Source organism: Gigantopelta aegis, chromosome 9 (assembly GCF_016097555.1).
Source record: "Gigantopelta aegis isolate Gae_Host chromosome 9, Gae_host_genome, whole genome shotgun sequence".
NCBI classification, from domain to species: Eukaryota; Metazoa; Mollusca; class Gastropoda; order Neomphalida; family Peltospiridae; genus Gigantopelta; species Gigantopelta aegis.
This window is the reverse complement of record NC_054707.1, coordinates 2,853,534-2,922,831: the sequence shown is the minus strand read 5'-3', so window position 1 is coordinate 2,922,831 and position 69,298 is coordinate 2,853,534. Positions and strand designations below refer to the sequence as shown.

The window sequence follows — 69,298 nt, the reverse complement described above, 5'->3', positions numbered from 1 at the left end:
TAGTCCTAATGTACAGATGGATTGTGGCAGCAACACTGTTACTTTATAGTCGATGGACCAATCTGCCTTGTGTTTGACAGTCCACGTTCTTACCTATGGTTAATTGGGTCCCCTTAGCCAAGCAGTATTGATTCCGTAGGTACCTGGTTCAATGATGAGGCCTGCCAATCAGGTTCTTTAAACATTTGTCAGTAATTGCTAGGTGTGCAGTATTCTGTTGCTTACACTGACTAACAAAATGTCGGATGTAATACTCTGTTTTCACTATATACATGCCTTTTCATCTTTTTGGTGAATATATTGACGGTTGTCACTGCTGGAGCAGGATTGGCTCACCTCTTCGCAAACACCTGATATCATTACTGTTTTACAGTGATTCATGGGTGCATGTCGTCACAGCTGTATATATTCCATTGAGCTCTATCTCGTGCAGATTTGAGTTTTGGGAATGGCAGGTCTCCTACAAGAAGTGCAGGAGAGATAAAACATCATTTTACGGATATCCTGTGGGAGTGGCGGTCTTCCTAGGGACGAGCACCTGATAGTGGATCATGGACGTAATCATGAATTTGCCTTTAACACCCTTTCGACTCTGCTTTGTGCAGAGATACGATTTGGATCACGGAATACGGATGCGTCATTCAGATTCAAAAGAAAGTTATCTCACCATCAATATACATTTATCGTCCTCATTATTACACACATACTAATGTGGAGAAAACAGACAGTTCCATATACGCGTTGCCATTAGTAAGAAGGAACGAGGCTTCTGGTAGTACTACAGCAAATAAAATACGCCTGGGTCAAATTTCTCGAGGCACACCTAAGTTTTAAAAGAACATTTAATACAACAAGTTCTGCCATTGGTGATACTTATGAGAGAGTGTATTGTCATAAAATGTTGGATCATCTGGTCAGTAAATTTCTGTAAATTTAAATACTGTCAACGTAGCAGATACCATTGTGCTTGAAACATGTGCGGGGTTCTACTAAACATATCATACTAAACATAACTAGGGTAGATATAGACGCTACCCGTTATGTCTGAAATGAGCAGCTTGACACCAAATTATTTTCTGATTCACTTTAATGGTGAGGCGTTGTAGTATCTATATCTATTACTCCAAGAGGCAGATGGCTTTAATCAGATCTGTTTAATTTCCCGTGGTATGGCGTCGATTTTTGCCGGAAATATGTTGGCTTGGACCATTAGCTATCTTTTATTTCTCTCTAAAACAGGTCCTTTTGTTCTGAATGAGTGCATTTAAAACATTTGCGGCCAAAGTCGAAGTCATAAAAATTACCATGGTTATATGAAAAATGCAAAGGAAAATGTTTAGGGTACCAAGGCAAAGGAGGAGGCACCATGGTCATTGATGGACCAAGGCAGATTAGGAGGACGTAAAAAAACACCCCTAAATATACCCACCTTTTCTGTGTAATCCATGCTTTAAAAAAACAAAAACCTGCATCGCCAGATATATTCTGAAACGTTGGTCTGATCAGAGACTAACTCTTTTTTTTAGCCTTAGTTGGCATCACAACGTAAATGTTTTACATTAAAAAAAATATATATATATATATATATATATATGTATATATTTTGTTTGGTTTAAAACGGTAAATAACAGACCTATTGTACTTACTCAGAAAGACAACTAATGCCAGGATAATATTCTTCTTCTTCGACATTTTTGTAGATGTATATCGTCTTCAACACTGCTTCAAAGAGATGAACGACCACTAATACATTCTAGAAGAAATGCATGTTTTATATAGGCTATGTTCGTCATTTTGATCCGATGACATTTCAATCGGGTTGTCAAAGGGTGAACACGAACAGGTGTGACGCACGGTGGTGTGACTTTTAATACCGGTCACGTTGGACACTGTCCTCTTTGGAAACTGTTCATTCTAATGGACATTTTTAATATTGGTTTCTTTCAATGAATTTTCTATACAGGCCAGTGCTCCACAACAGGTGTATGAAAGAACATGGTATGTGGTGTCATGTCTGTGAAAATGGGCATATAAATTCATATAAATGATTCAATGCCTTTTCAATCCCAATCAGAGCCTCGAATCTGGTACTTTTTGTTTTAATTTATTGTCCCCAGAAACAAGACCAATGTCAAGGTTGGGGGTCTCGAATCATTGTATATGCTGTATACAATTTTTTTACAAAAATTGTTATTTACAATTGTTTGTACTATAAATCAAATTCGAACACACACACCCCAATTTTTTTTTTACAAAAATAGTAAAGTAAATTAATAAATAAAACAAATAAATAAATAAATATAAAAAAAAAAAAAAAAAAAAAAAAAAACTATATATATATATATATATATATATATATATATATTTAAAAAGAAGAAAAACACTATCATTCTGGGGATCAGAGAGAAGAGGAAGAATAAAGAAAGGAAGTAAAGAAAAGAAAGTCGAAGAGAGCAAGGGGAAGGACGAGTTTGTATTCTACCACTCTGCAGTATGAGCATAACTAAAATCATAAAAGAAGTAATACTTCTGAATATTTAATTTCTCCTTCAATTTGTTCTACTTCCTCGTCGGTCAGTTTATTCAAATTAAACTTAGCTACTTGTTCTATAATATCATATTCATTTATTCCAGGAGGTGCTGAATAAACCTTTTGATAAAAGATCTTGGTTTCTTGTAAAATGGCCATTTGATCTTTAATTTCTTTTCCATTTTCTAATTCTATTTTTGTTATTAATCTACTATAATCATTTCTAGATTCCATATTACAAAAATATTTTGTAGTTTCTCACCCTCTTCTATCCATTTTGCTCTTGATCGAATATAGTAACCTTTAAGTTTTTCTTTCCTTAGTTTCATTAGTTCATCATTCTTATTGTTTATCTCTTCCATATTTACATTCTTTTCGTTTCCTTCCAAAACTTTTATTTCTTCCCCTAGCTTCTTTTCATATTCATTTTTTCTCGTTATTTTTAAATGCCGAATATGATATTGTTTTTCTCTAATTTTCATTAACAAAGTGTCAAGAAAAAGTTGATCATATATTACAAATTGCATTTCATCATTAGGCACTATATTTATATTTTCCAAATCATAAATTGGTAGCATGTACTGACATTTTACGTTATTAATGATTTCTTTAACATTTTGCACATATTCCTTGTCTGTTAATAATTAATTATTAAATGTCCAGAGCCCCGTTCTTTTTTTTATGTGCTTTAATGTTATGTGTAAAACTACCTCAGCGTGATCTGATTTTGAAATGCAACTTTTTTGACAAACGGCATTATGTTATTTGATACTAAACAATAATCCAATCTAGCTTGTTTTATCCCACGTATATCGTTTTAGATTTGGATATAGTTCTCTAAAAGGATCTTTTAAATCAAACGCATCAATATTTTCTAGAAGTTTTTGTTGAGCTTTTGGATGGTTTACATGTAAATAATATTTAGTATCTAATTTCTGATTTAAAACCAGATTAAAATCTCCACAAAGTATGTATTTTTTCATTTTCAAATGTTTCAGTATTATCTAAAATATTTTGCAAAAGGTTTGGTTCATCTGTATTTCCATTTACTATTACTATTACTGTTGCTATTATTACTATTACTGCTACTGCTACTACGACGACGACGATGATGATGATGATGATGGTAATGACGATGATATTGATGATGATAATTATGATGATGATGATAATATTGATGATATTGATGATGATGATGATGGTGGTGATGATGATGGTGATGATGATATCGATGATGATGATGATGATGATGATATTGATGATATTGGTCATGATGATGATGATAATATTGATGATGATGATGATATTGATGATGATGGTGATATGGTATTGATGATGATGATGGTTATGATGATGATGATATTGATGATCATCATCATCATCACCATGATGATGATGAAGATGATGATGATGATGATGATGATGATGATGATGTATTAGGTCAGGCCTCATGCCATGGCATGTGCTGATTTGACAATTGACTAACAGTTTTATAAGCACCAGGTCAGGCCTGATGCCATGGTATGTGCTGATTTGACAATCGACTAACAGTTTAATAAGCACCAGGTCAGACCTGATGCCATGGTATGTGCAGATTTGACAATTGACTAACAGTTTTATAAGCACCAGGTCAGGCCTGATGGCATAGTATGTGCTGATTTGACAATTGACTAACAGTTTTATAAGCACCAGGTCAGGCCTGATGCCATGGTATGTGCTGATTTGACAATCGACTAACAGTTTAATAAGCACCAGGTCAGACCTGATGCCATGGTATGTGCAGATTTGACAATTGACTAACAGTTTTATAAGCACCAGGTCAGGCCTGATGCCATGGTATGTGCTGATTTGACAATTGACTAACAGTTTTATAAGCACCAGGTCAGGCCTGATGCCATGGTATGTGCTGATTTGACAATTGACTAACAGTTTAATAAGCACCAGGTCAGACCTGATGCCATGGTATGTGCCATGGACTAACAGTTTTATAAGCACCAGGTCAGCCTGATGATTATGATTTGACAATTGACTAACAGTTTTATAAGCACCAGGTCAGACCTGATGCCATGGTATGTGCTGATTTGACAATTGACTAACAGTTTTATAAGCACCAGGTCAGGCCTGATGGCATAGTATGTGCTGATTTGACAACTGACTAACAGTTTTATAAGCACCAGGTCAGGCCTGATGCCATGGTAGGTGCTGATTTGACAATTGGCTAACAGTTTTATAAGCACCAGGTCAGGCTTGATGCCATGGTATGTGCTGATTTGACAACTGACTAACAGTTTTATAAGCACCAGAAAAACTCTTCTACTCTGAATACTGAACCAGTTACCCGGCCCCGTTGTGTTTATTTAATACACATTATACCTCTGAAGACCGAGCATTCAAACACTTTCTTGACTACACCAACCAGGGCTGCGTTCAGCCAGACCTAGCAGAAAAACGTCCGCTAGACTTCGTCCATGAGCCGACAGGGTTTCTCGGTATCTTTTGGGGAAAAAAGCTCACAGTAATTTTTTTTAGCAAGGTATGCATATTTAGGGTTGGAAAATAGGTGATAGCATTGGAATAGTGGTAGCTTTTGAGTATCATCACCCTTTTCTTGACCCTATCCTAAACTAATCATTTTACAAATACGACCAACACACGGTAAAACAACCAACTTAAACCCAGTGCTACTTTATCATTGAGCAGTCCTTTTCAATGATATTTGTCACACCTGTGGTAATGTTAAACAGCATTTTAAAAAACATTTCATAAAATATTGAAGTTGAACATTTTAGCAATGGTAATACATGCATTGCTGTGCCTACGTTTTGCATAATGCAATATTTCAGTTTCAAAACATATGTACATATGATTTCGTTTTAAAACGTTAATAAAAGTTTTGGAATACACACAATTACACATGTTTATAGCTACTTTATAGAGGAATCCAAATATTTGAAAATAGGTTTTGTAATTTATATATTAAAATCACTAAAACAGAAAATGTTACCCCTCCCCCAAACGAAAAAAAATACTTCTTTTTATTATTTGTAGAAATTGTATTTCCGTTACTATTGCTATTGAAGAATACTCTCCCGACATAAAATAAATATGTATAGTCAGGGCCGTACCCTGACCAAAATCCATGGGGGGGCACTAAATTTTATAAATAATTTTTAACATACTATAAAGATTAAACATTTTTATGCTATTACTGGAGATATATATATAAAAAAAAAGGACAAGATTCTCAGGGGGGGTGGGGGGGGCAGCTGCCCCCCCCGCCCCCCCCCCCCCCCCGGAGGGTACGGCCCTAATAGTAACATGCTGTAATTATTCTAAACCCGCCTCGGCAGTGTAGTGGTTAAGTTGTAGAACCTGTGGCTGGTAGGTACTAAGTTATAATCCCTTTACCTCAGCCCAGAGTGAGTCTGACAACTCAATGGAAAGGTGTAAGGCGACTACATTGCATTATCTCTCACTAGCCACTAATCTACTGTTCAAGACTGGCAGCCCAGATAGCTGAGGTGTATGCCCAGGACAGTGTGCTTGAACTTTAATTGAGCAGAAGCACGAAAATATGTATAAATGAATGAATTAATCAGTGTAAGCAATGTAAAGTGTTCAGGAAAAATATGAGAATCATATTCATTTTCTTCATCCTCATTTGTTCTTTCCCCATAGTCTAGTAGTCTGTACATATCAGTGTACTTTATTGCCAGTTTATTTGCCACACGCATGCAATGTGGCAGTGTACACGTCTTTGGACAGTTTCAAGCCAGTAGATCCAACTACTCTGTTTAAATACCTACTCTAAGGCCGATAGAGCCGTCAGCTGCTTGAATGAGCCCATTGGAGGCTGATAGCACAGCCCTGTATTCACCTGGCTTCTGTTCGTGGGGGCAACATCCGTAGAGCTTGGTGCACGTACAGACATTTTCTCCCGTTTCCACACAAAGCCGATACATAGCTCCTGTACTCTTTGAGTTCAGTGGAGCTGGTTTGAGTTTAGTGTCCCTTCTGTTAAAGTGACAGACCCTAGTTTTTAAACACTGAAGCATATTTTTCACTTCTGGAGCCGGGGTGGATTTTTTTATATCTGAAACCATACTTTACTTAGATTTTATTGTTTAGATTATCCATTTCTGTATATCCGAAGTGTTTCTGGTCATCCTGGTGTTTTTAATATCACAAAATGTATCTTTCATATTTATGGAGTCAGGTAAGAAGTATTTCAACTTCACAGACTATTGTTTCACTCTTGTGTGACTTTATCCAAATGTGAGTTTTCGTGTATTGGAATTATGAGTGTCTTGTACCCAGTTTTGATTTTTAACTTTCTCGTCTCCTAGAGAGTTGTCTTTCTTGACTGTGTTTTCTGTCTGTCCGGCTATTTGCCCAACCCCTGCTATTGCCCACAATAATAGTTACTTAATAAGCAATGCCGTGGAGATTGTTGTGGAGTTTTTAATTGTCCACGGCTCTTTTATATATTTGTTTTGCTCTTTTATATAATTGTTTTGCTGTAGTCTATATTCGATTGTTTCTCCTATCAATGACATCAAGTAGATAAACAAAGGATCATCTGATAATACATCTGGAAGATAAAGTTATACAGACACAATAAAAGATATTCTCTGAAATGTAACAAAATACAGCTGTCAGCTGTTAGACATGCTCATGATTCCTCGTTCTCTTGAAATATTCGGGTCAGGCAATGAGGTGGATTTCTGCATCAAAGACACAGACTGTTGGGTTCTTATCACGAGATGGTTACATGGTAGGCCTCAATACACAAATAAGTATATAAAAATCACAACCAGTCAACCTGTAACCATTTTATAATGGTCTGTGTCTAGAAACTGACTCAAAAGGACAAATTTGTGATGACGGACATTAATAAAGATAATCCAATGTATTCACAAAAGCTCCACAGATAACACTAATGCCAATTTAGAATCGGTGATGAACCATGCAAAGAGGTCATTGAAACTGATACAGTTACTCTTTTGATGAACGAAATTTAAGAAGCCATCACCAAACCAAAGTGGAAACACTGCCACATATCTCTGGGACATGAAAATAGTTTACCCAAAGAGCACATCTCTAAACAAACATCTGAGCTCAAGACTCCATGCTACATCCAGATATTCTTGATCAATGCAGACTCATTTGGGATCAAGGGGTTTGGTATGTCTGTATCTGTATTTCAGCATTTTAATCATTTTAAAAAATGAACTTAGGAACACAAAATTGCATTTGTATGTGGACTAAGAGAAACATTATTTGCCAAATGATTAAATAAATTGGTGGCCATATTAAATTGTCATATGGTTGCCATTTTAAAGTTTACGATGTTTTCCATGACTGGATGACTATAAATCTAAACAATTAGAATTATTAACTACTGAAATTTATTACCCTAGCGGTCACTCATAACAGGGAAAATATTTTCCATATTTTCTCAGATAGAAATATTCTGCATTGGTCTAACGAACAATACTATTGGACAATTTGACGCTTACAAACCAATGACCTTGTCGGTACTAAATATGACGTCATCACGATTTGGCAAAGACACAAAATGACGTCATGTAGTTTAAAGAGTTGGCGTTTACGGCTCTCTGTTTTTGGTGTTAAATTCAAAACAAAATGTCATTTTAATGCAATTTGTTATAGATTTTATAGCAGAATAAAGAGAACTTTTGTTTTTGAAAATTATCTTTGAACGTCATTAAATTACAAAGTTATAGCAATTCTCAGAACAGAGCGTAAAGTGGTTTTCTTCGTTTCTGTACAGGTTGGCCTTCGTACATGTGCGTCGAAAATAAAGGCTTCTAAAGAAAAAAATAGCTGAGGTAATAAATAGAATAACAAACTCGGTACCAGTTATTATCAAATTTATGTCCCTCGTGAAATAATTTTTATTTGTCACTCGCTAAAGCTCGTGACAATTGAAAATTATTTCACTCGGGACATAAATTTGATAACAACTGGTAACTCATTTCTTATCCTCTATATACATACCCGGTAGACAATAAAATTGTGATTCTACGTTAACCGGGAGTTTAGATATAAGAAACATAATAATATTATATTAAAATGGTGGCCATTTTGAATTTCAAGATGGTTGCCATGTCATGAACTACAGAAATGTACATAAACAAAAACGTTAACCGGGAGTTGAGATATTTGACAAATATATTAAACTGGTAGCCATTTTGAATTTTAAGATGGCTGCCAAGATCAGACAGCAATTTTCTTTTTTACAAAATAATCAACTGAACACATAAATGTAAACTCAGACTAAAATGATTTTTTCTGTGTTAAGTGGGAGTAGGCCTAAAGATGGAAAAAATATATATTGAAATGACGTCCATCTTGAATTTCAGTATGGTTGCCGTGATCATATCAATAATAATAAAATATATATCTTTGAATTCACTGACATAAAATGTTTTAATAGACCCCAAAAATATGTTTCTATGTTAAATACGAGTGGAGATATATAAAGAAAATATATAAAAATGCTACCAATGGATCTCTGGTTCAAGTAGGTCATGGAACCTATGACCAAACTTTTATTAACTTAAGCAAAAAAACTAATGTTTTTTTTTTTTTTTAAATGCAACCTTCAAAACTTGAACATAACTGCCTGGACTATAAGACATTGTCTTCAAATTAATCTTGCTTGCTTTTCAGGTATTTCAGGACGATGCAAAGGTCTTGGTTGCCTTGGAGATTCTTGAGTGGATTTCTGCTTCATTGTTTCCATCAACTTCTGCAACTTTGTCACCATGAAGAATGATGGATTCGTTGGACTTGATATTCATTCTCATGAGTTTTGTCTTGGGAATTTTGAAAACAGATGTCGTCTGCGAAATCCAGGTCTTCGAGCATGTTTGCGAAAGTCCACTATAGATCCCTCTTCTTCCTGATCGTTCCACATCAGTGTTTTTGCCAGAAATAAATGTTTGGGTATGGCGCTATGGAATCGAATACAACCACAATCAAAAGGGGGTATGGGGGGCCTACCCCAGAAAGAAAATGAGTCAATTTTATGGTTAGCGTTAAAGGTACAGTCAACTCAAAGAAGAGTCTTATGTGTTGGAAAGATGCATACCCGGACCACCAACACGTTCTGACACTTCAACAAATGAAAAACGCGTAATTTTTGAAAAAAAACCATGATTATTCCTGCTAACTGGGGGTAGCCATTTTGTTTCGTTTTTGTGGTGTCCGGTACTATAGCTTGGGGCGAAGTGACGTCAGCTCCGTCCAACTCCTATAAGCTCAGTGTAAACAAACGCTCTAATTTACGGCAAGGCGCTTCGCTTTCATCAATCTGACTTGTAAAACAACAGAAATGACTTGATAGTATAATAAACTATTTAACTAAATATATTTGAATTTGCATCAATAGAACGAAATGGAGTTGTAGTATTTTTGTCTCTTAAAAAATCCAAAGAAAAAACCAAACATATTATTAGGCCTATTGGTAGTGTACGTTGGAGCAAAAACGATCACTTACGATACCCAAGTGACGGCTGATAATGTCAATTATGATTGTAGAGGTGTCCGCGCGGTTATCACACAATAACTTGTGATCTTAAAAAAAAAGAGGCACATAGTTTTAGCGTGTCTAGACACATTGACTGGGGACCGTCTAAATATACACCTGCCAATCACAAACCACAGGTTCAGGCCACGGAAAGAAGGGACCAATTAACTAAGAAAACACTCCGATTATTATTTCCTATTATACTTGTTAATATTAAGCAATAATGTGCATTATATATCGTTGACGATGCATACCAGATCAAATGCCTTAATTGTCCCTTCTTTTAAGAAAATCATACAACAGGTTAACTTAAAAAAAAAAAAAACCACCAAAAAAAACCCCATCTTTTGCAAACTTGTTTGGGTATGGCGCTATACCCATTTTACCATCTGGCAGAAAACCTGCACATATACTATCGTTGCCGAAATATACTGTCAATTATTATTTTTAAATATTTTAATACGATACCCGTATAGATAGCCACATTACAAAACAAATTAATTAGAGTTATCTCCCTTAGTTCGTCTTTATTAAAGCATTAATATTGTTGTTCAAATCTGAATTCTGTGATTTAAAGTAGTTTCTTATTTCAGAGTGACAGTTTTTAGTTAATATGACAGAAGAAACAAAGGATGAGGTATTTAACTGATAAAAGAATAGTGATACAAGACATGACGTACCCAAACCGAAACATATCTCACGAAAACCTATCCATTTTTGGCCAAAACGTGTGTTGAATTTTGAAGCGGATAAAAAGTTCAACTTTAACTTGAAGTTTATTTCTTTACCCACATCACTAGAGCACATTGATTTATTAATAATCGGGTATTTGTTATCAAACATTTAACATTTGGTAATTTTTACATGTCTTAAAGAGGAAACCCGCTATGTTTTTGGGCTTTTTTCATTAATGGCAAGGGATCTTTTTATATCGGATGTACCATCCGGGCTAGTTCACCAAGGTAAACATATACGGTTTGTTTTTTGACATTTATTGGACAGCAATAAACATCATAATAATAAATATCGTGCAGGATACGTTTATCTTGATTAATTACCATCCAGGCATCCAATAGACAGGATAGAATATACTACGACCTTTGATATATCAGTCATGGTGCACTGATTGGATGAAGAAATAATCCAGTGGGCTCATCAAAGCCTTGGCAAAGAGGAATGACCCTAGACCGACTGCGCATTACCACTGGGCTATCGACGCTATGTCCTGCTCTTGAAGCAGATAAGCAAAACCCTTGTGTGGTGCAGAAATAATTATACAGTGAAACCCCTTAAAACCGGACAGCCATGGTACCAAGAAAAAAGTCCGGTTTTGAGGGGTATCCGGTTTACAGACGTTTCAGTATTGAGGTAAACCGTTCGTTGGTTGGTGTTCTCTACTGATATAGTAACTAATAAAACACTTTCTAACTTTTAAATTATTTTAAGTTTATCATCAAGCATTAATTCAACTTAGTGGTGTTTCGCTGGTCGTTCCGACATGTCCAAAGTAAATACTAAAATGAAACACTGTTGACAAATTTTAAGCTAAACCAAGCCAAACAATTTTACTCTTTGTTACTCTTTATATTGTTAAATAAACTTTGCAAAGATAAAAAACAAAACAACAAAAAAAGGGTTCAGACAATTGGAAAAATGAATTAAATTCCTAGTTGCTTTGCCGTTCATTGCGATAATCATGAGATGAACATGTAGGCTATGAAAAGAAGCTCAATCAAATTCGTAAGTTAACCTAACTTTGTAACAATTTAGCTCAGAATAAAGGGAGTACATGTGTTTCCTCCAGTTAGTTAGAGATCAAAGCTGTTAATTAATCCCTTAATTGGTATTTGTCAACTGACCACAGTGACACTGGAGCATGCGCACATGTAATTAGCTCTGCGTACTCAGTCACAATCATGTTACCGGCTGAGTGGGTATTCGAAGTAGAAGTAATGCAGTAATGATTGACAGTGGTGTGACTGTCTGGTTTTCCAAGGTAAAATTTCCATTAAAGGAACATAATGGGACCGGATAATTTCGTCTGGTGCAGTTTAGAGGGGTTTCTGGTTTAGAGGGGTAAATTTTAGTGTTAAAAGATATGCAAATCACGGGACGGTGTAAAATGTCCGGTTTTGAAGGAGTTCCGGTTTACTGAGTGTCCGGTTTTGAGGGGTTTCACTGTATATATTTTTTGAACATGATTAAAATATAAACATTAAATTCAATATATCTTGCTATTTTTAGGTTTATTGTTAGTTTATTTGTGTATACTATTAACATGTAATCTTTTTGATGCAGTATGACCAACAATGGGTTTCGAAGCAGAACATGCAGATACCTTTAGTTCACCCCTGTCAAAATAGTTTTGAATTCCACATTGAATACTCAGTGCCATTTACATGTATATTTAAATTTTTCATTTGTTTTATATTGATACCATCTCGTATCCTCTGGAGTCGGGCCCGTCCGCACCACTAAACCAACCTATGACGACTGGACTATACCCTAGTCTGATACTCTCTCATTCAGACGGATTCGGCTTCTCAAGATCGGTATTTCAGCACAGCACGACACCTTCAAAGTCTAATGACTGTCAATCTAGGGATTTTCTCGACAGGATGCAACCCATCTCGTCCCTACAAGCTGTGCACCCCAACAGCCTTAATGAGGCCATTCACGTGGACATATAGATCGGACGTTAAACTTTTAGACCTTCGTTCCAAATTTTATGTCGAAATTACTTTCTGTTTTTTTAATATTAATAAATGGTCCGATCCTCTCTTCTTTCTCTTATTTATTTTTTTATTGCCCTTCTGAAATGCTCCAAATATATAAATATTTGGCCAAGCAGTCAATTCTTTTTATTTTTGGCTTGTAACTTAATTTAATTTTTTATTTTTAATTCTATTAACTTTTTTACTAATTGCTATTTTCAAAATTCTGCCCATTTTCAACTCTCCACCCCTGAGTCAGGCTACCGATCTTATCGGAGGTCGGACTCTGGATGGGCATGTTCAAAACCCTAGTGGTATATGAGCACGTTAAACTAGTCATCTATCTATCTATCTATCAAATCGAATAAGTTTGTTGTCAAAAAAACATGTCATACCAAATACTGACCAAGTCACTGTTTTTTTTTAATTTTTTATTTAACAACGCACACATTTTATTTATGATTATGTGGCGTCGGACATATGGTTACGGACCACACAGATATTGAGAGAGAAAAGCCGCTGTCACCACTTATGGACTACTCTTTTCGATTAGCAGCAAGGGATCTTTTATATGCACCATCCCATAGACAGGATAGCACATACCACGGCCTTTGATGTACCAGTCGTGGTGCACTGGCTGGGATGAGAAATAGCCCAATGGTCCCACCGATGGGGATCGATCCCACCCCGACCGCGCATCAAGTGAGTGCTTTACCACTGGGCTACGTCCCGCCCCTTCCAACCGCTCACTAGGTGGCTATCACTGTTAAAAGCTACAACAATGGCTGAGTATACTAACTAGCGAAAGTGTCAGTATTTTGATCATTATTTAATTAAATGTGCAATTTCATTTTTATTGTTGTGGAAAAATTGTGTAAAATATATATAGATGAAAGTACATAGGTGTACATCTAGGGTGAGACAGATCATAGCTGTACATCTAGGGTGAGACAGATCATAGCTGTACATCTAGCTGAGACAGATCATAGCTGTACATCTAGGGTGAGACAGATCATAGCTGTACATCTAGGGTGAGACAGATCATAGCTGTACATCTAGGGTGAGACAGATCATAGCTGTACATCTAGCTGAGACAGATCATAGCTGTACATCTAGCTGAGACAGATCATAGTTGTACATCTAGGTTGAGACATATCATAGTTGTAAATCTAGGGTGAGACGGATCATAGCTGTACATCTAGCTGAGACAGATCATAGCTGTACATCTAGGGTGAGACAGATCATAGCTGTACATATAGGGTGAGACGGGTCATAGCTGTACATCTAGGGTAAGACAGATCATAGCTGTACATCTAGGGTGAGACAGATCATAGCTGTACATCTAGGTGAGACAGATCATAGCTGTACATCTAGGGTGAGACAAATCATAGCTGTACATCTAGGTGAGACAAATCATAGCTGGACATCTAGGGTGAGACAGATCATAGCTGTACAACTAGCTGAGACAGATCATAGCTGTATATCTAGGGTGAGACAGATCATAGGTGTACATCTAGGGTGAGACAGATCATAGCTGTACATCTAGGGTGAGACAGATCATAGCTGTACATCTAGCTGAGACAGATCATAGCTGTACATCTAGGGTGAGACAGATCATAGCTGTACATCTAGGGTGAGACAGATCATAGCTGTATATCTAGGGTGAGACAGATCATAGGTGTACATCTAGGGTGAGACAGATCATAGGTGTACATCTAGGGTGAGACAGATCATAGCTGTACATCTAGCTGAGACAGATCATAGCTGTACATCTAGCTGAGACAGATCATAGCTGTACATCTAGCTGAGACAGATCATAGCTGTACATCTAGGGTGAGACAGATCATAGCTGTACATCTAGCTGAGACAGATCATAGCTGTACATCTAGCTGAGACAGATCATAGTTGTACATCTAGGGTGAGACATATCATAGTTGTAAATCTAGGGTGAGACGGATCATAGCTGTACATCTAGCTGAGACAGATCATAGCTGTACATTTAGGATCAGACAGAACATAGCTGTACATTTAGGATCAGACAGAACATAGCTGTACATTTAGGGTCGGACAGATCATAGCTGTACATCTAGGGTCAGACAGAACATGGCTGTACATCTAGGGTGAGACAGATCATAGCTGTACATCTAGGTGAGACAGATCATAACTGTACATCAAGGTAAGACAGGTCATAGCTGTACATCTAGGGTCAGACAGATCATAGCTGTACATCTAGGGTCAGACAGATCATAGCTGTACATCTAGGGTGAGACAGGTCACAGCTGTATATCTTAGGGTTCTGGTTTTATGCCTGTGGAGTGAGTAATTGTGAGACTGTTGTACATCATCCTTTGTGTCATCCTACCCATGATGTGCATATCATACCTTTTTGCAGTATTTGTGTTTAGTCGTAAATTATAATTGTCATTTTTCTTCTTCTAATTTCAGCAATTTACTGAAAAATACAAGCTTGATCCGAACTCTGAACTGAGATTTGAAGTGGAATCCAATGCAACAGTTTTACTTGAGGTATAATGTATAAAACTAAGAACAATTAACATATATATACATTGTTAAAATGTACCTGTTTTACTTCAGGTATAATGTGTAAAACAGAGTGATTAAAATATATATACATTGTTAAAATATACCTGTTTTACACCAGGTATAATGTGTAAAACTAAGAATGATTAAAATATATATACATTATTAAAATATACCTGTTTTACTCCAGGTATAATGTGTAAAACTGAGAGTGATTAAAATATATATACATTGTTAAAATATACCTGTTTTACTTCAGGTATAATGTGTAAAACAGTGATTAAAATATATATACATTGTTAAAATATACCTGTTTTACTGGATGTATAATGTGTAAAACTAAGAATGATTAAAATATATATACATTATTAAAATATACCTGTTTTACTCCAGGTATAATGTGTAAAACTGAGAGTGATTTGTTTTCACAGCTCAGTGAAAATCATTGAGATATTAATGTGTATTTGTTTTCACAGCTCAGTGAAGGAATCGTTGAGATATTAATGTGTATTTCTTTTCACAGCTCAGTGAAGGAATCGTTGAAATATTAATGTGTATTTGTTTTCACAGCTCAGTGAAGGAATGGGGGAGATATTAATGTGTATTTGTTTTCACAGCTCAGTGAAGGAATGGGGGAGATAATGTGTATTTGTTTTCACAGCTCAGTGAAGGAATGGGGGAGATATTAATGTGTATTTGTTTTCACAGCTCAGTGAAGGAATGGGGGAGATAATAATGTGTATTTGTTTTCACAGCTCAGTGAAGGAATGGGGGAGATATTTGGCTCTGAGTTGGCCAAGAACAAGACGTACACGTTTCCTCCAGGTTCGAAGGTTGCAATCTTTACATGGCACGGATGCTCCATCAGAATATCCTTGTAACAGAGATTTTGACTTAAGATTTATAGACACCCAGAGTTCTTGTTCAGAAAGTCCAATGTAGGTTACCATGATACACGCATGTAGTATGTACACTTATTAAGGTAACTGGAGTCAGTAACTTTATTAATAATTTGGTGGCGGGACTTAGCCCAATGGTAAGGCGCTCGCTGATGTGCGGTCAGTGTGAGATCTATCCCCATTGGTGGACCCATCGGGCTATTTCTCGTTCCAGCCAGTGCACCACGACTGATATATCAAAGTAGTGGTATGTACTACCCTGTCTGTGGGATGGTGCATATAACAGAACCATTGCTGCTAATCGAAAAGATTAGCTCATGAAGTGGCGACAGTGGTTTCCTCTCAATATCTGTGTGGTCCTTAACCATATGTCTAACACCATATAACCGTAAATAAAATGTGTTTAGTGCATCGTTAAATAAAACATTTCTTTCTTTTCTTTCTTATTAATAATTTGTATCTAAATTGTTAGTGGAGCTGGCTATTTTGAACACTAAATATTGTGTAAACAGAAACAGATGATTTGTTATTTGCTGACGGTTACGTTTTCTTAACGAGGGTACATGAAAGGTAAGACTGAGGTGGCGTACGTGTCGAAGGAGACCCCAATGGTGATGTACGTCAACTCGCACGCTGCGCTCGAACAGATGAGACAGAAGGCAGAGGACGATTGTTCCAGAGGGCCCAGGGTAAACGTGCTTTAGTTTTTAACACAAGTGTTGTAGAGGGCTCGGGGTAAATAGGCTTTAATATTAAACAAAAGTGTTGTAGAGGGCTCGGGGTAAATAGGCTTTAATATTAAACACAAGTGTTGTAGAGGGCTCAGGGTAAATAGGCTTTAATATTTAACACAAGTGTTGTAGAGGGCTCAATGTAAATAGGCTTTAATATTTAACACAAGTGTTGTAGAGGGCCCAGGGTAAATAGGCTTTAATATTAAACACAAGTGTTGTAGAGGGCTCGGGGTAAATAGGCTTTAATATTAAACAAAAGTGTTGTAGAGGGCCTAGGGTAAATAGGCTTTAATATTAAACACAAGTGTTGTAGAGGGCTCAGGGTAAATAGTCTTTAATATTTAACACAAGTGTTGTAGAGGGCTCAATGTAAATAGGCTTTAATATTTAACACAAGTGTTGTAGAGGGCCCAGGGTAAATAGGCTTTAATATTAAACACAAGTGTTGTAGAGGGCTCAAAGTAAATAGGCTTTAATATTTAACACAAGTGTTGTAGAGGGTAAACACGAGTGTTGTAGAGGGCCCAGGGAACATTTTGTTTTCAAAGTCTTGATTAGGGATATTTCTGGTCAATTGGAAATTGATTAACAACTACTGTTTAGTGTTTTATTGTGGTGTATTGATCTCTGAAAGTTGCATAGCGAATCACAACACAGTTCGCAACAAAATGTTCCATGAGAGAGATGTTTCATCACCTATCATGTATAGATAAAGCCTAATTACAGAATATGTTTATTTCTGACTATCACAGGATTCAGTATTTAATTTATTCTGTATACATTATGTACAATAAAGAAGTTGTCATTATGACATCATTACTAAACATCCTTGTTCTTTGAATAAGTTATGACCTAGGTCGACTTCCAAATCTGTGGCTGGTAAAATGCAGGTTTTACTTCTTCGTATTTAGAAGACATTCAATAAGATTCGTTCTTACAAATGTGTGGAATTAGAACTGACATTGTTTGTGTGTGTTATGTATTATTTGCAGGTGCTTGTGGTTGGACCGACTGATGTTGGCAAGAGCACTTTGTGTCGTATGCTGGCTAACTATGCTGTGAGGTTGGGCCGAAGTCCCATCTTGACAGATTTGGATGTTGGACAGGTAATTGTGTTTATCATCCATTAAAGGCTTTTGTAGGAGATATTGCTGGCACTATAATTTGCGATATTTCAGCAGGAGATATCGCTTCTTATAATCTTGATTGGTCAAATTTTAATCACAGGGGAGTATCCTCTATATACAGTGAAACCATATGTTAACCAGCCATCACAGAAAATATCAAAAGTGGTCTTTAATGATAGGTGGCTGCTTAAGTCAGATCGGTTTTTATTACCCCAGCAGGCACTCTTAACGGAGGAAAATAAAAATCATCATTTCTCACTGAGAAATTATCATGCATTGGTTTAACATGCACTACTACTGACGACTTGATGCCAACAAACCAGTCACCTTGTTTGTACTGAATATGATGTCATAAAAATTTCGCAAAGCACACACAATATGATGTCACATAGTTTAAAGTGTTTGCATTTACGTCTTTCTGGTTTCAGGGTTAAACTTGTAATAAAATGGTAGTTTAATGCAATTCATTATAGATTTTTTTTTTTTTACAGAATATATAGAACTTTTTTTTTTTTAAATTGTCTGAACCGTGAATAAAATACAAAGTTAAAGCAATACCCAGAACAGTAAAGTAGTTTACGTCGTTTTTGTATACATGGATGTGTAGCCGATGTAGGCTATATCGAAAATAAAAGCTTTTAAAAAAAAACAAATAGCTGGGGTAATAAATAGAATAACTAACTAGTTACCAGTTAGTATCAAATTTATTTTCCTTATGAAATAATTTTCACTCCGGACAAAGTTGATAACTCGTTTATTATCCTCTATTTAATATATGAGATGATTTGGGAGAATAAGAATGTGGGCTGTTAGCATGTAGCTGCTAGAGGTTTGACTGCATCGTGTATGACTCAATCATTTAACAACACACACAATTTAATCACAGTTTCAGAAGTTATTTGCCAAATCGCCAAAGGTGAATTAAACTATTAAACTTGAATTTGGTGAATACGTTTCATTATTAATTCACCAGAAAGCTAGGTAAAAAATCATGTGGCATTTGTCGAAAATTTGGACATACAATGACAGCAATCTCAGAACAGTCTCTATAGGGTGTATACTACCAAATCAAATCCCATAGACGACAATAGTAACATATGTGGCTAAAACTCCTACCTGCAACGTATCAACCGACATAAACGCCACAGATATAAATACTACCACCCCTCACACTTAAAGTGAATCAGAAAAAAATGGGGGTCAAGCTGCTCGTTTCTGAGATAACGGGTAGCGTCTATGACTACCCTAGTTTCGCACAAAATTCGAGTACTTTTTTTTACAGGTACCCCATACATGTTTCAAGCACACGGCTACTTGACACATTGGTACTAGATGAAATAAAATTGCACGTTTTTTTTACCCAGATGAAACTATTATTTTTTACAACCAACACACTCACATTTATAACCAATCACAGGACTTGTGGTGTTCACTTCTCTATCAAAAGTTGGGTGCACCTCGAACTTTGACCCAGCCGGAAGTTATTTTGTTTAGTACAACCTATACTGATAACATACATTTTTCAAAAAGTGTCCAGCTACCTATGTGTCTTTATGACAACCAGGATCTGGTGTATTCTGACATAAACTGACAACCTCACTGAGACTGTTGTTTCTACAGTGCAACCTAATATAATGTACACCTAAAAAAGCATATATATTGCATATAGTTTTGTACAAATGCAATATGTCATTAAACAACAAAATGTTTTAAAATAAAACACCTGAAGATATTTACTTTCAGTTGGGTTTGTGTACTCAGGTATATATGTAGAGACAACAAAGATAGTCAGAGTACCTCTACCCCTTTAAAGAATTCCATTAAAACACATGCACTTGATTGACCCCTAGATTATGAATGAATGAATGTTTAACGACACCCCAGCACGAAAAATACATCGGCTACTGGGTGTCAAACTATGGTAATGGAAACAAACAAGGTGATGATCAACATGAATAGAAAAATTCAAGATATAAATAAAAACAGTGTAAAGAACTGTGCAAAAATACAAATACAAATATCACAGACGGATACTGACTTTTATTCTAAACTTCAATTTGTGCTGTATTGGCCATTCTCGAAGAGAATGTTACACCCCTGCACCACGTTGAGGTTACAGCAGGCGCAGGGGCCTAGATTATGAAGACCTTAACAGGCATATCAAAGAAATATCAGTATTAAAAAAATACACTGTCTGAGGAAGGAAACACAAACATGACTGTACCTGTATGAAGTAATGACTTAATGTCCTGAACATTAGTGTTGGGAGGAAATCCTGTATGCTGGGTGTGGGTGTCTTCAAGTTACCAGGTGTGGGAATTTCAAATCCATCGGCCATGCTGATTTTCATAATGAACCATCAAAACTATTGGCAGCCACCAATATACCTGACTATATTTTATTTATAGCCTACTGTAGTTGGAGGTTTTAATAGTTGTGATATCTGGAATAATCATGCAGCTTTAACACATTTATTTTTGATTAATTACTGAAAAAAACTATTTTTAAATGACAAAATTACCCGAACATCTATTTTCTTGCATTATTTTCTAATCCGGATGAATACAATATGTACATTAGATGTATTCCTACAATCTGTAATCCAGCATTTTATTTAGCTAGTAACATTAGGTAATACAGCTTTAACAATAAAATAAATTATCAACTTAATCCAAGGCAGATAATCAAATCTGAAAACATTGGTTCTGAATCTAGTATAAACTCAAAATGCTTTTCATGAGAGCCAACTAAGTGATTATTAAGAACAAAAAATGATCTGGAGATCTAAGGATATGTTTAACAACCTTATTGTTATGTACAAATAAGAACAGAAGGCACAATAATGACAACAAATTTAATTATGTTTTTGGTAAAGTTTTTCTTCAAATTTACTTTAAATTTTGCATAAAACTACAAATTTGTCTAAAATATAACTCAGCACCCTATAAATATGTCAAAATGACAATAAAAATCAACTTCTTTACAAATTTGAGTTTTCAGAATGTCATACATAAAAAATTAACAATGTTAATGGAAACTAAAGACATTAACCCACTATTGGCACATGCTATTTTTAATATAAAAATAAATTGCTATTAAAATCTTAGTTCAGGTTGCCTATATATAATACCATATTTAAGAGCAGTTGTATATGGCAAGTCAAATACCATGTAAAAAGAAATTATTGAAATCTTTACAGTATGAATTATAGGCCAAAACCAACTTTTCTTCAGTGCTAACTTTGATTCAAACTCCATTCAGAGCCATGTACAGAGATTATTGTCAAGGTCAAGGTCATTGTGAACTTTCATGATCGAGTGATGGCTAATTAATCAACCAGTATAGTTTAATTAAATAAAATGACAAAATCATAATATTTTTTATTATGCACTGAATATGTGCTATAGGGTGTATACTACCAAATCAAATCCCATAGAAGACAATAGTAACATATGTGGCTAAAACTCCTACCTGCAACGTATCAACCGACATAAATGCCACGGATATAAATACTACCACCCCTTACACTTAAAGTGAATCAGAAAAAAATGGGGGTCAAGCTGCTCGTTTCTGAGATAACAGGTAGCGTCTATGACTACCCTAGTTTCGCACAAAATTCAAGTACTTTTTTTTACAGGTACCCCATACATGTTTCAAGCACAAGGCTACTTGACACATTGGCACTAGATGAAATCAAAAGTTCGGTGCACCTCCAACTTTGACCCAGCCGGAAGTTATTTGGTTTAGTACTACCTTTAAGCCCTGATTAATACATATTAAATGGCTTGTGGGATATAAAAATGGGCACACAAACCAAAATATAAAGGGAAAAAAAGGTTTTGAATTTTCTTGCCATATTTATCTAATTTAACCTCTTATTTGAATAAGCAGTGTTGGGTATGAACTTTAAAATTAATTGTAAATGGTTGACTTGCCTGAGCATTAATGTTTCAAGAAACCTAAAAGTTGTCTTCTTCTTTTTGGTTTATTTCTGAGCAGGGTCATGTTGGAATTCCAGGAACAATAGGTAAGCAGCAGTCATATTTATATCCAATCTTAGCCATACAGACTGTAGTTTTCCTTTCATAGATTTATCATATTTCCTATTAGGAATTTTTTTTCTACATTGTGTAGCCTTCCTAATAAGAAAATGTTTGTCTGGTCTTAACGATGTGAAAGAAAGAAAGAAAGAAATGTTTTATTTAACGACGCACTCAACACATTTTATTTATGGTCATATGGCATCAGACATGGTTAAGGACCACACAGATTTTGAGAGGAAACCCGCTGTCGCCACTACTTGGGCTACTCTTTCCAATTAGCAGCACGGGATCTTTTATTTGCGCTTCCCACAGGCAGGATAGCACAAACCATGGCCTTTGTTGAACCAGTTATGGATCACTGGTCGGTGCAAGTGGTTTACACCTACCCACTGAGCCTTGCGGAGCACTCACTCAGGGTTTGGAGTCTGTATCTGGATTAAAAAAGTAATGCCTCGACTGGGATCTGAACCCAGTACCTACCAGCCTGTAGACCGATGGCCTAACCACGATGCCACTGGGGCTGGTCTAACGATGTGAAAATGCACAATATAGATATTACCTTTCCTGTGGCAATGGTGTCAGCTTTAAACATGCTTCATTTAGCTCAATTTTTAACAAACTGTAAGCCCTAGATCAGCCAAACTTGGTTTATAGTTGCATCTATGAATATCCATTTCAGTGTATGTTAAAAAAATATTTTAAACTAAGGAAAAAAAATTGACTAAAAAAAATTAAATTTAACTTAATCCTGAATATTACATCACAATTTTTTTTTTTTTTTATCAAATTAGTTTCTGGCAGTTGAGACATTTAATTGTGTAGAATTATTATGAAGATATCAATAGTATTAACCATAGGATATATAGATTTTAACTCTTTGGGTGTTTTGTTTTTTTTAGGTGCTTTCGTGGTGGAGAGACCGGCCGATGTAGAGGAAGGGTTTTCCCAGAATGCACCGCTAGTGTTCCACTATGGTCACTACAGTCCTGCGGACAACCTGACCTTGTACAACATGCTGGTGACCCGCCTCGCAGACGTCATCAACCTGCGCTGTGAACAGAGCAACAAAAGTAAATAGCTGCTTCATTTACTGACCTTTTAAAGTCACGCGGCGCGACGTAGCCCAGTGGTAAAGCACTCACTTGAAGCTCGGTCTGTTTGGGATCGATCCCTGACAGTGGGCCCATTGGGCTATTTATCGTTCCAGCCAGTGCACCATGACTGGTATATCAAAGGCCGTGGTATGTGCTACCCTGTCTGTGGGACTGCATATAAAAGATTCCTTGGTACTAATGGAAAAATATAGTGGGTTTTCTCTCTAAGACTATATGTCAAAATTACCAAATGTTTGACATCCACTAGCTGATGATTAATAAATCAATGTGCTCTAGTGGTGTCATTAAACAAAAGAAACTTTAACTTTTAAAGTGACAAAACCTAGTTTTTAAACACTATGACATATATGTCATTATTAAAGCCGTTTTTGATAATTGGAATTGGACATGATTTTATTGTTTAGATTAGCCATTTCCGAATTGTTTCTCGATAATTCTGGTGTTTATATTACCACAAAATGCATTTTTCATTTGTTTAAAAATGCATGTAGCTCAAAGAAGAAATGATTATGGAGACACACTGTAGTTTATTTTTAAGGGGAATTTCTCCATTTCAACATCACACTCTTGCTTCACCCTATTGTAACTTTATCGAGATGTGTTATAGGATTGTAGATTTATCAAATTTAGTGTCCATTTTCATGAGTTGAAACTAGGGTCTGTGACTTTTAATGTTCAAGGATTTCTGTTGTGGTCACTGAACTCGGACTACAAGAGATTTCATTTTCAAACAGAATGAGGGAAACGGGGTTAATTAAAAAAAGCTATAGACAATGTTTACAATTTTCAGTAAAAAGCATGTTGTAACGAAAGTTTCTAAATGAAAGTTAATTAATCAATGCTTACATGTATCTGACTAATCACTAGATTGTTTACATATTGTTTGAGCATAAATTACTTAATATTTTCTGTGTTATTGTTACTATGATTTCACAGGCCATAAGATTTCAAATTTCAAGGGAAACACTTTTTCGGTTCCATGCCTTGTGATCATGGGAACCCATTGGGAACTGTTTTAAAAACTAATTATATATACAGTTGAATCCTGTTGGCTCGAACCCCGTCGGTGCTTGAAAAAGTGTCTGACCCTTCGGGTAGTTTGACCTAACCATTAGGTTTACATACAGTAAGTGTTACTCGGAACTTCGTTTTTAGTTCGAGCGTTGCAGTGTATTCACCCCTACCTGAGTTCAACCCAACCATTCAGTTTACATATAGTAAGTGTTACTCAGGACTTCATTTTTGGTTCGAGCATTGCGGTGTATTCACACCTACCGAGTTTGACCTAACCATTCGGTTTACATATAGTAAGTGTAACTCTGAACTTTGTTTTTAGTTCGAGCATAGTGTTGTATTTACCCCTATCTGAGTTTGACCTAACCATTCAGTTTACTATATGTAGTAAAAAAACGAAGTTCCGAGTAACACTGTATGTAAACCGAATGGTTGGGTTGAACTATCCGAAGCATTAGGTGTATTCACCTCTACCGAGTTTGACTCAACCATTTAGTTTACATATAGTAAGTGTTACTCGGGACTTCGTTTTTGGTTTGAGCATTGCGGTGTATTCACCCCTACTGAGGTCGACCCAACCATTTAGTTTACATATAGTAAGTGTTACTCGGGACTTCGTTTTTGGTTCGAGCATTGCGGTGTATTCACCCCTACCTGAGGTCGACCCAACCATTCAGTTTACATATAGTAAGTGTAACTCTGAACTTTGTTTTTAGTTCGAGCATAGTGTTGTATTTACCCCTATCTGAGTTTGACCTAACCATTCAGTTTACTATATGTAGTAAAAAAACGAAGTTCCGAGTAACACTTACTGTATGCAGGCGGGCCCTTATTTTCCTAATTTTCCTTATTTTTTGACAGCAGCCCTAATATTCCTTATTAAAGCTTCAAAATCCTAAAAAGCCCTAATTTTTGGGTGAAAATCCTAAATTTTCAAATTTTTATAAATGCAACATAAAATAAGTGTTGGAATTAATTAAATCTAGCCTTAGTATACTTTCAGATAATGAATATGTTGAATTAATGTATTTCTCAGAAGACATCTTGGTGGCTATCAGCATCATATTCAGCATGGATTTGCACCATATCAGATTACTTTAATCTGGTTGTATTGATATGCTGAATATCGCTGTTAATGACCATTGGCATGATCTTCTGAGTTGGTAATTAGCTTTTGTATTTATGTTCTCCCTGGAGGTGAGTACAGAATGTTTTTCTTTTATATTGATTATTGAATTTCAGTCCTTATTTTTGTCAAAAAAGTCCTAAACATTCCTAAAAATAGCCCTTATTTTTTAAGAATTTTGCCCTAAAAAAAGCCCTTATTTTTCACAAAATCTGGCTTGAAAGCCTGTGTATGTAAACCGAATGGTTGGGTCGAACTACCCGAAGCATTAGGTGTATTCACCCCTACCGAGTTCGACCCAACCATTTAGTTTACATATAGTAAGTGTTACTCGGGACTTGGTTTTTGGTTTGCGCATTGCGGTGTGTTCATCTCTACCGAGTTTGACCCAACCATTTAGTTTACATATAGTAAGTGTTACTCGGGACTTCGTTTTTGGTTTGAGCATTGCAGTGCATTCACCCCTACTGAGGTCGACCCAACCATTCAGTTTACATATAGTAAGTGTTATTCAGGACTTTGTTTTTGGTTCGAGCATTGCGGTATATTCACTCCTACCGAGTTTGGCCTAACCATTCGGTTTACATACCGGGTAAGTGTTACTCAGGACTTCGTTTTTGGTTCGAGTATTGCAGTATATTCACCCCTACTGAGGTTGACCCAACAAGATTCTACTGTATATTATTTTTGATGAATAGTCGTACTTGATATAGTAATCATGGTATATGAAATTTTTGTTCCATGATTTTACTGACATGCTACCGACACAGTATCGGAAACGATAATTTTTGTGTTATCCGAGAGCCTGGTTTGAGGCAAATTTTAAGACTTACCATGATCTTCTTGTTTGTAGTTAACATCAGGGAACTTTAAGATTACAATGGTTTTCTTGTTTGTAGTTAATGTCAGTGGAGTTGTTATTAACACTGGAGGATGGGTACGAGGAGGTGGTTACGAGGCTCTCAAACAAGCGGCAGGTGCATTTGAAGGTAAGAAACTGTTACAAAATTGTATTCAATTTTTAATTGATCTTGTTTGCACTCATCATGGAAAACTTGGAAAGTCATGGAATTTGAGATTTAACTATGATTTTCAGTAAAAAGTCATGAAAAATCATAATTATATTGCTTCCACTCCTGACTCCACCCTGAAAAAAATACTTTAATATATATTAAAAACACATACGAGCTACAATTCCAGACGTCAAAATACATGTTGTCTTTGCCAGACCAAGACCCAGCGTTGGTGTGTTTGGGCCTAACCTGATTTTAGCAGTGATATTATTGTTTAATACAAATATCTGCATGTACATGATGTAAAAATTCATCAGTAAAATTCAAACAATAATCATATGGGCATGGAATTGTGTAAGTGGGTCATGAAAAGTTATGGAATATATCAACTTGAAAAATATGTACGAACCCTGGTAAGCTTGTAATATATCACATTTTTGAGTAGTTGGAAATACTGTCAGTAACATGTAATTTAACCTGAGGTTTGTCGTTGAAATATAGTTTTTGTTTTGCCGTGACAAAGTTATAAGATGTCTCGGTATTACTTTTTAGAGGACGGTCGCGACATCAAATTTTACGTTTAGCTCCAACGTTGCTTTCATGTTTAGTACCATATCTCACGAACTATAAATCTTAGGACAATAGAATTTGGTTTATAATTGCATTTATTAATATTTAGTACCATCTCTCACCAACTATAAATCTTAGGTCAATAGAATTTGGTTTATAATTGCATTTATTAATGTTTAGTACCATATCTCACGAACTGTAAATCTTAGGTCAATAGAATTAGGTTTATAATTGCATTTATTGATGTTTAGTACCATATCTCACGAACTATAAATCTTAGATCAATAGAATTTGGTTTATAATTGCATTTATTAATGTTTAGTACCATCTCTCACGAACTATAAATCTTAGGTCAATAGAATTTGGTTTATAATTGCATTTATTAATGTTTAGTACCATATCTCACGAACTATAAATCTTAGATCAATAGAATTTGGTTTATAATTGCATTTATTAATGTTTAGTACCATCTCTCACCAACTATAAATCTTAGATCAATAGAATTTGGTTTATAATTGCATTTATTAATGTTTAGTACCATATCTCACGAACTATAAATCTTAGGTCAATAGAATTTGGTTTATAATTGCATTTATTAATGTTTAGTACCATATCTCACGAACTATAAATCTTAGATCAATAGAATTTGGTTATAAATTGCATTTATTAATGTTTAGTACCATATCTCACGAACTATAAATCTTAGATCAATAGAATTTGGTTTATAATTGCATTTATTAATGTTTAGTACCATATCTCACGAACTATAAATCTTAGATCAATAGAATTTGGTTTATAATTGCATTTATTAATGTTTAGTACCATATCTCACCAACTATAAATCTTAGATCAATAGAATTTGGTTTATAATTGCATTTATAATTGCATTTATTAATGTTTAGTACCATATCTCACGAACTATAAATCTTAGATCAATAGAATTTGGTTTATAATTGCATTTATTAATGTTTAGTACCATATCTCACGAACTATAAATCTTAGATCAATAGAATTTGGTTTATAATTGCATTTATTAATGTTTAGTACCATCTCTCACGAACTATAAATCTTAGATCAATAGAATTTGGTTTATAATTGCATTTATTAATGTTTAGTACCATATCTCACGAACTATAAATCTTAGATCAATAGAATTTGGTTTATAATTGCATTTATTAATGTTTAGTACCATATCTCACGAACTATAAATCTTAGATCAATAGAATTTGGTTTATAATTGCATTTATTAATGTTTAGTACCATATCTCACGAACTGTAAATCTTAGGACAATAGAATTTGGTTTATAATTGCATTTATTAATGTTTAGTACCATATCTCACGAACTATAAATCTTAGATCAATAGAATTTGGTTTATAATTGCATTTATTAATGTTTAGTACCATATCTCACGAACTGTAAATCTTAGGACAATAGAATTTGGTTTATAATTGCATTTATTAATGTTTAGTACCATCTCTCACCAACTATAAATCTTAGATCAATAGAATTTGGTTTATAATTGCATTTATTAATGTTTAGTACCATCTCTCACGAACTATAAATCTTAGATCAATAGAATTTGGTTTATAATTGCATTTATTAATGTTTAGTACCATATCTCACGAACTATAAATCTTAGATCAATAGAATTTGGTTTATAATTGCATTTATTAATGTTTAGTACCATCTCTCACGAACTGTAAATCTTAGGTCAATAGAATTTGGTTTATAATTGCATTTATTAATGTTTAGTACCATATCTCACGAACTATAAATCTTAGGTCAATAGAATTTGGTTTATAATTGCATTTATTAATGTTTAAGGCAGGATGTAGCCCAGTGGTAAAGCGCTCGCTTGATGCATGGTCGGTTTGGGATCGATCCTCGTTGGTGGGCCCATTGGACTATTTCTCGTTCCAGCCAATGCACCACAACTAGTATCTGAACGGCCGTGGTATGTGCTATTCTGCCTGTGGGATGGTGTATATACCAGATCCCTTGCTACTAATGGAAAAATGTAGCGGGTTTCCTCTGATGACTACATGTCAGAATTACCAAATGTTTGACATCCAATAGCTGATGATTAATTAATCATTGTGCTCCAGTGGTGTCGTTAAACAATGTTTATCTCATTGCATGTTAAACAATTTTAAATGTATGAAATTAAAATAATAATGTTTAACATTTTTAATTATTATTTTTTAGGTTAATCCTGAATGTTACGTTACAAATTATTTCTTTATTAACTAAATAAGTTTATGGTACATGAGACATTTAAGATGTGAGCAATGTGAGCGATTGTTTAGATACCATTGATTTCAGGCGCCGTATTCTAACGGCACTCATACAGTGCAACAGATTAATTAAGTCTAGCGCATGGCACAATATACATGGGAATTGTTTTTATTTTTCCCGCGCAACACAAGATACAAGCATATTAACCAATCAGACCAGTTTTATGTGGCAGCTTCATCTGTCGATAACAATTTCAAAATCAAAATGGAGACTGTCGTTATGGTTGCGTTATGTTAGGACTATAAGACTCCATCATATGTGGTCATGTGGGATAGAAAAAGTACACCCACGGTGGTGGAAATTTTGACCTGGGACGAGGCTTTTCAAGTCCCATGGTGGAAATTCTTACCACTGAGAATGTACGTTTTCAATCCCACATGACCACATATTATGGAGTCTTTTTCTCTCATTCATTCGGTAAATAAACTATTATTTTACACGAACACACAAAGATGGCTGAACAAGTAACTTTTTTATTTGACCATTTTATCATAAATACACTTCACTATCATATTTGCTGAGTTTGTTTCATGTGTAAATAGAATTTAACACTATAAATTAACAAGATAGCTTCTATAATGAAGGTTTTAATAACAAAATATTAATTTAAAACTGTCTAATGACCTCAAGTCACCATCTCACATTAATATGACGTCGTATATTACCAACAATGTCATGTTAAATGAGTGCACGTGTGATATCCCATGTAGGATCGAAATTTCTTACATAGCTTTCTTTCATGGGATAGCTCTATCCTATATACCTGAGGATGAGAGAAAAAAATATTATCACATCGTTCGTATAGCACGCGTCTGGTTAGGATACAGCTTTACATCTACAGAAACTGTTGTTTGTTTTCAGTGGATGCAGTGTTTGTTCTCGACCAGGAGCGGCTGTACAATGAACTGAAACGTGATATGCCAGAGTTTGTCAAGATTCTGCTGCTTCCCAAGTCGGGAGGGGTGAGATGGACTTATTATGGCAACAGGCCTCCCAGACCTCCTATATTTCCTATATTTTAATATGTACAAGTGGCTGGGAGGCCTGATGACAACACATCACCATTAATTAGTTACACTTGTAATCCTTCCATCTTACAGCCAAGTGAGGAGGCCTGATGACAACACATCACCATTAATTAGTTACGCCTCGTAATCCTTCCATCTTACAGCCAAGTGAGGAGGCCTGATGACAACACATCACCATTAATTAGTTACGCTTGTAATCCTTCCATCTTACAGCCAAGTGAGGAGGCCTGATGACAACACATCACCATTAATTAGTTACGCTTGTATCCTTCCATCTTACAGCCAAGTGAGGAGGCCTGATGACAACACATCACCATTAATTAGTTACGCCTCGTAATCCTTCCATCTTACAGCCAAGTGAGGAGGCCTGATGACAACACATCACCATTAATTAGTTACGCTTGTAATCCTTCCATCTTACAGCCAAGTGAGGAGGCCTGATGACAACACATCACCATTAATTAGTTACGCTTGTAATCCTTACATCTTACAGCCAAGTGAGGAGGCCTGATGACAACACATCACCATTAATTAGTTACGCTTGTATCCTTCCATCTTACAGCCAAGTGAGGAGGCCTGATGACAACACATCACCATTAATTAGTTACGCTTGTAATCCTTACATCTTACAGCCAAGTGAGGAGGCCTGATGACAACACATCACCATTAATTAGTTACGCTTGTAATCCTTCCATCTTACAGCCAAGTGAGGAGGCCTGATGACAACACATCACCATTAATTAGTTACGCTTGTAATCCTTCCATCTTACAGCAGCATTTCATTTCAACTTATTTTTTTTGCTTATATCCAATTAAAGTTCGAACACGCTTTATTATCCATATAGTTCAACATAACCGAGTTAATAATAATCATACGAAGCATACGTGTAATAACAAGTATAATGACGTAATTTTGGGAAACGACGTCATACCAGACTGTGCATTTGAAATATGACGTCATTTCGTCGTCTCCTTCTAGTTGTGGCTAAAACATTTTTAGTTGGATCTTGTTAGTCATAAAGACAACAACAAATAATAATAATATGGATAATAAAGAAATTATTACACTTGCGTGTGAGTTGTACTGATTTTACAAAACTCGTGTCAGGATTCGTGTATTACCCTTGCTCTCGCTCAGGGAATACAAAAATCCTGACTCGCGTTTCGTAAAATCAGTACAACACACAAGCTCGTATAATAATCTCTATGTCCTGGGCACACACCTCAGCTATCTGGGCTGTCTGTCCAGGACAGTAGGTTAGTGGTTAGTGAGAGAGGGAAGAGGGTGTAGTGTCTTACACCTGCCCATTGAGTTGGTAAAACTTGCTCTGGGTGGGAGCTAGTACCGGGCTGCGAACCCTGTGCCTACCAGCCTTATGTTTGATGGCTTAACCACGACACCACTGAGGCCGGTAGCTTAATATACCTGTAGTCCAGCTGGGAAAGTGTCTCTCTGATTGAGATCAAGAAAATGACCTCTATTGGCAAGTGATAATATTTCAAAACTTGGAGGTGACTCATAATTGGTTTATGTAATTTTATGTAGCTCGTAACCCTTCCATCTCATAACAGCTTAATATAGTCCAGCTATGAAAATGTCTCTCTTACTGACATAGAAAAATATGTTGCACATATTTGAGGAAGGCAGGTGGCAATAATTTACAACCGGAGGTAATCAAAAGTTGGTTCCTGCGATATTTAATTAGCTAACCAGTTACATGAATGAATTATTTTTTTCCGTAACCCACTTTCAATAAAGTTTATAAAAAAAACTCTTGAATCCTTCATGGATGGCTCGTTCCAGCCAATGCACCACAACTGGTATATCAAAGGCTGTGGTATGTACTAGCCTGTCTGGGATAGTGCATAAAAGATCCTTGCTATGTGTGGAAAAATGCTGCCCAGTAGTAATGGCACTCGCTTGATGCACGGTCAGTTTAGGATCGATCCCCGTCGGTTGCCCAGCCAGTACTCCACAAATGGTGTAACAAAGGCCATGGTACGCACTATCCTGTCTGTGAGATGGTGCATGTAAAAGGTCCCTTGTTGCTAATGGAAACGAGTAGCCCATGAATTGGCGACAGCGGGTTTCCTCTGTCTATATCTGTGTGGTTCTTAATGATATGTCTGATGCCATATGACCGTAAATAAAATGTGTTGAGTGCATCGTTAAATAAAACATTCCTTCCTTTCCTTCATTTGTTGAAAAGATCGCTGCAGCAGGTTTGTTAACACAGATTCCTTTAGTTGAAGTGGTTAACATCTCTCTGCATGTGTTGTGTTTCAGGTTGTAGAACGAGCACAGGCAACCAGAACCGAATATAGAGACAACAAGGTTCGCGAGTATTTCTATGGTGTGCGAAACAATCTCTACCCTCACACATTTGACGTCAAATTCAGTGATGTCAAGATATACAAAATTGGTGGTACGTATACTGTCCAGAGTACATGCTGGACACACCTTTCACAAACCTTTCACACACCTTTCACAAACATTAAACATTAGAGACAATAATTAGAATGCATTTGTATTTGTTGCACTGTAATTATTTTCTTTTTAAGAGTTTATTTGATTTACAACAAACCAATGATACAGCTGGGCTAAAGACCCATTTCTTGTGTCTGATTATGGGTGTGTCTCCCGAGTGTTTAACCCCACGTGGAAGACGATTACCCAGCAGGCACTGCAAGTTCTGTGTACACAGGGCTCGGGTGATACTGAGGTAACTCCTTTGACAGTAACCATGGAGCCCGCCCGACTCTATCGAGTAGTCGGTCTTGTACAAAAGGAATAATAGTATTTTATTCAGAGACCACACATTTTTGTCAGGGCTAGCTCTGATTGAGCAAAACAATTTGCCAAATTGTTTATTAAACTTCACAAACTGCAGAAATCATCCGGGTTTTTTCTAAAAAAAATATCAATTATTACATGAAATTATTTCGCTAAATTAAAATAAAATTCGCCAACTGCTTTCAAAATTCGCAGTTGGCGAGTGTCAGAGCTAGGTATTTTGCTTGAGTTTTGCTAAATATTCCTTTCCCACCTTAACCTGACCTCCAACCTGTGGCACTTTCAGAACATCGCAGCATCCTTTCTGTGTTAATGTTCCCAGAAACAAAAACCCCAAACCGACTATGGTAAAAGCCTGGCAGACATTTCACAATAACTGCCTGAATCCAAGCAGGCACTTGACATTTTACTTACTGCCTCTTGTGGACCAGATTTCCGTTTATAATTATAAAATTTAATCATGTTACACTATTAAATTGTAAATTATTTGATAGCAAAAGAAAAAAACCCCACACACACCAAAAAAAAAAAAAAAAAAAAAAAAAACCAACATAATAATATATTATGTATTAAACATGTAGACCATGACTATTTTTCACTCCAGCCAATGCACCACAGCTGGTACATCAAAGGCTATGGTATGTGCTATCCTGTTTATGGGATGGTGCATATAAAAGATCCCTTGCTGCCAATCGAAAAGAGTAGCCCATGAAGTGGCAACAGCAGGTTTCCTCTCTCAATATCTGTGTGGTCTTTAACCATATGTCTGACGCCATATAAGCATAAATAAAATGTGTTGAGTGCATCGTTAAATAAAACGTTTCCTTCATTCATGTAAACCATGTAGTCAGGCTGTATTTTTTTAAAGCCGGTGATATTGTTTTGTTTTCAGCGCCTCCATTACCAGAATCCTGTCTGCCCCTTGGCATGAAAGCTCAAGATAACAAAACCAAACTAGTGCCTCTTTTACCAAGTAAGACATTTTTCTTTTCGTTTGGGGACAGGATATAATGGTGTCGTTAAACAAAACAGACTTTAACTTTTAACTTTAGTATTTTACATTTTGTTGTTTATAAGACTACCCTGTGGATGTAAGCAATAGTATGACCCTGTGGATGTAAGCAATAGTATGACCCTGTGGATGTAAGCAATAGTATGTTTAATGCATAAAATACTCCGATTGTCATGCAATTTCACTGCAGCCAAAATATTGGGTTGAGATTGTTTGCTCAGTCTAAACATTGAGGTCAGGTTTGGCATTAGTTTTAGACTTGGAATACAGTTTCTGGAGTACCTTATGGTGGAACATATTTCCAGACGGACTCGAGACTTGGAATACAGTTTCTGGAGTACCTTATGGTGGAACATATTTCCAGACGGACTCGAGACATACAGTGAAACCCTTCTAAACTGGACATTCTGTAAACCAAAATGTTTTTTGTCGTCCTTTTGGTTTTTAATATCAGTACAAAAGCAATCTTTGCCAGTGATCACTCCCACACCCCTCCACACTCGCCTAAACCGTTTTAGGAGACCTGCAAATTGATCGCCTTGCAGTAACAATTTTAATACATTTTATTCAAAACTTCGTGTGAGTGCAAGGGCGGGACGTAGCCCAGTGGTAAAGCATCCACTTAATGTGCGGTCAGTCTGGGATCGATCCCCGCTGATAGACACATTGGGCTATTTCTCGTTCCAGCCAATGCACTACGACTGGTATGTCAAAGGCTGTGGTATGTGCTATCCTGTCCTGTGGGATGTTACATATATAAAGATCCCTTTCCACTAATGGAAAAATTGTAGCAGGTTTCCTCTCTACGACTATATGTCAAAATTGCCAAATGTTTGACATCCAATAGCTGATGATTAATAAATCAATATGCTCTAGTGGTGTCGTTAAACAAAACAAATAAAACTCATTCAACTTCTCGTCTAGCACCATTGTAGGAGAGTGATTTTAAGCTAGCCTTGATTTTTCTCCTGGTGAAGACTGCAAAAGAGAAACTCTCTCAATTAGACCGGTTACTTGGGGTGGGACCAAGCCCAGTGCTAAAGCATTTGCTTGATGCACTGTCGGTCTGGGATCGATTCCCATCGGTGGGCCCACTAGGCTATTTCTCATTCCAGCCAGACTGTGGTATGTGCTATCCTGTCTGTGGAATGGTGCATATAAAAGATCCCTTGCTGCTAATCAAAAAGAGTAGCTCATGAAGTGGCGACAGCAGGTTTCCTCTCTCAATTTCTGTGAGGTCCTCAACCATATGTCCAATGCCATATAACTAAATAAAATGTGTTGAGTACATTGTTAAATAAAACAATTCCTTCCTTTCTTCCTTTGCCCCATGAGTGTCCGGTTTAGAGGGGTTTCACTGCACTATGACACCTACACGTCAGCTGTTTTTCAAAGCTGGTGAAACTGTTGTTTTTTGTATTGCAGGTACTGGTCTGTTACACCATGTGTTGAGTATCAGTTCAGCAAGTCTACCCACGCCCGATCAGAACATCATCGAGGCCAACGTCCTGGGTTTTATTGTAGTGTAAGTAGCATACACCCGATCAGAAACTCGTTGAGGCCAACTTCCTGGGTTTTATTGTATTGTAAGTAGCATACAGAGTATAGTTACACCCAATCAGAAACTCGTTGAGGCCAATGTTTTACTTATGCAGTTGGCCACAGTGGTTCATGAGTAGTCTCCCCTGTTTTCTTCCTATTTAAATTCCATACTTTTATTAAAGAATCCGTCACAGATGAGTTTAACTGTCACAATATATATCTTAATATTTTGATCCTTTTCCTTTCTTTTTTGACAGTGGTATTGAATGTTTTTTTTCTACTGTGAGCCTATCAAAGCTCATTTCAATTAATATAATTCTGAGAGTTAGAATGGGAGCTTAATGTTCAAGTAAGGAACATTTACATTTACGACCAGCTTCAAGAGTAAGGTACAGCATACATAGAAAAATAAATATACCAAAAACTCTTTCAAGAACATAGATCCTGGGTCTTAAAAGTGAAATCTTTGTAACTTTTTTCTTCAATACTGTTCAATCAATACAGAAATGTAAAACAGGGCATGTTAGTTGATGCAAATTTATTTTCATGTGTGCAGTATTGAGCAACAAAGAGAACAACAGATATTTAATATAATATTTTTGATTGTTTTCAGCACTGGTATTGACATGGATAAAGGGTCATTTAAAGTCTTGTCACCAGCTCCCCACCCACTACCCAACACAGTCCTGCTTGTGATGGACATTCAGTTTATGGACATCAAGTGAAGAAAAACCTGAATAAACTGTCTGTCTGTCTGTCTGTCTGTCTGTCTGTCTGTCAGTGAGAAAAATAAACACTTCAGATATTGTTTGAAGACAGAACAGCACTGACAGGCTCAAGAAGACCATCTGGATGTAGCAACATCGGAGAAGGATAAGCTAAATAATAGCATCAGTACGTGTGATGTGTCACCAGTTATCATGAGAAACAACAACTGTCAGGTCCTCGAAGAGAAACGGAAAAAGTTAAAGTGTGTTCTGTGTAACGACACCACTAGAGCACATTGAGTAATTAATCATCGACTATCGGATGTCAAACACATGGTCATGCTGACACGTAGTCTTCAGAGGAAGCCTGGTGCATTTTTCATCAGCGGGGCGGGACGCAGCCCAGTGGTAAAGCGTTGGCTCGATGCGCGGTCGGTCTGGGATCGATCCCCACTGGTGGGCTCATTAGGCTATTTCTCGTTCCAGCCAATGCACCACGACTGGTATATCAAAGGCTGTGGTATGTACTACCCTGTCTGTGGGATGGTGCATATAAAAGATCCCTTGCTGCTAATTGAAAAAGAGTAGCCTGTGAAGTGGTGACAGTGGGTTTCCTCACTCAATATCTGTGTGGCCCTTAACCATATGTCTGACACCATGGTATGGTTATTGTGACACTGAGTCCGAGAAAACCCTTCTGACACTACATAGGCCACTACCTCCATACAGCAACAAGAATTAAACAAAAATGCCTGAATCTGGATAACGACATTTATTCATATTAGCATTACTGCCAAACAGCTATATAGTGTTCAAACGAATCGCTACAAATGTTTACATGGATTACAACTAATATTGAGGGTAGAATGATGGAAATACATGGTAAAAAGGTCTCAGGTTAGCACATTTTGCCCAAATATCTATATAATTTTTGCCAGAATTTAAGATTTTTGCCCCAGCACTAGGGGGGCACTTGCACCACCTGTCCCCCTGTCTCGTACACTTATGCCCTTTTCATAGACAGGATACCACATATTATTACTATGATCTTTTAATATACTAGTCATGAGACAATAAAACCCCAGCAGGTGTACCTCACTATGATTGTACTCTACCACCCTGCCCCACCCCACCCCTTTTCTTAAAGAGGAATCTCAATTCATTGCTAAAGAAATTCAGTTTGTGAAGTGGGAAGCAATCTCTGCTTCTCAAGATTTCAAGATGGAAGCAAATCCTAGAAACCGAAATGCAGTTGTAGAAATTAGTCTCAGAATTAGACTTTTAATGTAGCTTTTTCAAGAGAATTGTGCAAGACTTGAGATTAGTATGAATGAAATCAAAAGATTTACGTTATTGCTTCTGAAAATCAAGAATTCGTGACCTATCTCAAATAGAGTAAAAAGTAATATGGAAATCAAAAATCAAAAACTATCTATAGAACTATGTGATAAAATACATTAGAAAAGAATCACAGCGTTCAGAGTGTAATGGCTGCTTGTACTCCAGTCTCAATCTAAATCTCATTCCAAATGGAAAATCTATTCAAATATTTATAGACATTCCAATGGAACTGTTTACTATATGAACAAGGATGCAGTCCTTGGTGCACCTGGTGAGAGGTGGTTCAATATGGAGTAGGAGAAGAAGAAGAAGAAGCTTGTGGAGTTGATTATTAGGAAGCACTTTCAGTAACATTTGCTATCTGCTGCCTGGCAATTTTGAACCTTGTCCTCTTTAGTGTCCGGCAGATCTCCTACTACTGAGCTATAGTCCACACCTGACACCTGCGTGTGTCTAGAACCATGCTACCTGATGTATACTGAGGGAAAGAAAGAAGTGACCACTATGTATTTTAGATATATATAGGTAGAGGATATTTCATGTTTTTTGTCAAATATGATTTATATATCATCAGTGAAGTTTGCAATCATATCTCACAAGTCACGCTTGCCTGCTTGTGTGTTATATGATTGCAAACTTCATGAGATTTTCTATTTATTATATAACCTTTGGCAATTTACCTTTATTTTTAAAATGCCAGCAGCAAAATAGTTCCGGCTTTCTTACAGTGAAGATACCACTTTCTACAGTGACGATAACACATTTTAGAGTGAAACAGTGAAATTTTCACTCTAAAATGTGTTATCGTCACTGACTGACTGAAAACATTTATTTCACTGATATTTTAAGATATTTCACTGAATGTTATACGATAAGATTTAATTCACTATTAGCGTAGTAATGTCAGTTTGAAGTTCAAAGATGTTATTTGAGATTGAATATCAGTAATGTGAGAGAACTTCCTGACACAATGGATCAGGAGTTTGGTTGCAGTCACTCTCTCCTGTCCGTGTTGGTTTGATCACTTATAAATTTCTTTTCTTCAGTATATTTTATCATTTTAGATGCAATTTTATGAATTCTCTTCATGTTTTATTACATATTGCTACAAAAATACACTTATTTTGATACTGAAAATATGAGGTGCTGTTTTCTTATTGTGGACATTGAGTTTTAATAAACTGATAACTAATGGAATGGAATGATTGTTTAACGTGCACATTCAGAGCAAGCTGTTGTAGCACACGCCTGTCCTGGTCCAGGACAGGAAAGGTGGGGGTGGGTAGGAGTAGGGACCGCCTGCACTGGCAGGTGCAAGGGAGCACCAGCAGTCCGACCGTAGCTGATAACAGGCGGAGGGTGGTATGGTGCTATGGAATTTTGGAATGTCCCGTAAGATTAAGCCAAAGAGAATGGATGCGCATTTTGATGAAGGAATTTAGGCACAATTTTGATTGGTCGGTCTAAATGAAAAGGTAGGGAGCTACATGTAGGTTTGGAATTTAGTAGGCCAAGAGTAGCACGTTAATTGATAGCTAAGGTCAAACCAGTGTTAAATAGACACCAAAAGTATAAAATGTAAAATGGTCTCATATGACAGATGGCTGCTTTTACAGGTTAATTAATACCACTAGATTGATTGGGATAGGACCGGCCACTGTGGTGTCGTGGTTAAGACATCGGACATAAGGCTGGTAGGTACAGGGTTCACAGCCTGGTACCGGCTCCCACCCAGAGCGAGTTATAACAACTCAGTGGGGTCGTGGTTAAGACATCAGACATAAGGCTGGTAGGTACAGGGTTCACAGCCTGGTACCGGCTCCCACCCAGAGCGAGTTATAACAACTCAGTGGGGTCGTGGTTAAGACATCAGACATAAGGCTGGTAGGTACAGGGTTCACAGCCTGGTACCGGCTCCCACCCAGAGCGAGTTATAACAACTCAGTGGGGTCGTGGTTCAGACATAAGGCTGGTAGGTACAGGGTTCACAGCCTGGTACCGGCTCCCACCCAGAGCGAGTTATAACAACTCAGTGGGGTCGTGGTTAAGACATCGGACATAAGGCTGGTAGATACAGGGTTCACAGCCTGGTACCGGCTCCCACCCAGAGCGAGTTATAACAACTCAGTGGGGTCGTGGTTAAGACATCGGACATAAGGCTGGTAGGTACAGGGTTCACAGCCTGGTACCGGCTCCCACCCAGAGCGAGTTATAACAACTCAGTGGGGTCGTGGTTAAGACATCAGACATAAGGCTGGTAGGTACAGGGTTCGCAGCCTGTTACTGGCTCCCACCCAGAGCGAGTTATAACAACTCAGTGGGGTCGTGGTTAAGTCATCAGACATAAGGCTGGCAGGTACAGGGTTCGCAGCCTGTTACTGGCTCCCACCCAGAGCGAGTTATAACAACTCAGTGGGGTCGTGGTTAAGACATCAGACATAAGGCTGGCAGGTACAGGGTTCACAGCCTGGTACCGGCCTCGGTGGTGTCGTGGTTAAGACACCGGACATAAGGCTGGTAGGTACAGGGTTCACAGCCTGGTACCGGCCTCGGTGGTGTCGTGGTTAAGACACCGGACATAAGGCTGGTAGGTACAGGGTTCACAGCCTGGTACCGGCTCCTTGCGGGGCCCCCAAGTTGGATTGGTCAAAGGGTTGGTGTACTGTATACTGATTTTAAACATAATATTAACAAATTTATCTTTTCGACTTGGCAACATGATTGGGACGGTGCGATTGCGAACAAGCTTCATTCTATCAAACCAGTCTTGGGAGAGTGGTAGTCCTATAGACAGTGTAGGAAGGATGAAATAGTCTTGTGTCATACTCGCATCGGTCATACATATTTAACCCATTCATTTATCTTAAAGAAAGATCCTCCACCTCAGTGTGAGCACTGTCAGTGTCTTCTGACGGTGCGACACATTTTGGTGAAGTGTAAGCATCTGCATGAAACTCGAAAAGATATATTTGGACAAACAAATGTGATCATTTCAATTCCATCCAGAATTAGTTTTACAATTTTTACGTGATACTGAATTTTATTATAAATTTTAATTATATCTATCTGTGATATTTGTATTTTTACACAGTCCTTTACACTGTTTTTATTTAACTGTTGAATTATTATATTGATGTTGATCATCACTTTGTTTTTCCCATTACCATAGTTTGACACCCACTAACCGATGTATTTTTTGTGCTGGGGTGTCATTAAACATTCATTCATTCCTGTATTCATTCCCAAGCTGAATTGGTCAGCAGAGGCTAGACTAATATGGATTACTGCAGGTCAACCAAGCTGGATTGGTCAAAGGATAGAGGCTAGACTAATATGGATCACCCAAGCTGGATTGTCAAAGGGTAGAGGCTAGACTAGTATGGATCACCCAAGCTGGATTAGTCAAAGGGTAGAGACTAGACTAATATGGATCACTGTGGGTCACCCAAGCTGGAATGGTCAAAGGGTAGAGGCTAGACTAATATGGATCTCTGCGGGTCACTCAAGCTGGACTGGTCAAAGGGCAGATGCTAGACTAATGGGGATCACTGCGGGTCACCCAAGCTTGATTGGTCACAGGGTAGAGACTAGACTAATATGGATCACTGTTGGTCACCCAAGCTGGATTGGTCAAAGGGTAGAGACTAGACTAATATGGATCACTGTGGGTCACCCTTGCTGGATTGGTCAAAGGGTAGAGACTAGACTAGTATGGATCACTGCGGGTCACCCAAGCTGAATTGGTCAAAGGGTAGAGACTAGACTAATATGGATCACTGAGATGGATTGGTCAAAGGGTAGAGGTTAGACTAATGCGGATCACTGCGGGTCACCCAAGCTGGATTGGTCAAAGGGTAGAGGCTAGACTAATATGGATCACTGAGCTGGATTGGTCAAAGTGTAGAGGTTAGACTAATATGGATCACTGTGGGTCACCCAAGCTGGATTGGTCAAAGGGTAGAGGCTAGACGAATATGGATCACTGCGGGTCACCCAAGCTGGATTGGTCAGCAGAGGCTAGACTAATATGGATTACTGCGGGTCACCCAAGCTGGATGGGTCAAAGGGTAGAGGCTAGACTAATATGGATCACCCAAGCTGGATTGGTCAAAGGGTAGAGACTAGACTAATATGGGTCACTCAAGCTGGATTGGTTAGAGGGCAGAGGCTAGACTAATATGGATCACTGATCTGGATTGGTCAAAGGGTAGAGGCTAGACTAATATGGATCACTGTGGGTCACTCAAGCTGGATTGGTCAAAGGGCAGAGGCTAGACTAATATGGGTCACCCAAGCTGGACTGGTCAAAGGGTAGAGACTAGACTAATATGGATCACTGCGGGTCACCCAAGCTGAATTGGTCAAAGGGAGATGCTAAGACTAATATGGATCACTGCGGGTCACCCAAGCTGGAATGGTCAAAGGGTAGAGGCTAGACTAATATGGATCTCTGCGGGTCACTCAAGCTGGACTGGTCAAAGGGCAGATGCTAGACTAATGGGGATCACTGCGGGTCACCCAAGCTTGATTGGTCACAGGGTAGAGACTAGACTAATATGGATCACTGTTGGTCACCCAAGCTGGATTGGTCAAAGGGTAGAGACTAGACTAATATGGATCACTGTGGGTCACCCTTGCTGGATTGGTCAAAGGGTAGAGACTAGACTAGTATGGATCACTGCGGGTCACCCAAGCTGAATTGGTCAAAGGGTAGAGACTAGACTAATATGGATCACTGAGATGGATTGGTCAAAGGGTAGAGGTTAGACTAATGCGGATCACTGCGGGTCACCCAAGCTGGATTGGTCAAAGGGTAGAGGCTAGACTAATATGGATCACTGAGCTGGATTGGTCAAAGTGTAGAGGTTAGACTAATATGGATCACTGTGGGTCACCCAAGCTGGATTGGTCAAAGGGTAGAGGCTAGACGAATATGGATCACTGCGGGTCACCCAAGCTGGATTGGTCAGCAGAGGCTAGACTAATATGGATTACTGCGGGTCACCCAAGCTGGATGGGTCAAAGGGTAGAGGCTAGACTAATATGGATCACCCAAGCTGGATTGGTCAAAGGGTAGAGACTAGACTAATATGGGTCACTCAAGCTGGATTGGTTAGAGGGCAGAGGCTAGACTAATATGGATCACTGATCTGGATTGGTCAAAGGGTAGAGGCTAGACTAATATGGATCACTGTGGGTCACTCAAGCTGGATTGGTCAAAGGGCAGAGGCTAGACTAATATGGGTCACCCAAGCTGGACTGGTCAAAGGGTAGAGACTAGACTAATATGGATCACTGCGGGTCACCCAAGCTGAATTGGTCAAAGGGAGATGTTAAGACTAATATGGATCACTGCGGGTCACCCAAGCTGGATTGGTCAAAAGGCTGAGGCTAGACTAATATGGATCAATGTGGGTCACCCAAGCTGGATTGGTCACAGGGTAGAGGCTAGACTAATATGGATCAATGCGGGTCACCCAAGCTGGATTGGTCACAGGGTAGAGGCTAGGCTAGTATGGATCACTGTGGGTCATCCAAGCTGGATTGGTCAAAGGGCAGAAGCTAGACTAATATGGATCACTGCGGGTCACATGGTAGAGGCTAGACTAATATGGATTGATTCGTTGTCGAAGACCGATGAGCTGGGCCAAACTACTTAACACTGAACAGCTCGACACTCGAAACCTTTAGCAGGGGAGGGGGCGCGTGTGTCTAGACTAGCAATCGAAGTTTATAAAGAGTTAGGTTGGGATTCAAATAATGCTCCTTTGGAAAATATATTGGGGAAAAAAAGGATAAACTTTCGACCCCCGAAAACCACACCCTGCACACGCGCTTGATACACATTCGCTAAACTAAACAAAACTAAAACATGCACTTTTCTGTATATATGTTTCGTTGCCACACATCTATGTTTAAGAGCTGCTCTCTGTGTCTATGTGGTACACTAAGGTAGCTGCATCGGTATCAGTGTCGCGGGCAACTCGGTAGCTGGCGTGGAAATTCTGAAATAAAAACAGAGAATCAAGGGTACTGAATGTTATGTGCATCTGTACATTATGTAGGCATTTATCTGTATGTGATCCTAAAGGGACTGTCCTGAACTTTGCCAATTCTAAAGATGATGTCGACCAGCAGACTGTTTAATGACTCCGGGAGTGGTTCTAGAATACGATGGCCCGATGCCCGAGGCCAGTGATTTTTCGATTCGGGCCACTAAAAGTTACTTTGTGCGGTCACTGTAATTACATATTTCTAAACAAAATGTTAGTGGTATATTAAACGTGTTTCCGATCACCCTGTTGTTTGCACTAGGTCAAACTTCATTTTATTTCCTATTATGTTTTTTTTTCATATGCACGATATTATTGGGATACCAAATCCAGTTTGGGCTACTTAAAAATACTAGGATAATCAGAAACACATTGAATATACAAGAAATATATTTAAATTAATATGTTATAGTAGTCGTTAAAACATTCTATTAGTCAAACACGTCTTACAATGCAGAAACTCATGATAGTGCCTTTAAAGGTGCTGATGCCAGTTATTAGGTAGTGTAATATATTTTCAGTTATTACATGAACATATAGAGAATACTACACGAGCAGCCGTTAGATACCATTTATCTTTTGAGTTGTTTCAAAACGTAACAAAACAAGTGAAAGTGACAAGCTGTGAGATACATGCAAAGCGACCTTAGAACAAATGTAGTATTCATTTTCTTATATATTCTCAAACACCAGCCATAAAATATATTTAAATGTCATTTCCACTTAGATCTCAGTTATGGCGCTTGCATTTAACGTATACAACATAGAGCAATCAATTTCGATGAAGCTTATTTCATTGGATGGTATGACTGTGTTGATCAGGTCATCACCTAGGAGCAGTCAGTCATAAGACTTTAAATCAATAACAAATCTGAATTATTACTGTGTGATGTCGTTCTCACCAATGGATGTGTAACAGGTTGAAAGGTGAATTAATAACTGCCTTCCCCTCCCTATTCATAATTGTAGGCATCTTCCGAAACATATTACTCAATTTAATTGAGGTAGTTTTGCAAACAAATATTGATAGATATAAACACATCGAAAACTCGCAATCCATTCCATGGGAGAACAAGAAAAAGAAAGAAAAAAAACCCTACAAAACAAAACATCAACCAACCACCAGCACCCAAAAAAAAACAACAAATACCCCCCCCCCCCCCCACACACACACACAAAAACCCACCCTCTAACAAACAACTCCTTAACCACCACCCCACCCCCCACCCCCCCACCCCCACCCCCACCCCCACCCCAAGAAACAGGTAAATATTAATGAATTTTAGTACATAACAAAAAGTGTGAACTCTGTACCTTGACCATGTCTGGTATGTTAACCCACAAACAGTAGTCTGGAAACATCTTTCTGCCTGACGCTTTCCAGACAACAAGTTGAAAACACAGACCCAGTGTAATACAGAGAACAACTACTACTGCCAGTCTGTAAGAGAGAAACTTCTTAAAGGGGCAATCTCGAAGTTACATATCTACCAAAAAAAAAAATTATATTATTTTCTTGTGAAATGTAAAGATTATACTTCGAATTACACGCCCACAAAACAATTACAATTTTTTATTTACTACTATTTATACATTTATATTATTTTAAAACTCCAATAACAGTAACCGACACATGATTACGTCACAGAAATTGAATTGCATCTCTGTATTATCAAATAACTAGTTTAATGGTTATACAAAGATTTTGTTATGTACTTTATATTTTACGTAAATGAGTCTTCAAAAAAGTAGTTTACGCCGAGTGGCAACACGTGGTATGTGCTATCCTGTGTGGGATTGTGCATATAAAAGATCCCTTACTGCTAATTGAAAAGAGAAAACCCGCTGTCGCTACTTTATGGACTACTCTCTCAATATCTGTGTGGTCCTTAACCACTGGTGTAGGAGGGGGGGGGGGGGAGGCAGGCAGGGGGCATGTGCCACACACTTTTTAGCAGCAGCGATGTTTTTTATATATTAATACATATGTGTGTATTGTGCCACCTCCCTTATTTTCACCTTCCTACGTCCGTGTTAGCCATATGTTCGATGCCATATAACCGTAAATAAAAAGTTTTAAGTGCATCTTTAAATAAAACATGTCAGTCCTTCATTAATCACAAATATCGAAATTGGAATATTTAAATGAGACTTACACAATGACGAGAATCTCCCCTGACGTCATACGTGTAGTCGTGGGAACCACACCTCCGGGAATGGGACAGGCATATTTGCTGATGAGATTAATAAACTAAAAGAAAACGGAAACTAATAAGAATATACAGAGTATGTTTTATAGCACGTGCAATATATCGGTATGAACTCGTGTTAATACTCTGCTTTTAATCAAATTCCATCGGGAACCTTAGCTTTTCATTATTATTATTGTTATTGTTGTTGTTATTAATATTATTATTATTATTATTATCTGATATCTGATGAGAATAGATTTATTGGCAATTTTGTTTCCCAAATCGAGGGGCGGTAGCTCAGTCGTGGTGGAATGTGCTATCCTGTTCGTGGGATGGTGCATATAAAAGATCCCTTGCTACTAATGGAAAAAATGTAGCAGGTTTTCTCTCTAAGACAATATGTCAGAATTACCAAATGTTTGAAATCCAATAAGCGATGCTATTTATAAATCAATGTGCTCTAGCTTAGCTTAATAACTGGTTTAACGTGTCCATATACCACTAGGGTTTCGAACACGCCTATCCCGAGTCCGGCCTCCGACAGGATCGGGGGTCTGACTCGGGATAGGGATAATCTATCAAATACGGTCAATTTTGAAATTTTGAATATTAATACCAAAAGTATAAGAGGGGAAAATTGGGTTTAATAAATTTTGACTGCGCCCTTAAAGAGAAATATTAACATTCCTAACCTATATTAATTATTAATATAATATAATTTCGGCTCAAATTTAGATGGGCTGGTCTAAAATTAATAATGTGCTCTAGTGGTATTAAAACAAACTTGAACCCACTTTTCCCAAATCGATCATTATATTAAGTTTTTATCATGGTATGCGATCCAAATTTCTTCAAGGGCGCTTAAATCTGTGTTTTACCGATTCATGTGGGTGTTGATAAAATACACTAGATGTAAACTGTCAAACCCTTAAACGCCATGCACGTTAGCGTTAGGTCAATAACTGGTTTCCAGAGTAATTTTTAAAACTGGAGTAACATCGATCAGTTCATACTCTTGTCGCCGATCTCATGTCAAACTGAAATGTAGTCGACGCACTGAAACCGGAAGAATATTGAAAGAACTCGCGCCAGCGATGAACTGCCACACGCAGGGTTGTGATTTTTATAAACTTTTTGTCCGGTTTCAGCTTCTTTTTTGTGAGTATAAAATTATTTTCACAAAGTTGATTGGATTTTATCTGAAATGTTGAAAATTTACAGGTTTCAGCATTTGAAAGGTAATTTAAGCTTTTATTTTTAAAAAGAGCATTAAACGTTAAAAGTTAAAGTTTGTTTTGTTTAACGACATCACTAGAGCACACTGATTTATTAATCATCAGCTATTGGATGTCAAACATTTGGAGATTCTGAAGAGATTGCAGCTTTAAATGATTGATGGTGTCGTGCATGATATAATGTTGTGGACAGTTACTGAACGTACGTATTTCGCACTTCCTGGAGCTGTTTCACCCTGCACGTGGAGAACATGCTCCACACTGTGGTTACATTCCAGTCGAACAAACAGTCGTCTGCAAAATAAAGTTCATATCTTGATACCTATTTTAAAAACCCCACATTATTATTAATGACATTAACCGTTCGCGTTACTATATAAGTTGAATTGCATAGACATTCTAGGTACATATTTAAATCACCAGTATGAAAATAGAAAACAATTTTTTTTTTAGACCTCCCCCCCCCCCCCCCCCCCCTCCAAAAAACAGAAAAAACAAAGAAAGAAAATAACACACACATGAACTCCCACCCCCACCCACAACAAAGAAAACAAAAGGTAAACAACAAAATAAATAAATAAAAATATATTAACCCATATATACTATGACAAAAGAAAAATTAGTAAATAAAAATACACTGTACCTACATAATTCCCATAGTGTAAGTTATCATTTATGATTATATTAATTAAAACAGAAAATCTTTTAACAGAAATATCTGTTGTACCTTACAATAACAAAATCGCAAAAGAAAATTCAGTGATCTTCTACTTTACACCACTACCTAAAGCTATATATATTTTTTTTTTTTTCACTTTGCGTTTCGTTTGTCGCTTTGTATAGTGATATAATTTTATTTGTCTCAGCTCTACAACAGACGGTAGGTACCTGTGAGCGTCTGTGACAGCGTGATACGTGATCAACAGACCGAGACGGCGGTCAGTGATGAAGTGTGACGTGTCCTGTGTCCCCAGGCTATACTGGTGTCCATCTAGGTCAGTCTGGCACGCCTACGTCGTGAAATACACAAATTAACAAATACACACACTTTATCATTTGGAATACAACAATAGATGCATGTGATATATGATATGTGTGTGCTTAAGCTGAAATCTGGAGTCTATTTAAAACAAAACCAAAAACAACTAAAAATTAACGCAGGGATTGAAATGTGGTAAAATTCTTTCCGAACATTCGGTCCGACAAGCTATAAATTTTGTCGGCCAGAATTAAAACCTGCCGGACGGAACATGATTTTCTAAACGTAGACTAATTGCAAGACGGAACGACAGGCCAAACCAAATCCCGGCCTATGATGAGCTTAACCCGCAAAAACCGTTTACGGCAGTATTACCGGCCTCGGTGGTGTCGTGGTTAAGCCATCCAACATAAGGCTGGTAGGTACAGAGTTCCCAGCCCGGTACCGGCTCCCACCCAGAGCGAGTTTTAATGACTCGATGTAAGGCAACTACACCCTCTTCTCTCTCACTAACCATTTAGCCAGTGACTCGCTGTCCTGGACAGCCAGCTCAGATTGCTAAGGTGTGTGCCCAGGACTGAGTTCTTGAACCTTAATTGGATATAACCACGAAAATAAGTTGAAATGAATAAATAAATGAACGGCAGTATTTCGACCACTGTTGATCATTTATAATAAACCATCAAGATTAATTTTATATTGTCGAACACACGCTAATACTAATGTAAATATATTTTTTACATTTTTAAAAGGACAAAGAAGTGGGGTGCTATTTTTTGTTTGTTTGTTACAGAATATTAAAATATGGTAACATACTTAATTTTATGTTGTGCGAAGACGGCTGACAGTCAATAATTGTTAATAAACAAATGAGTTTATTAAAATTGAACTTGCGTTTGTATTTGACATTAGTAAAATGATGTCATAATATGGCGTGGCGATTTTACAGTTTTATTTAGGACACAACAAGAGTGTAATATCTCACCGCTACATTAGTACACCCGTCGCCATCACTGAACGAGTTGCACGGATTCCACGAGTACATGTAGCGACCATCAATACCTGATAAATTATGAAAACTGAAAAAGAAGCAAATTATTTTTTTTGCAAACTGTTAGGTTTAATTCCTATTCAATCCTTGTTTTTTTTACATTTGCATGAAAACAAACCCAAACCCCGACACGTTTTATATACAATTTATTATTTAAAATGAACGAAGTTGACTTATTTCCATTTTACAAAAATCTCTGTATCTTTGCATAACAAACGATTAGGATACGAGGCTACGCGAAGGCCATTATAGTTTGTTTTATTTAATCAAGGTTATAGATGTTTTAGAATGTAAAATGTGTACCAGCTTTGTCTGACCTTTTCTGTAAACATATACGTAAAAATACATGTAACCATTCCATGTATATTGAATCAATTTTGCCAATACATGATTTATTTGAATTTTATTTTTAAAATTATATATTTACATAGTATTTATCATGGTGCTTGGAGGGGGGGGGGGGGGGGGTACTTTTGTAATGCGCAAAGCAATTTTGTAAACCAAAAAGCTATTGTTCAGATTTTTTCCGGTGTTCCACCACTTGCCCATCCCCTAGACACGGCTCTGAATGTCCAAAATACGATAGCATTGCTTGTACATATCAAGTCGATGGTCAGTAGTAAGTTCGAAGTATAATCTATGATTGCACGTGCTGTTGTAGCATTGTGTAAACCACAAGGAATACAAGTATAAAAGGATATATAAGTTCACAGAAAATGTATTACTGGACATTCCACACATTATTGTTATTTAAGTAAAATATAGGTAAATTAAAAACTGATTTCCCTACCCATCAAGCATATAACGTTCAATGCATTTATTAACTCTTTAATACTGAAAACAATTTATTCCCATGACATTCATTATCAGTCACTATCAAACAACCTATCAATTGAACAAATATAAACGTGTATTACAAAACACGGACAATTAATAAAAAAACAAACATAAAATACACCTACATACGAAGCCAGAGGTGGGTGTGGGGTTGGGTAGAAGGCCACGCCTCCACCAATCGCGGGTATACAATATTCTGGCCACGTGTGTGTGTGAAATATGTCACAATGAACATCACGAGATTAAGACCTCACCCCGACCCCTCACTAAAAGGGAACGTGGCCTTCAGGTGAACACTTGCCCGTGCATTAGTAAATAATAAATATTATATATTATTCATGGACATACAACCTGACAGTCATAATGTATCAATCTATCTTATAGTTACTTTACAGTGTTTTATCCCCAATAACACCCAAACTTATTTATTTTTTGTATCAGTACATTGCATTAATGGCATAGCAGGCGCGGATCCAGAAGTTTTTTTAATAGCGAGGGCCCCAAAACCCGTTGTTGCTTTTGAACAGGTGGATGGGATAAGTTTTCTTCTTTTTTTTTATGTATTCTGTAATATATATTGTTTGACAAAAATAGACGGGTGGGTGGGCTAGTTCACCTGAATTCCCCGCCTGAATCCGCGCCTTAATTGTTTATTAACTTATGTTTCCAAATTGTTTCTTAAATGTAGGTAAAAATACAATATATTCCGCTCATAGGTGAAAAGAACATTAGTGTGAAACACACTATAGAGTGCTTTTGTTATACAAATAGCCGTAATTATTTATAGGAGAACGAACCTGTATAGACAACATACAGAGATTTTTGTAAAATGGAAATAAGTCAACTTCGTGTATTTTAGATGATGAATTGTATATAAAACCTGTCGGGGTTTGGGTTTGTTTTCATGCAAATGTAAAGAAAACAAGAATTGAATAGGAATTAAACGTAACATTTGCAAAAAATGTAGGGTCTAAACAACTGAACAAGAAAGAAGTGTTTTATTTAACGACGCACTCAACACATTTTATTTACGGTTATATGGCGTCAGACATATGGTTAAGGACCACACAGATTTTGAGAGGAAACCCGCTGTCGCCACTACATGGGCTACTCTTTCCAATTAGCAGCAAGGGATCTTTTATTTGCGCTTCCCACAGGCAGGATAGCACAAACCATGGCCTTTGTTGAATCAGTTATGGATCACTGGTCGGTGCAAGTGGTTTACACCTACCCATTGAGCCTTGCGGAGCACTCACTCAGGGTTTGGAGTCAGTATCTGGATTTAAAATCCCATGCCTCGACTGGGATCCGAACCCAGTACCTACCAGACTGTAGACCGATGGCCTAACCACAAAGCCACCGAGGCCGCTAAATAATTGAACAGGACTATAGTAACAACGAACTTTAATCCCCGCCAAACGCACCCCCACCCCCCCCCCCCAAAAAAAAAAAATATAATAATAATAATAATAAATAAAAAATAAAATAAAATAAACAAACACAAACAACCCAACATAACCCCACCAAATACCCCCCCCCCCCCTCCCCCCAACAACAAGAACAAGAACCCTCTTCCCCAAAACAATCTAAAATATAACAAAACAAGTAAACTCGAAAATTACATCTATAAATGTATTTGTCATCGAACTGCGTTTTACAGTCAATCTAAATGGAAATAAGCCCGGTGCTTGTAAAAATTATAAAGCGTAGTTTAAAGTTTGTTCTCTTTTAACGACACCACTAGAGCACATTATTTTATTAATCATCGGCTGATGGATATCAAACATTTGGTCATTAAGAGGAAGGAAGAAGGAAAGAAATGTTTTATTTAACGACGCACTCAGCACATTTTATTTACGGTTATATGGCATCAGACATATGGTTAAGGATCATACAGATAGTGAGAGAGGAAACCCGCTGTCGCCACTTCATTAGCTACTCTTTTTCGATTAGCAGCAAGGGATCTTTTGTATGCACTATCCCACAGACAGGATAGTACATACCACGGTCTTTGTTACACCAGTTATGGAGCACTGGCTGGAAAGAGAAATAGCCCAATGGGTCCACCGACGTGGATCGATCCTAGACCGACCGCGCATCAAGCGAACGCTTTACCACTGGGCTCCGTCCCGCCCCTCATTAAGAGGAAAGCTGCAACAATTTTCCATTAGCAGCAAGGGATCTTTTATATATAGCTCATATTATATACAGCATAAAGCTCACCCTGTATATTGCCAAAGTAGCCAATACATACATAACGGCTACATAATGTAGACTTTGGCTAATAAAATATTCCTCATATTAACCACATTTTAATGAATTTCAAGAAAATACTCTACATTTCCGAAAATTGGCTAAACCATGTTTCAGTGTGAACCCTGCAGCACATCACATACCGCGGCTTTAATACGTCCCGCCCCTTTTAATACTCGTGTATTTATTTCTGTTCTTTTTAACAAAGTTCGGATATCTTCACGTTATGGTAAAGAACTGCACACATTGTAAATAGTTAAAGTCGGGAGACGTTGAAGTCTGCAGTCTCGACTGTAAAGTTATAAACTATATACTGTTAATTGCTCCGTGCGGCATCCGTTAGGAGGTCTGACACAAGCCAATGTCATGTCATATTTAAACGATCTTTCGTTTCAGAATAAAAAGTAAAGTAAAGTTTGTTTTATTTAACGACGCCAGAGCACATTGATTTTTTATCTTATCATCGGCTATTGGACGTCAAACATATGGTCATTCTGACACTGTTTTTAGAGGAAACCCGCTGTCGCCGCATAGGCTACTCTTTTTACGACAGGCAGCAAGGGATCTTTTATTTGCGCTTCCCACAGGCAGGATAGCACAAACCATGGCCTTTGTTGAACCAGTTATGGATCACTGGTCGGTGCAAGTGGTTTACACCTACGCATTGAGCCTTGCGGAGCACTCACTCAGGGTTTGGAGTCGGTATCTCGATTAAAAATCCCATGCCTTGACTGGGATCCGAACCCAGTACCTACCAGCCTGTAGACCGATGGCCTGCCACGACGCCACCGAGGCCGGTACGTTTCAGAATAAATAACCCAGTTTAATTATCTTGCCATGAGTCACAATTCTGTGATTGATGTAGGCTGGTATCTCCGATGTAGGTCACACAAAATACAGTGTTATCTATTATAGTGAAGTGGGGCCTACTGTCAATTCTGTGATTGATGTAGGCTGGTATCTCCGATGTAGGTCACACAACATACAGTGTTATCTATTATAGTGAAGTAGGGTCTACTGTTAATTCTGTGATTGATGTAGGCTGGTATCTTCAATGTAGGTCACACAAAATACAGTGTTATCTATTATAGTTAAGTAGGGCCTACTGTCAATTCTGTGATTGATGTAGACTGGTATCTCCAATGTAGGTCACACAAAATACAGTGTTATCTATTATAGTGATGATGATGATAACTAGTGTAACGTGCCCATATACCACTAGGGTTTCGAACACGCCCATCCCGAGTCCGACCTCCGATAAGATCGGTGGCCTGACTCGGGATGGAGAGGGGGGGGGGGGGGTTGAAACTGGGCAGAATTTTGAAAATAGCAATTAGTAAAGAAGTTAATAGATAAAATAAAAAATAATAAAAAGGTTACAAGCCAAAAATATAAAAGAATTGACTGCTCGGTCGAATATTTATATAATTTGGAGCATTGTAGAAGGACAGTCCAAAATTAAATAAGAGAAAGAAGAGAGGATCGGACTATTTAATAATATTTAAAAAAAAAAAGAGAGTAATTTCGACATAAAATTTTGCACGCAGATCTAAAAGTTTAAAGTCCGATCGATATGTCCACGCGAGTGGCCTCGTTAAGGCCGTTTGGGTGCACATCATCTACGGGGAGGTGATGATGTTCCTCTCCTCAAAGTGAGGCACCAGTCTCCTGTAGCTGTGGGTGCTAAGGTAGTGGACCATCTGTGGGTACTGGGCGCCGGTGACGATCTTCATGATTCTGTGGATGGTGTTGTTATCCATGTCATGGCTGAGTATACCCTGTCGGTAAAGATCATCCCGGCGCGACGTCACTAAAATAGCTTCCACTCCCCGTAGTTTGATCGTGTGGATGACGACCTGGTGGCCATCGGGAAACGTCTTGAAGTTTTCCTCGTAGACCCCGCCTGGTAGTCTGTCGGGGTCCGTGACGTCTCCCACCAAGTACTTAAAGTACTGGCCTTTGATCTTCCGCGCTGCCACTCTCCAGTCACCCGAAGAGGAAGTAGAAGGCCGCGTCTTGGCTGGTTGGTCCCGGGGGGGGGGGGGGGGGGGGGGGTGGGGGGGGGGGGGGGGGGGGGGGGGGTGGGGGGGGGGGGGGGGGGGTGGGGGGGGGGGGTGGGGCGGGGGGGGGGGGGGGGGGGCACGGATTTCTTCTTGACAGCCCCAACATCCAGTGTCGCCGTCGCGGAGTCCCCCGTGGGTGGGGGTCTCGACGCAGACGAACGACGAGCGGGAACAGGTGACGCTGGTCGCGGTGCACTGGTTGGCTGCTCCACTTCCCGCATCTGCACAGTCGGTGCGGCTGGTTGGCGAGTCGCCTCTTGTCGCTCCGTCCGGATTGGTCGTGGTGGGGGCGACGACGCAGACGGGACCGCCGCTGGCGGTTGAGCCGCCAGCTTTGTCCCCGCCTGAGCCGCCCCTGGCGCACGTTTCCTCTTCCTTGTTCTCTTCCTCTTGGCTGTAGCCGCGTCCCCATATACCAAAGTCACGGTTGCCCGTGACCCGGTGTACGCAACGCGGTACTCTAGCAGAAAGCCATAGCTAGCCATCAATACCCCCAGGTGGGGGGGGGGGGGGGGGGGGGGGGGGGGGGTTAAGTCGAGATCGCACGCGCACGAAATTACGTCCAACTTCATTGCTAGTTCGACTGAGAGTGTATTATAGTGAAGTACTGTCTTACATTACAACATTCCGTTTCAGTCTAATGAAAGTAGGCTATTTCAATTACAAACCCAATAATAATAAATATTTAAAATAAAATATATTATGAACGGTAGGATTCTAATATTAACAATGAAGCCCATAATGCAGATTTTTAAAAATATAAAATGCGCCGTTTGGTACAGGTGACAACCAAGCCTAATTATACAATAATTATTACAGATTTTGTGTTAAACGTATAATAATAATAATAATAATATAATAATAATAACATAATAATAATAATAATATATATATATATATATATATATATATATATACATATATATACATATATATATATATATATATATATATATATATATATATATATATTATATATATATATATATATATATATATATATATATATATATATATATATATATATATATATATACGATGTTTACCACTAGAGTAATATATATCATAAATAACTTTCTATTTTAATAGTTTACAAATAACAAAATATTATTGAATGGATACTTACACTGCAGTGCCATTGGAATTAGACAACGGTGAAAGATCAATTGTTCCCAGTGAAAACACGCATGCGCAAGACGACACTTTGGTACACGATTCGGCTAGACGTGATACAAACAGATACAAACAAAGGTACTTTAATAAAAACCTTTCATCATACAGTTTCCAGGATGTTGCAGAAATAATCGCGCTCATTTTCTCGTTCAAAGCACTCGTCGTACTTTATCGACCATCTTCGCCGCCAGTTCAGTTCCGTTCTCCGTCAGATATTCTGCGATCAGTGTGTAAAAGGGTCCTGTTTTTCGTCTCCTGGAAAAGTCAAGAGGTTTTAGCTTTGTAATCGCACCTGCTTTTCGTTCAGCCAGCCGGTTTTCACTAAACGTTTGCGAACTTACTTTGACAGATTGCTGAAATGGCAGTCATTTGCTTTCCTGCATAACGTAACCCTCCCCCCCCCCCCCCAAAAAAAAAAAACCCCACCAACAAAAACAACAACAAACAAACAAACAAAAACAACAACCACGAAACAAAAGAAAAGAAAAAACAACAAAAAACAACAAAAACTTAAAAACAAAAAACAAACAAAAAAACCCCAAACAACAAAGCAAAACAAAAAGTTCTGTGTAGTGAACGTTAGCGCCAAACGGTTAACTGAAATTCCCCCAGCCCCTACGTCAGCCGTTTTTCGCTAAATGTTTACAAACCATCTGACTGGTTTCCTAAGTGGTCATTCAATTTATAGTGTAGCGTAAAGAACTCACTATCGCGAGCGTTAGCGACAATCGGTTGAATGAACTTATTACTACATTCAATCAGTCGTTTTTCGCTAAGGTCTCACTACACAGATGTCATCTGCCATTGAAACCCATGTTAAACTGCCCAACTTCAAATGAAGATTGATAATAGAACGGGTTCTCGTTGGCACTAACAACATACATCATTGCGAACATGCATTATATAAGCATTTATTTTCACTCCAAAATGGAGAACATTTCCGTCTCAGTTTTTTGCTATATGACCGCATCTGGCTGTAGTACCGGTCCCAACAGGTGGTTCATTAACCGATTCACCCCGGCTGTCTCTTGCGCTATACACTCGTGTCCCAAAAGGTCAATGGACAACATTACAAATAGCATGGGCAAAATACAGCCAGAAGGCTTACCATTAAACATACATATTGTTTTAATTCTTCGCCATTTCCTAGAAGTGAATATGTGAACCATAACTTGTGTCACAATTAGGAACTATACCGTGATGAATAAACTCTCATCCGGAAGTGATCTGTGTAGTGAGACCTAAACGTTAGCTATTCGACAGGTTTCAGAAATGGTCATTACAATTATTGTGTAGATTAAAATCCTTGATATCAAGCGTTGGCAACAATCAGTTGACTGAACTTATCACTACATTCAATCGGTGGCTTGTCGCTAAATGTTTACAAACTATTTTGACTGGTTTCCGAAGAGGCCATTCAGTTTATAGTGTAGCGTAAAAAAAAAAATAAAAAAAAATAAACAAACAAACAAACACCCAATAAAACAACCAACAACCGCAGTATAGAAAGCGTTAGTGACAATCGGTTGACTGAACTTCAACTTACCACTGGTTTTCATCACATCTGGCCTTGCTACTTTTAAACGTAGGCCTAATTATACCGACGACGACAAGACCAAGCAGCTTCTAGCTTCTACCATCTGAGGTTTCTTATTGTTACAGCGCTCTCACGGAATCCAATTTATAGTCTCAATCAGCCTCGTCTAGCATAACATCGGTATAAAAGTCTGGCCGTATAGTTTTCTTGTAAACAAGACACAGCAGGCGTACACTTCACCACATCCACAATCGACGATATATTTATATTATACACACATAAACACACACTAACACATACACATATGTAGTCCAGTCCGACTACTCCCAGACAATATTCAGGTATATATATGACGGACATTTAGCATAAATAAAATTAATGGAGGTTGTGCAATGCTGTGACATTTTTGGGTCGACGCTAACTTTATATCGTTTAATAGCGACGTCGTCAGCAATGGAGAAGGAAGGAAGGAATTTTATTTAACGACGTTCTCAACACATTTTAGTTACGGTTATATGGCGTCGTCAAAGGCCGTGGTATGTGCTATTCTGTCTGCATGATATACAAAATTCCTTGCTACTAATGGGAAAATGTAGCGGGTTTCTTCTCTAAGACTATATGTTGAATTACTAAATGACATCCAGTAGCCGATGTGCTCTGGTGGTGTCGTTAAACAAAACAAACGTTTACATGGCGTCGAACATATGGTTAATGACAACACAGATAATGAGAGCGGAAACCCGCTATCGCCATGCAGTGGGCTATTCTTTCCGATTAGCTGCAAGGGATCTTTTATATGCGGCATTCAGTACACACGATGGTACACTAGTTGTGGAGCACTGGCTAGACGTGAAATAGCTCTACGGCATTGGGTCCACCGTCAATGGTCGATCCTACACCGACCGCGCATCAAGTGAGCGTTTTACCGCTGGTCTCAGTAATGGAAAAACTTGTCTTAAATAGATATCTGAATCCGAAATAAAAACATCATTTGTCTTTAGACTTGTGCTATTTCTCACTGCAGCCAGAGCACAACGACTGGTATATCAACGGCCGAGGTATGTGATATCCTGTCCGTTGGATGGTGTATATAAAATACCCCTTGGTTTTCTTTTTAAGACTGACAGAATTACCAAATGTTTGACATCCAATAGCCGACGATTAATATACCAATGTGCTCTAGTGATGCCGTTAAACAAAACAAACTTTAATTTCAACATGGGGTGGGAGGGGCGGGCAATGCGTTATGTTCCAGGGCCCTTTTGCACTGTCTTGATCCTTAATTGGATATTATATGCACGAAAATAAGTTAAAATTAAATGAATGAATGAATGAATGTGAGACACAGTGGCGGATCCAGAAAATCCATTTATGGGTGGGGGGCAGGGAGGGGCAGTGACATGAGGTGGAATGCGAAGGGAACTTGGGGGGAGGTGTGGAGGGGGATGAAAATTAATATATAATAAAATAATTATAACTGTCGCATAATTTACGCGGGGGCCCGGGCCCCTGCCCCCCCCCCCCCCTTAGATCCGCCTCTGAGACGTCTGGATCCTATGACTGCAGTTAATCGAGACGTTTCTTTTATCTGTTGACCAAGTTTCTGAGAAACATAAAAAAACGTGTGACTGAGAATGGCCATACATTTTAAACAGTTTTGGGAATATTCAGTTCAATATTGCATATTAAAAAACGTATTGACGCCATTTGTTTTCTTTGTTAATAATTTATTTTAAATTAGGTTTCCGTACACACATGACTATCATAATGGTGTTTAAAAGCCTTCGGGAAAATGAAGGTGCAAACGAACGCAGAACATTTGTTTTATTATGTGGCTTCAGTTCACATTCCTGAAATGGCTGATGAAATAAACAGTCACACTGTAGAAGATAAAAAGTGAACATTCAGTGTTCCGAACATGTACATGTAGTTAAACAAAAAATTGTTGTTGTGTTGTTTTGTTTTGTTGTTTTTGTTTGTTTGTTTTTGGTTGTTGTTTTGTTTTTGTTTTTTTTTTGTTTTTTTTGCGGGGTTTTTTTGTTTTTGTTTTGTTTGTTTGGTGTTTTTTTTTTTTTTTTTTTTTTGGGGGGGGGGGGGGGGGTTCTGGCACAAAGTTTGACGAAAATTCCAGATATTTAGTATTAATTCAGACAATAATTCCATATTTCCCGGGAAATTCCGGATAGTTAGTCGCCTGAATTATTGGGACAATAAATTCAGTTTGGGCTGCTTACAAACATTTAAGACGACAAGAAACACACTGAATTAAAACTGAAACGTACCCAACAAAAACGTACTAAATTTTTGTAAAAACGTACCCACTTTTTGGTCAAACAGTTTTGTTTTGTTTAATGACACCACTGGAGCACATTGATTAATTAATCATCGGCTATTGGGTGTCAAACATTTGGTAATTCTGACTCGTAGTCATCAGAGGAATCCGGCTATATTTTTTCTAATGCAGCAAGGGATCTTTTATATGCACTTTCCCACAGACAGGAAAACACATACCACGGCCTTTGTCCAATTGTGTTGCACTGGATGGAACGAGAAAAACCCAATCAGCTGAATGGATTCACCCAGGTTGTTCGATCCTGCGACGCAAGCACCTCAAGCGAGCACTCAACCGACTGAGCTAAATTCCACCCCTTTTTTCGTCAAAGCGTACCCATGCCAAAACGTACTTACCACTGATATTCTAAACAAGAATCTTTCAATAACCTCAGGACTGTCCCTTTTGAGAGTTATAAGTGAGTTGAAACGGTTATAACATGTTCTATTTGCGTACAGGACGGGGGAGGGGGGAGGGGGCGCGGGGGTCAACCCCCTCCGCCAGTACTGAAGTAAAATTCATACGGGCAAATAATAACAACAAAGCCGTTTAGACAAAATGAGCTACTTAAACTGTCAAACAATACATTTCCGTTTGGTATTTTCGTTTTTTCCCATAATTCTTTGCAGACAACTGACAAAGAAACAAAGATGGTGACCATGCTATATTTAGCCACATATTATTCTGAAAACTCATCTTGTCGTCCTGTATAAAACTTTAAATATTATTATTATTGATTTAATTATGGAAAGATTATGCTTGGGATCGATTAATTTGTAGTTATTTATTACAAATAAATGTGATAATAACAAAATATTGTAGCTTTAACTTTGACATAGGACCTATAAAACATACTGGTTCAGATTAAATCGAAAGAAGCACAGCAAAATCTATTGTTCAGACATAGCATGCTTTCTTACTGTTTCCAGTTCATTATTCCTTGGCATTCTAATTCACAGACTTTTGTCTGGTCATTTTCAATGTACATTGATATACAAATTGGTAGACGACTATACTATTCTTCAAAAGAGCATCTTTAGTCTTTATCCATTGTTTCATATTTTGTTCCATTTGAACCTTTCTGACTTATTACCATCATGATAATATACTTTCATTGTTTGCTCAGAATGCATTTCTGATCTCATAGCATCACTCTAATGCGTGTAGTATTAATATGGATTTTTGCCTGCAGTTATTTCATGCGTTGTAATTGATGGGTTTTTATTTTCTCCAGTTGACAAAGGAAATTCAAAATGTATTTACCATTAACATCCTGTTAAAACGAGCCTGGAAATGTATACAGTCATTAATGCCAGCGTACGCAGGCGCACACGTGGGTGTGGTGGTGGTGTTGATAGTTAACCCCACTGAGGTAAAAATTCTTCTTTTTTTCTAATATATTTTACTGGAGAGCACGACTCGACCCCCATTATAAACTTCGCTCTCCATAGTCTCCCCATGTACACACTGTAACCGGAAAAACAAACAAACAAGTAGGCAAAACAAAAGAAAAAGGAAAAACAAAACAAGACAAACAAAGACAAAACAAAGCAAAACAAAGCAAAACAACACAACAACAACAACAATACAATAACAAAGCATCACCCAACAGAAACCCAGTAAAAAAAAAAAAAAACAGCAACAAAAACACTGTCAACAATAACAAAAACACTGTCAACAACAACAAAAACACTGTCGGTTAAAATAATTCTTGCAAAATAAATATTATTTATATACATGTATAACCTTTCAGGAGGGTACATCGGTCGAAATGGTGGTGGGCATGGGGATACCATAAAATAGTATAATATGTATGCTTGTGAACGTGTTGCTGATTGAGAAATCTCAGAAAAGCATCATATAATTTCAAAAATATTTCCACTTGAGTAGGAAGGAAGGAAGGAAATGTTTTGTTTAACGACGCACTCAACACATTTCATTTACGGTAAATGGCGTCAGACATATGGTTAAGGAGCACATATATATATATATATATATATATATATATATATATATAGAGAGAGAGAGAGAGAGAGAGAGAGAGAGAGAGAGAGAGAGAGAGAGAGAGAGAGAGAAAACCGCTGTCGCCACTTCATAGAACACGTAGAACAGAAACCGGCTTTGTAAATTCGGTCCCATATATTTTAAAATATTCGTTTTTCTTTTGTTCTTCACTATGACTAAAACTCACAAATACATTTTAATACAAAGTTTTGTTGATCTACGGCAGAGGGAATTCTATATCAAAATCCTTTAGGGTTTTATGTGACTTGAAATATACACTCAACTCGGTGCACGTTCCTCTTCAGCTAACGCTACTTACCACACAGTGTTTAACAACCAATATAAACTAATCATGTCAGCTATAAATAAATAATTATACGCCAAATGGATAACAGGTGGAATATGACGATAATGTTCATTCATTTCAACTTATTTTCGTGCTTATATCCAATTAAGGTTCAAACACGCTGTCCTGGGCATATACCTCAGCTATCTGGGCTGTCTGTCCAGGACAGCGGATTTAGTTGTTAGTAGTTAGTGAAAGAGAAGAGGGTATAGTGGTCTTATACCTACCCACTGAGTCGTTAAAACCTGCTCTGCGAGGGAGTCGGTACTGGGCTGCGAACCCAGTACCTACCAGGCTTATGTCCGATGGCTTTATCACTGTACTATCGAGGTCGGTGACGATCATGTAGCAGAAACCCAACAAAAAAACAAGTGCTACTTTTCGGCGCAAATTCCGTAATCCGTAATCCGCATTAATCACTGTCTGTGCAAATGTGTTGAGTAGATTTCATTTTTGCGGCCTCCGTACACGTGTACGTATCCGATCTCTCTGTCATTGTGGATTACGTATACATATGTACGTATCCGATCACTCTGTCATTGTGGATTACGTATACATATGTACGTATCCGATCACTCTGTCATTGTGGATTACGTATACATATGTACGTATCCGATCACTCTGTCATTGTGGATTACGTATACATATGTACGTATACGGATCACTCTGTCATTGTGGATTACGTATACATATGTACGTATCCGATCACTCTGTCATTGTAGATTACGTATACATACGTACGTATACGGATCACTCTGTCATTGTGGATTACGTATACATATGTACGTTTCCGATCACTCTGTCATTGTGGATTACGTATACATATGTACGTATCCGATCACTCTGTCATTGTGGATTACGTATACATATGTACGTATACGGATCACTCTGTCATTGTGGATTACGTGTACATATATACGTATCCGATCACTCTGTCATTGTGGATTACGTATATATATATGTACGTATACGGATCACTCTGTCATTGTGGATTACGTATACATATGTACGTATCCGATAACTCTGTCATTGTGGATTACGTATACATATGTACGTATCCGATAACTCTGTCATTGTGGATTACGTATACATATGCACGTATCCGATCACTCTGTCATTGTGGATTACGTATACATATGTACGTATCCGATTCACTCTGTCATTGTGGATTACGTGCACATATGTACGTATACGGATCACTCTGTCATTGTGGATTACGTATATATATGTACGTATCCGATCACTCTGTCATTGTGGATTACGTATACATATGTACGTATACGTATCACTCCGTCATTGTGGATTACGTACACATATGTACGTGTGCGATCACTCTGTCATTGTGGATTACGTATACATATATACGTATCTGATCACTCTGTCATTGTGGATTACGTATACATATGTAGGTATCTGATCTCTCTATCATTTGGATTACGTATATATATATGTACGTATCCGTTCATTCTGTCATTGTGGATTACGTATACATATGTAGGTATCTGATCTCTTTGTCATTGTGGATTACGTACACATATGTACGTATCTGATCTCTCTGTCATTGTTGATTACGTATACATATGTACGTATCCGATCACTCTGTCATTGTGGATTACGTATACATATGTACGTATATGGATCACTCTGTCATTGTGGATTACGTATACATATGTACGTATATGGATCACTCTGTCATTGTGGATTACGTATACATATGTACGTATATGGATCACTCTGTCATTGTGGATTACGTATACATATGTACGTATCTGATCTCTCTGTCATTGTTGATTACGTATACATATGTACGTATCCGATCACTCTGTCATTGTGGATTACGTACATATATGTACGTATCCGATCACTCTGTCATTGTGGATTACGTATACATATGTACGTATCCGATCACTCTGTCATTGTGGATTACGTATACATGTGTACGTATATGGATCACTCTGTCATTGTGGATGACGTATCCGATGACTGTCATTGTGGATTACGTACACATGTGTACGTATCCGATCACTCTGTCATTGTGGATTACGTATACATATGTACGTATATTGATCACTCTGTCATTGTGGATTACGTATACATATGTACGTATACGGATCACTCTGTCATTGTGGATTACGTATACATATGTACGTATACGGATCATTCTGTCATTGTGGATTACGTATACATATGTACGTATACGGATCACTCTGTCATTGTGGATTACGTATACATATGTTTGCACATTCAGAACAAAATCAGTTTCTTACACATCGGTTGGTGAGAACATCATTCGTTATTTTTGATAACACATATACGTGCGTTAACATTTTAAAGACATACGACTGACTGCTCCTAGGTGATGACCAGGTCACCCATGCCATACAATGAAAAAAACCGGTCGAATCGATCATTCCGTGACGTACAAAATAATTTGAAATTGACTTGTCTGTGACGCACAATTTAACTATAAGCGCAAGGGCCGTTAATAGGTTTCCGTTGCAAAAAACATTTACATTTATTTTAAAACTGGGTTTTTTTCTGGATATGTAAGAAATAGAATAAAACATTCGTGTCCGTTTGATACCATTTATCTTACAACTCGTTGTTCAAAAACGTATTCAACTCGCTTTCGCTCGTTAGATACAGTTTAAAACAACCAGTTGTAAGATAAACGGTACCTAACGGCCACTCATGTAGTAGTTTCTGTTTTGCACATTCAGAACAAAATCAGTGTATTCTGAACAAACAAGAAACGCAATGTTAAACTAGTTTTCTTTAATTTAAATACAAATTATTCAATTTGAATCTCATTAGTTTTTGTGTCTGTTTAAATTATCAATGTATTGTGGACATTTTACGTCCATTTTACCGTCTCTTATACCGTCAATTTGCCAAATTAATTTAATCATGACAAAATAAATATATTGAAATATTCGTCTTTCTTTTGTTTTTCATTATATACACAATGTATTTTCAGGTATTATTTTGTTGAGCCATTTATTGATCAAGTATCTGTACTGCTATAACTGACTGATGTGTTCATTAATGTAGATACGTAATGTATTATATTTGGCAAATAAATATGCTGACAATACTACAACCAAATTAAAATTAAAAAAATATGTTACGCCTTCCTTTTGTCTTGTTTGAAAATGTCTCAGTCTATCTTTTGGATGTGATAGTTTTTATTTCATGACATTTAACGTAAACACACAGATTCACAGTAAATATTTTCACGGCCTCTTCATGGCAACTGAATCACTGTTATCTTCAGATTTTCCCATATTCACTTCTCTTTCCACAGCAGAAAATAAATATGGCCCCACTCTGTAAAAAAATTAGTAAATAGTTTTGTATTATACATGGAATTGACAAACCAACTTCCATCACTATCTGTCTGTCTGTCTGTCTGTCTGTCTGTCTCTCTCTCTCTCTCTCTCTCTCTCTCTCTCTCTCTCTCTCTCTCTCTCTCTCTCTCTCTCTCTCTCTCTCTCTCTCTCTCTCTCCTCCGTCCCTCTTCCCTCTCTTGAGCATAACGACTTATGCAAGAGTAGTTATCAAAGTAGTTATACTTTACTTAAAAACAATGTTTTGTTTAACGACACCACTAGAACATATTGATATATTAATCAGCAGCTATTGGATGTCAACCATTCAGTAGTTCTGACTTATAGGCATGAGAAAATTAGCAAACATTTCTCCAGTAGTAGCAGTACATCTTTTATATGCACGCTTCCACAAACAGGACAGCACATACCACGGCATTTGATATACCAGTCGTGGTGAACTGACTGGGACGGGGGAAATCCTGGATTCGATCCTACGACAGAGGTGCTTCAGGCGAGCGTTCTACCGACTGAGCTAGATCCCCCACCCCCAGGTTATCATCGGCCACTTACACACTTACAATACGGACTCTACTTTTTAAATATAGCCGGAGTGGGGACGGGATTTGGAGTGGTGTGTGTTGGTTTTCAATCACCAACAATCACTCAACCCCCACCACCTTCAGTTTACAGTCAGACCTCGATGTTATCTCACCAATTGAAAATAACCTCCTATGCAACTTGACTTCACATACAAATATATACTTAACATTGTTACAGTAATGGGGCGGGACGTAGCCCAGTGGTAAAATACTGGCCTGATGCGCGGTCGGTCTGGGATCGATCCCCAGCGATAGGCCCATCGGGCTATTTATCGTTCCAGCCAGTGCACCCAGACTGGTATAACAAAGGTTGTGGTATATGCTATCCTGTCTGTGGAATGATGCATATAGAATATCCATTGCTACTAATGGAAAAATGTAGCGGGTTTCCTCTCTATGACTGTCAAAATTACCATATGTTTGACATCCAATAGCCGATGATTAATAAATCAATGTGCTCTAGTGGTGTCGTTAAACAAAACAAACCTTTTGTTACATTACATAATATTTTGCGCTGTGGCAGTCAGTGTGTATACATGCAGATAGACCCTCCATATGTTTTCCGTTAAACTGACGTGGTTGTATAAATAAATATTTAAAAGCCACAATACTACTGGTCAAAGTAAGCCAGGTTAAATTACAGATTATCGATATAAATTAGCGTCATCTGTCTGTGAATTTAACATATGGAAGATGCAAAGGACAAACCAGTCGAACTAATTTTATATTCAGGCAGAGAACAGCCACGATATCACGGCTTCAATAGGGTATTCCATGTGCTGCAATACGCGGTCTTGTCAAAGTAATTCTATAGATGTCACTGTGAGCACAAGTTAAGTGTGATTAGTAACAAACATATCTGACAAAGTTTGAATAAGATGCTCTTGAACATTGGTCATAACGTGTTAGCCATCTCAGCATAAAAAGGGCATCGTGGTAATTGCCATGGCAATGATAAAAAAAATCTATGACAGTGACAAAACGCAATCTTATTTCCTACATCATGGCTTTTTTTCTATCTGTCACTCTGTAGACAAAAACCAGTATAATATAGCAAATTGTCTTTTAAGGTTCAATGTTTGGATTTTAAAAATTTCGCTCTGACCAGCCTGACGTCGCCATGCCAGTCACTGTAAGGCTAAATCTGTGTCGCCTTTTTAAAAATAGTCATCACTTGCAAAGTACACATCACGGATGAATGGTGAAGAACAGGTCAGGTTAGGTCATAGGGGTTTACGTGCACATTCAGCGCAAGCTGTTGTAGTGCACGCCTGTCCTGGGCACAAGAGCCGGCTCCTCCGTCCAGGACTAAGGTGAAGAAGATAATAGATAATAATTAATATAGTATTAATATATTATTATTATTATTATTATTATTATTATTCTTTCTTTAGAAAATACAACTATATCTCGAAGCATATATGTTCTTGAAATAAAATACGTTTTTGGGTTGTTTTTTTTTTAGCAAAATGTTTTAACAAATATGACGATTTCATTAGACGTTACTAATATCCACCAAATAGAATTTAGGCATGTTTGTAGGGGGCAGGGTTCGGGGTCGAATTCTCCTGCACAAAGTGAATTTTCTTTTTAAAAATATATTTTGCGAAGGAGCATGAATCGAAGTCTCGCTCGCCAATCTAGACAACCCATGCAGCACATTCTGCACATGCGCCTGGTATTGGTTTCAAATGTGTCTAAGTATTTCTTAACCAACATTATTTTTCTTTCATCTCGAGAGCGGGACGTAGCCCAGTGTAAAAACGCTCGCTTGATGCGCGGTCCATCTAGAATCAATCCCCGTCGGTGGGCCCATTGGACTATTTCTCGTTCCATCCAGTGCACCACTATTGGTATATCAAAGACCGTGGTATGTGCTATCCTATCTGTGGGACGGTGCATATAAAATATCCCTTGCTGCTAATCGAAAAGAGTAGCCCATGAAGTGGCGACAGCAGGTTTCCTCCCTCGATATCTGTGTGGTCCTTAACCATATGTGCGACGCCATATAACCGTACATAAAATGTGTTGAGTGTGTCGTTACATAAACGATTTCCGTACCAACTGGAGCTATATGAAATTAGACGTAGCACAGTGGCAAAGCGCTCTCCTGGCTAGTGGCCTGAGGGATGGTGCATATATATAGCAGATCCCTTGTTACTAATGGAAAAATGTAGCGGGTTTCCTTTCTAAGACTATATGTCAAAATTACCAAATGTTTGACATGCAATAGCAGATGATGTATAAATCAATATGCTCTAGTGGTGTTGTTAAACAAAACAAACTTTAGCAAGGTCTAGCTCAGTCGGTAGAGTGCTCGTCTGAGATGCTTTGTTCGGTGGGGGTGGGGGCGGGGGCATTCTTTAATTGGGTTTTCCCCACATCCCAATCAGTGCCCCAGGACTAGTATAACAAAGGCCCTAGTAAGTGCTGTCATGTCTGCGGGATGGTGCATATAAAAGATGCCTAGCTCCTAATAGCAAAATGTAGCGGGTTTCCTCTCAAGACTATCCGATGATAATCAAAATCAGTGTGCTCTAGTGGTGTCGTTAAACAAAAATGGTTGCACGCTACGACATTGATCTCACAGATGTCATTGAATTCCATGTTAACTTACCCAACTTCAATAAAGATTGCCAACAGAACGGGTTCTCGTTGGCACTAACAGCATACACCACTGCGAACATACATTTATTTTCACTCCAAAATTGAGAACATTGCCATCTCAGTGTTGTGCTATATGACCGCATCTGGCAGTAGTACCGGTCCGAACCACCTGTTCAGGAACCCATTCACACCGGCCGCTTCTTCCGCTATAAACCCATGTCCCAAAAAGTCAAAAGCACAACATTACAAAATAACGCGTGCACAATCCAGCCAGAAGGCTTACCATAAAAAAATACAAATTGTTTTGATTCTTCCCCAATTACTAGAAGTGAATATGTGAACCACAACATGTAACAATTAGGGACTAAAGTGGACCGTGATGAATGAACTCTCATCCGGAAGTGAACTCTGTAGTGAGACCATTGTAATGTTTAGAGCATTATAACCTCCATACGCAAATTCCATTTGTCCGTAAACTGTATGCGTATATCGTACTATACGTAAACGTAATCCATAATGCATAGAGTGAGCGAATAAGCAGATGCATAAATGAAATCAAAACCTACATATCACAGAAAGTGATTATAATGCTAGGTTCAGACTATAAACTACAAACAGAAAGTTATGCAACTTTCTGCTGTCACGACTTCTACGACTGTCCAGTTTCTAGTCTCAACGCTCTTACAACTCGATTCTCGTCGTATAACCCATTAGTTGTTAATCTGAGCACACCCGTCGTAAGTCGGGAGTTGAGGAATTTGTAACGCAACGCAACCATTGAGTTTTCCAACTTCGTCGTGCCAGTTGACAGTCTGATCCTAACATTATTGAATACGCATTGCCGATTACGTATACGCATACGCACACAGAATACGGACAGATAGAGTTTGAGTATTCGACTGTACGACGTACCTCTATCAAACCTGGTACAGACGACCAAAAGTCATAATTCGGCATTATTTCTTTCCCCGAAGCCTTACGTACGAAGATCTGGAACACCAGCCCG

General features: G+C 37.9%; 3 protein-coding genes across 6 annotated transcripts in view; 1 reads left to right on the top strand and 2 right to left on the bottom strand.

The window, feature by feature from the left end:
* The first annotated feature begins 10,616 nt into the window (after positions 1–10,616).
* LOC121381357 (polyribonucleotide 5'-hydroxyl-kinase Clp1-like) lies at positions 10,617–36,409 on the top strand. The gene is made up of 13 exons (XM_041510639.1): positions 10,617–10,722; positions 15,245–15,325; positions 16,096–16,209; positions 16,803–16,928; positions 17,966–18,079; positions 22,100–22,127; positions 23,043–23,213; positions 26,298–26,387; positions 30,140–30,240; positions 32,594–32,732; positions 33,993–34,073; positions 35,538–35,637; positions 36,268–36,409. The coding sequence occupies exons 1-13, from the start codon at positions 10,699–10,701 to the stop codon at positions 36,377–36,379; spliced, it is 1,281 nt and encodes a 426-aa protein (XP_041366573.1). The 5' UTR covers positions 10,617–10,698; the 3' UTR covers positions 36,380–36,409.
* A 7,168-nt stretch (positions 36,410–43,577) lies between these two features.
* On the bottom strand, positions 43,578–57,433 carry LOC121381422. Of its 4 annotated transcripts, none has more exons than XM_041510733.1 (8): positions 57,085–57,427; positions 55,633–55,793; positions 49,147–49,240; positions 48,071–48,192; positions 47,389–47,476; positions 45,912–46,006; positions 45,070–45,196; positions 43,578–43,707 (listed from the first exon to the last, which is right to left on the bottom strand). In XM_041510733.1, the coding sequence occupies exons 2-8, from the start codon at positions 55,677–55,679 to the stop codon at positions 43,618–43,620; spliced, it is 663 nt and encodes a 220-aa protein (XP_041366667.1). In that variant the 5' UTR covers positions 55,680–55,793; positions 57,085–57,427; the 3' UTR covers positions 43,578–43,617. The 4 variants fall into 4 exon arrangements, with proteins under 4 accessions (XP_041366667.1, XP_041366664.1, XP_041366668.1 ...); XM_041510730.1 differs by having other exon boundaries at positions 55,492–55,793; positions 57,085–57,424; XM_041510734.1 differs by lacking the exon at positions 45,070–45,196 and having other exon boundaries at positions 55,492–55,793; positions 57,085–57,433.
* Positions 57,434–64,517: 7,084 nt separating this feature from the next.
* Positions 64,518–69,298, bottom strand: part of LOC121382292 — an 18,975-nt gene continuing 14,194 nt past the window's right edge. Inside the window, exons 6-7 of the mRNA XM_041511859.1 lie at positions 69,205–69,298; positions 64,518–65,084 (exon numbers count right to left, since the gene is read on the bottom strand). The exon at positions 69,205–69,298 is cut by the window's right edge and continues 33 nt beyond it. Coding sequence (XP_041367793.1) covers positions 65,028–65,084; positions 69,205–69,298 — 151 coding nt within the window. The 3' untranslated portion in view covers positions 64,518–65,027. The remainder of the gene's footprint in view (positions 65,085–69,204) is intronic.

Excerpts from the sequence above, each read along its gene's own strand:
- LOC121381357 (XM_041510639.1), top strand. The coding sequence starts at position 10,699 with ATGACAGAAGAAACAAAGGATGAG. Across the intron at positions 30,241-32,593 it reads TGCTTCCCAAGTCGGGAGGG|GTTGTAGAACGAGCACAGGC; the intron begins GTGAGATGGACT and ends GTTGTGTTTCAG. Across the intron at positions 34,074-35,537 it reads ACTAGTGCCTCTTTTACCAA|GTACTGGTCTGTTACACCAT; the intron begins GTAAGACATTTT and ends TTTGTATTGCAG.
- LOC121381422 (XM_041510730.1), bottom strand. The coding sequence starts at position 55,679 with ATGAGCGCGATTATTTCTGCAACATCCTGGAAACTGTATGATGAAAGG. Across the intron at positions 48,193-49,146 it reads ACGGGTGTACTAATGTAGCG|GCGTGCCAGACTGACCTAGA; the intron begins GTGAGATATTAC and ends TTCACGACGTAG. Across the intron at positions 46,007-47,388 it reads CTCCAGGAAGTGCGAAATAC|TTTATTAATCTCATCAGCAA; the intron begins GTACGTTCAGTA and ends GTTTTCTTTTAG.